The sequence below is a fragment of the Rhipicephalus sanguineus genome, chromosome 1 (genome assembly GCF_013339695.2).
Source record: "Rhipicephalus sanguineus isolate Rsan-2018 chromosome 1, BIME_Rsan_1.4, whole genome shotgun sequence".
Classification (NCBI taxonomy): Eukaryota; Metazoa; Arthropoda; class Arachnida; order Ixodida; family Ixodidae; genus Rhipicephalus; species Rhipicephalus sanguineus.
In genome coordinates, this window is record NC_051176.1 from 214,060,195 (window position 1) to 214,132,283 (window position 72,089).

The window sequence follows — 72,089 nt, forward strand, 5'->3', positions numbered from 1 at the left end:
TAGTCCACGATTTTCATTTTCACTATGCTCCCCTTGACGATGTGGGAAGTCTCCGTCGCGTTCAGGAATTTCTTCTTTCATGCCGCAGAACTTACCACTCGCGTACAACTTCGAGCAAAGCGACAAACAACTCGTTCAAGCACCTGTCCACATCTTCAATCCTACGAAAACCGCAGAACAACGCACGATGGTTGCTTCTCGTAGTCATGCTCACGCGAGAGCCATCGACGCTCTCTTTTAGCAGACGACACCCAGCAAGGGACTCATGGGCGCTTCGTACGGCCAGAAACGGTGTGTGTGGTTCGATCGGCTCCCAGTGCGGTTTCAAAGGGATGTATAGTAGCACTAATTGTTTCTCGTGACCGCTGCACGCAGCTGCGTTTCTTTTTCCTCTCTGTGGAGGAGTGTGCTAGTTTGGTTTTCAGCAGTAAGCGGGATTAAGAGGTTTCTTGCCTTTCTCGGGTGACTAGAGGCCAAATTTCGGCGAGTTGGTGCATAACTTAAAGGCCAACTCCGGCGATTTTTTGGCCATGTCAAAGTAATGGTGCTTTTATGTTCCTGAGACGCTCCTGTCACGGGCCCGATAGCAGAAATACTCGGCAAATTGGAGAATAATTTTAAATGAGCAAAAAAAGCGCAACACCGAAACACCCAACCGAGCATACTGTCTTCGCGTGACGTATAAGTCGGGAAAAGCCGGAAATCATGCAAGGCATGCCGGTCTCGCCAGCGCCTAGTATGAAAGCTGCGAAAGCGGCGAAGAGCAGACGCTCAGGGGAAAGGTGACTCCGTCGGAAATATATCTTGTGTGTGACTAACCGTGCCACGTGCACAAGCTCCTCGGAGCAGTCGGAATATGACAGCTGCGATTCCGGCGCATTTGGAGGCCAACTAAAATCGCCATTCCATTCCTCTTCGATGAAGTGGAACATACCTGTTTATTTCTTTGCTTGCCTGGTTGCGCATTCCACCTCCAGATGGTGCCACCTGTCCAGGCGGCTCAAGCTTGTGGGGCCACGATCGGGTAAAATGCTGTCGCTTAGAAGTTTGCGGACTAATTAAAGCTTATTATTGCTGTGAGAAGAGTGCATAAGTTTGGCAATAGCGGCGTTGAACATCGCGTTGGTAGGGCTGAAGTAATTTAATATAAGCCAAGTACGAGCCACCTTTCGCGTCACCGTTACTAGATTAATTAGGCTACGTTCAGGGCTGGGCAAAGATACTTTGAAATTGTATCGCGATACGATACAAGATACTCAGGAAGAAGTATTTGAAATACAGATACAAGATACTGCAACACTGATTGTATCCGATACGATACATTCCAATTGTATCTTAAGATACTTCGATACATTCTCAAATGCGTTATTATATATCTATATAATGCATCATTAAACGCCTATGCACATCAACGTTCGCTTGCATAGTTATTAACTGCGACCAATTGTATTTCACTTGAATGAAAACTCGCTTAGTATTTCAAAAGTAGTAGTAACTGTTAGTATTTCAAGGTATATCTGCTTCATTCAGAAACAACTTGTTGGCGTTGTGTTAGCTGCTTAACGTGACTGCTCTTTATACATTTCGCTGACAGCGCTTCTTGCTTGTAGATTTTGTAATTCACGGGAGTCGCTGCTCCGCTTGTTCACCAGTAAACGGGTTGTCAACTAACCATATGAACTTCAATAAGAAGCCCTCGAACGATGGCGCAAATACCGCTGTGGAGTTCTACCTTGCCGGTAAACATATTACGGTTTTCGCAGTAACGGATCACCAGACAGGTGTACGTCGCCAAGAACATGTGCAGCCCAGAAACGTTTCAGACGTATTGTACAGTTGCGCAAAGCGCTGCAGGACACCGCCGCTATTCACACTATTGCCACTTATACTAGATCCGATTACCTGGTGATTGGCAACAGTAAAATAATTCAGGGAAGCCTAAACAACGAAAACAAATATATCTAAGTAAAATAGAAAAGCGGTTCCGTATCAAACACAGCGAATAAGTACAGAAACACGATACACGAAGTACCCCCAAGAGCTAATAATAATTGTTGCGTTTTACGTCGAAAAACCACGATATGATTATGAAAGACGCTGTATGGAGGGCTCCGGAAATTTTGGCCACCTGGGATCCTAAAACCTACATATAAGCACACGGGTCTTTACCGTTTTCCCTCCATCGAAATCCGGCTACCGCGACCTTCGGGCCAGCAGTCAAGCACCCTAACCACTAGACAACCGTGGCGGGTAACCCCTCATAGCTACGACAATTAAATTCAGTGCCTATGAATAATGGCGTAAAACGATTCTTTGGGACGCTCATGAGAAAAACGGAGCATTTGGTATAGCAGTGTTTCTCGAATACCTTTGCGAACGTATTTAAGATGGCGCCTAGTAATTTACGTTATTGTAATGCCAACTCAATTTCGCTCTTTTACTTAGCAGTAAGCAGAATTATCGTTACTCTATACTCAAGGCGCGCCCAGATTGTTATACATTTGTTCTCAACATCACCATTACATAGCAGTAAATTCAAGTGGAATATAAATATGTAAACAGTAGCAGAAATGACGCAGACAGTTAAAACTGGGAATAAAGCAGAGAGCTTACCTTGGCAGCACGTTAAAGGCATATTGCAGTAAACAGACCGGCAGAAAAAAAAATAGAGTCATAGGTAATGTATGGAATGAACAGCTAAGAAAGAACGTCTGCTAACAATCAAATTATGACTATAAAAACTCTTTGAATAAAAGAAAAAAAAACGTACGCCAAGATAATGTCTGTTAGGTAAATGCGTGTTCTGTAAATACAGCATCGGTACCGTTGGTACTACAGCTGTTGGAATCTTATTTGCATATTAGTCAATTTCATCGCATGTAATGCAAACTTACATCCACGAGACCTTTCAAATCGCCGATGTGTGAAAGCCATGAGACGCAAAGCAACCCGCCATTCTTGCATTCTTCACACTTCGTAACGAAGCACCACACAAGAGGAACTTCGATAATTACTATACAGCGTCATCAGCATGTGTGCGAAAGGCGCTGCACGCATTGTAGTACGCGGTACAAAAGAGTGGCTAAGTGTCAAGTAGTCATGGTACTGACAAAACTAAAAAAACGATTGAACAAAAAAGTCACAGTTTCGCCGCAAGGGCGAAGCAATGAATGCGATAGCAAGAAACTAATGCTATACGAAGTGAGGCTCGCCAATGGATACTCTCAGTTTGAACAGCGCTCCTGTTGCAAAGGCGGCCGAAGCAGCGAACGAAACTTGCGTGCTTCAAGTGTCGAGCTGTGACACTTGATAGTTCGCGCTCATCGTCTGTTTGTTCGTTTAGCGGCGTCCCTTGCTCGAGGGACTTTCGTACGCTTCGTAACATAAGCGCGGACACCACGGTGAAACCTTGAAACAACCCTCTTCCCCTCACCACCAGAAAACCGCGCGAGCAGACAGCGGAAGGGCAAGGTTCTCCTTGCGCAAGTATAAGAAGAAGCGAGCGAGCTCGCCGACGACTTTTAAATGCGACCGTCGTGCTCCTAGCGCCATCTCGCTGGTAATGAAGAAACGCTTATAAGCGCCGGCCGTCTCTGAGTCCGTCCAGCGGTAAAGGGTGTGTATATAACGCTCGCCGTTAGCTACGCGGAGGATCTGCGTTTCGTGGCGTAGCGGTTAGCGCCACTCGCTGCGGAGCAAGAGGTCCCTGGTTCGATTCCGCGCTTCGGAAGCATTTTTCTGAATTATTTTTCTTTGGGGCTTTTATATATATATATATATATATATATATATATATATATACCGTGCATGACGGCGACGGCCCATATAATTGCTATCGCAATAAAATTCGGCTGGGCGCAAGTGTTCGTGCGCTCGTCTATCGAGACGTCAGGAGTGCCACCTCGAAACTCAACCAATATACAGGGACGCTCAGAGCTTATCGCCTATCCTCGCTGGAAAAAACTTGCGGAAATATCAAATAATGTCACTGCCTATAGTTTTATTCTGGTGACTTAGTGGCAGCAGTATCAGCTTGAGAAGCGAAGCTCAGCCAACGTTTATTGCTTCGCACGGTGGTGGGGCGATCGCAGTATCTTCTATCTTAAGATACACGATACATTCTTCAAAGTATCGGAAATACAGATACAGATATTTGTTTTACGAGACGTATCGCGATACATATACAAGATACCCAAAGAGTATCTAAGATAGTATCGAAGATACATGTATCTTCGATACTGCCCAGCAATGGCTATGTTGTTTCGCACGACGCGCCGCTCACCGTATACCGATAGCCCCGGTCACGGTGCACCCTGTATATGTTACGGAAAGCGTTTCCGTACGGTAATGTTCACGCATGTGCATTCTTTAGCCGGTACGGTATTACCGCACTTTCCGTGCGGTAAACCGGCATTGCTATAGGTAAAACACTCTAATATAAAGACACAGGGTGATCGTTAGGTGCGAGTGTTTCGCGACTGCCAACGGGGAATCGTGTGCAGCCCACAACGCAGCACCACTTGCCACCCATCGCACGCACTACCATAAGGAACTGAAATGCACACACCCAGCCAACGAAGCGCTGGCCAAACACACGATTCTTGCCTTACAGATAGCAGACGCTCTAGTGGCCCCTCGGTTCCGTCACTTCCGCTATGCCAAAAATGACGTCACGCACACAATGTTGCCAATAATTCTGGGAAGCGAGGTGGGGAGAGTCGGGGCAATCAACAAAATTCATTTGTAATGAATCGGCATATCTCTCCAGCTTGTAATTTGGCGTAAATAACGGGAACGTGAAAAGGAACGTACCCAGCGAATTTTATTGAGATCCATTGACCTCGAAAAATCGCCGGAGACGTGTTTACTCTGCCATACAAATCTCCTGTATGCAGACACGGCTCTGAGCAAGTGTGAAACTCAGCAAATGCTTATAAGATATCTTAATTTGATATTAAAGTCAATTTTTCCATGGCGCACCTACTGCGATCGACACTAGCTTGACGTCAGGCTACAGCAACGTTTATAGAACTTCAAAAATTCTGGCGACTTCACGCAGCAGCCTGGCTAGTTGTGATGACGTTAGGTACCAAAACTTCCAAGATGGCTGCTTGTGCGTCATCAAAACTTACAAAATGGCCGCTTGTGCGTCACGAACGGAGCCGCGGTGCGGAGCGGGCGTGGAAACGTCACTATATATTGTGCGAGCAAGTCACGAGAAGCTCATACCGTGTTATGACGTCAGGGTACAGTAGGAACCGAAACTAGCTTTTAAAAATATATTGTGATTACTTTTTCAGGGCGCACTCGCACTTAGCACAACCTTTTCTATGCTCTTGAGGGCTTGACCTTTCATTTGACGCAAAAAAACGACAACTGAAAATATTCCTGTCAGTACCCCATTAAAATGAAATATTTGTGGCGCAACTCAGAACGAGGGAGATAAACGTGAGATCCTATCCTGTATTCTCTCGTTTTTCTTCCTTGTTCTCAATAGCGCCACAAATATTCGTTTAAAAAAAAGGGGGGGGGGGGGCTTAGTTGAATGCCGTCGAGAGCCCCGGACAGGCCGGCTTTGACAAAGTTGTTTTTTGGGCTAGATGGTTGAAGCGCTAGCAGACACGGACGTCCCGTTGTGTCTTTCTCGTCCGTGCCTGCTAGTGCTATGATATCTTTTGACAGGCTGCCTTTCCACCGATACGTAAAGCACAAGTAAACGTGAGTCCGCACGGTGTATTTATGCATAAAAAGGCGAACAAAGATTGCTGTTCTAAAATAAACGCTGCCGCCGCAACCGCCACTGCCGCGCTGAAACATGCAGGCGCGCACGTATTCTCCCAACCTAAGAGTGCGCCGCTCGCCCAACAGAGGGCGGGAGCAGTGGTGCCACCATACCAGCCCAACGTGCTCCACTCTCTTGATAGGGATGGTGCCGCCGTCTGGGAGCTATGCGGCGAAGTACTGCAATCACGACCTTGACAGTCAGCGCGGCGGGGTTTCTAACTCAGCGCGGAGCTCCTGCTCCGCTAACAACGCATAAGTTTCGCGATAGATTGTCTTCCACGTCTGATTAGGCTATCTCGTTGCCTTCTGCGCTCAGCTTCAAAATGCAGCATTGTTTACACGACGCTTACTGTTCACATGCAGTGGCGCCAAATAAGTAAAGGGGTACTGACACCTTTTTTCGAAGGCAATTTTACTCTGCCATACAAATCTCCTATCTGCAGAGACGGCTCTGAGCAAGTGTGAAGCTCCGCAAATGCTGATAAGATATTTTATTTTGATATTAAAATCAATTTTTCCATGGTGCACCTACTGACATCGACACTAGCTTGACGTCAGGCTACAGTACAGTACTAATTTTGGTGACTTCACGCAGCAGTCTGGCTAGTTATGATGACGTCAGCTACAAAACTTCCAAGATGGCCGCTTGTGTGTCACCAAAACATTCAAAATGGCCGCTTGTGCGTCACCAACGGAGCCACGGTGTAGAGGAAAAGCTCCCCATAGGGCCCATGCATTGAAACCTATAACTATACTATAACCGCATGGGTTCTGCCATGATGGAACAAAACGATCGTTGCCAGCGTTGCCAGACCCTGACACGCTCGCTATATTTGACGGTAGTAATCACTTTTAATCTACCAACCTAAGCCAGCTACGCGCTGTTCAGAAAACATCAGCTGTGTTTTGATGCGTGAAGCCGTGTGTTAGTGTACGGTTGTCTGTGCAGCTGGTCCGGTTGATAACAGTTAAAATTTCCACCTGTTTGTGCATGGTTTTTACTAGGCACTCCCTACCAAAGTTTCTCCGTTCGCTGGCACAAAGGTCACTCGACAGATTCACAGCTCGAAGCAAAGTCCGTAGGCCGTGGTCGTCGCGCGCTGATTCGACTTGCAATGGCGAGACACCTGTATCCACGTTCTTTTTCAGCTCATTGCTACCGTACTTCAGCGCAGAGAGCCGTAAAGCAGAAAAATGTCGATTGCAGCATGCAGCGGCGAATGTGAGTGAGACATCTCCCGAAAGCTTCAATCGAAACTAAAGTTACACGGCCCACGAAGCTTTATCGCCGTTAAAAAGTCTTTAAAAAATCGGTTGCGACTAGTTCGTACACAACTTTCAGGGCTTGTCTCACCTCTTCTTTGCCGTCCGTCCTGGTTTGCACTGAAATTTTCAGCTTGAAAGGAAAAAGGGCTGTCACATGAAGTCGAGTGGTATGCGGTGACAGAAAACGCACACAACGGGACACTATGACAACTACGAGATACACGACGCGAACGAAGTTTCAGGGGCTTTAACACGACGCGCAAACCGGCGCAATCGGCCGCAAGCACACGCTCACGTACTCGCGAGTGTTGATATATGGTGGTGCCATCTAGTTAACCAGCCTGCAAACGCTCCTTTCCGCGCGCAGTAAATTGCATAAATAGCCATCGTATTCTTTCGTAGAAGTAGAGAGGCTTCTAGCCTCTCTAGTAGAAGTATTCAAAATAAACACAAAACAATATCCCCAAGTTTTTAATTGTGCAGATGCTTCTTTAGGATTGATATGTGATGGCAAGAATGACAACGTTCCAAGATGTCAGCGTTCTTGTGGTTATAGGGCCCGTATTCACAAACGCTCCTCGACTCGAAACTCGACTTCAAGGGATCCTTGAGGACTGTCTCGCGTTGCAGAAATCACTCTCGACTCGAAACGCTCCTCGAATGGAGAGAATCCTCAGTGTGCTCCTCGAGAATCTCGAGGTAGGTCAGAAGCTCCCTTGAGCGCTCCTCAGAACAGTTTGCAGGCAAACATGGCAGACGTACCGTTACTTGACTGCTTTTTGGAACTTGCTTTTCACGTTCATGATGTTTCCGACGAACTTGCAAGAGAGTCAGATGCCACGAATTGTGTGCCTAGGCACTGGCTAAGGGATCGCTTGAACCCTTTAGAAGAGTACAGGGACACGGAGTTTCTCTCAAGGTTTCGCTTTACGAAGAGCACCGTAGCAAGTCTGACATCTCTCCCGCTCAAGTCGAGCACGGACAACCGCGTGTGCAGTGCGCGGACAACACGGACAACCGCGCGTGCAGTGCGCACCAACGAGCCGACTGTTGTGTCGTCTGCTATACACAAGGGCCCTTGCACAGCATCGAGCACCCAAGGAAGTTGCTAGTTAAAATAAACTTTTGTATTATAATAACTACGTTGAGTAAATTAAGACTTTTCTCTTTTGTTGCTGTTAAAACTAACCAAAATGAACTACAGGTGCGAACGACTCATTTACAAACAGACAGCGTTCGCAGAGAAATGCGGTCGTCTGCAACATTTGGTCGTCTGCTACATTTCGTTCGTCTGCGAAGCAATCGTTGCATCACATTTTCAGTGCGATGGAATCTATGCCGTGATATATAAGTTGAGCAGGTCAAGGTAAGATTCAGTTGTTGTGGTCTTCTGTTTTACACCATTTTATACTTGTTTGCCACCTGACAGCGGAATATATCTGTGCGAGAACTAAAATAAGAGCACACTGCGTGTGTCCCTTTCCAAATGGTCGTCTCGGGCGAGCAATTACTGATCCCATTGCCTACAGAATAATATGCAGGTGGCACGTACACGTGTTGGGATCTTCGATGCGTGTAAAGAAGTAATATCGTAACCTGCTTCCGCTCGATCGCATACTAGGCTGTTATGTTGCCAGACACAACAACGTCAGTAGCTCAGTCGCCACAACACACGATAACATCTCCTCCGCTGTATCACCGACTCAAAAAAACGTACAATTGTTTAGAATGGAAAATAAAAAGAAACATTCTTGTTTTGAGGCTCAAGGCATGCTTTAGACAGCATAATTTGCATATTCACTTCTCCGTGCGTCCCTCAAGTGCGATGAGGTGGAGGACGCCTTCGTGAAGGGCTCCTTGTCAGAGAAAACGTTGAGGGACATCCTTGAATGTCCCTCGCCCCTCGAGTTGAGGAGAATCATTTTTCTCAACTCCACGGAGTCGAGGTGGAGGGTCGAGTCGAGAAGCGTTTGTGAATACGGGCCTAAGTCTCGCGGCCCAGCTTTTCCTCTAGAGTCAGTATATTAACTCTATGCACGGTGCCGAGCGGCCGTGAAAACATCACCATATATTGTGCGAGCACGTGACGAGAAGCTCATACCGTCTTGTGAAGTCGGGGTACAGTGGGAACCGAAACTAGCGTTTAAAAACATGCGGTAATTAGTTTTTCAGGGTGCACTCGCGCTAAGCACTACCTTTTCTAGGCTCTTGAGGGCTTGGCCTTTCATTTGACGCAAATAAACGACAACTGAAAATTTTCGAGTCAGTACCCCTTTAAAAGGACTGACAACTGGTCAGAACATGTGATTGAAACCTAGTGTAAATGGAAAGACCGCGAATTATAGTGACAGGATCGAGCATTCTTTTCGCGGTTCGGATAGGATTTGTATTTTTAAATTGTATTTGAAAGCCGCGAAAACCGGTAAGCCGCTCTGCCAGGACAGGCCTTGGTATTGCGCAGAGGAGTCGTTCGGATTGCTGCCGTAGTCTGCTGTTGTTTAAACACACCATAATTCATGCTTAAAATTACAGTCTGCATATTATTAGATATCCGCGCTTTATTCTATGCTTATTACCAGGTAAAAGGAGTTGACGCTGAGAAGCGGCGCTGCCTTCGCGGGAACCAGTGGAAACCCGTGCCGAGCCGCGGCGCGTGCGCGTCGCACCGTACCTCATCGCACGAACACGAACTGCAGAAACACAAGCTTCATCAACGTAATCCCTGGAGGAAGGAAAGCTAAGGAGAGGCCCTCGCTATCCAAGCTACAGTGGCTAGATCCGAGCTGCATAGCAAAAAGTGTGGTGGAAGTCACGTGCTTTCGCAAGGGCTTCTGGGATTCCTAGGGCACGCCGTCGTCTTCGCGTCGTCTGCATCACCGTTGTTGACAGAGCCGGCTGGAGTTGCGAATCCGCATTTTTATGCAGTCGTCGCATTTCACAGATGATGCAGTGTGTTGGAGGCCTACAGTGAGCGTTGATCTTCATGGTTGCGTGTTTAGTTCATTTTGTTTGCCATCGGAAGCGGTTGCTCGCGACAGCGTCTCCGAACGTGTTTGGCGCCGCTGCTTCACTGTTCTCCTTCGGCACTGTGCTATTGCGTCACTCAGCGCTGGATGGCTAGGATTCCAAGACGAGAACGACAGCGCCAACGGCTCTTAATGCGAGAGGTGGCGGTGACCCGTTCCCGTGTACAACGGTCACAATGGACCTCTCCCTGTTTGCAAACAGTCTTACGTGACTGGTAGTGCCCCACCCACAAGTCTCGCCATCGGAGCAGGCGCTGGTTAGCAAGAAAGTTCCTTCGGCGGGATCTCTCTGCGTAACAGCGCTGCGTATGTGTGCGATCCTTCGATAGTAGTTTCTGCAAATTGCTTTTTTGAGATCTCACAGCTGTTAAAGGGAACATGCAACACTTTTTTAGCATGGTCAGAAAACGCTGCCGATCGGTAGTCGAGGCTCCTGAGAACACGCGAGCCAATTAACATTATAAGACAGCACGCGGCCTGGGATTTACAATTGATTCTTAAATTCAGCTTGAAGTCGTTCCCTGGGCGTAGCCAGAGATTTTTTTCGAGGGGGGGGGGGGGGGGGTTGAACCATACTTTATGTATGTTCGTGCGTGCGTTTGTTTGTGTGCGTGTATATATACGCAAGCAAAATTGAGAATTTTTGGGGGGCTTGAACTCTGACGCGTTAAAATTTTCCTCAGCCGGACTCACTAGGACTCAGACTCACTAAAATTTTTCTCAACCGGACTCAGACTCAAACTCACCAAAATATTACTCACTCGGACTCACTCAGATTCGGACTCACGGTTCAGTCCGAGTCTGAGTGAGCCGACTCATGAGTCCGTTAGCGTGTAATTAGCTGTTTTTGAAGATGGTGTCAATGTGCTTCATCTCCAATATCTCGTGTAATTGATGCTCTACTTGGCAGTTCTTGAACTCCTACCTTCATATACGAGTTACCAGTGGTTCCAATCCAGCAAAGACTTTTGTGTTGAGTTGACTCACACGAGATATTTTATGAAGAACTTTCCGTGTAAGAGTTTGCGTGCAGAGGTCAGGGCACCCCTCTCCCTTCGTAACTCATGTCTCTGATCAATAAATATTGCGTTGGCGTATGGACGCTAGCACGTTGAAGTATGTGTGAGTAGACGCGAGTATAAACGTGAGCCGACATAAGGCTGATAGTAATGCTGAAGTTGAGTAGGTAGGACCATAGGTCGGCAAAAAATGTGGAGCTCACTCAGACTCACTATATTTTGCGCTTACTCGGACTCAGATCCACCAAAATAAGCCACAACCGGGCTCACTCGGACTCCAACTCACAATTTTTTCTCAACAAGACTCCCTCGGACTCAAACTCACCAAAATATTACTCACCCGGACTCACTCAGAGCCAGACTCACGACTCGATATGAGTCTCAGTGAGTCTGTGTGAGTTGGCTCATGAGTGAGTTTGCCGACATATGGTGGCAACAAATGTAATTCTCAAAAGCTTCACGAAGAAAACGGGTGATCACGTTCAGTGATCACCCGTTAAACAGTCTAGTGACATTTCGTGCTATTTAGCGCATGAACTCCAGGCTTAGAAAGATGGTAGCATAGAAAGCTGCTGGTAGCATAGAAAGCATACCATTAGATAGTAGCACGCACCGGGGAACTTTAAGCGCCCGAGCTTTTAGTATTAGCTACTGGCAAACACTGCTTTCAAAAACCGACTCTCAGTCAAGCGAACATAACGGTGACAGAACAACTTTCCGCGAATCACTGGCACGCGCCCTCATATCGCCCTAGCAGACGACGCGCAAGCGCCTCGATCAAATAGCTGCGAACGACACATGCCTTTAAAAAGGGCTTGCCCAGAGCGACAAGTGCTTCAGGATTCCGGTTACATAAATTTTTATTATACTTCAAACAGCGCGAACACAGCCGAAAACCGAACCATACAACAGCTGCTAGTGCAGCCACGGCCTGCGTTTCCGTAAGCGACGGCGTGACGACGGTTCTACTCCGGTGGCGGCGCGTGGCGGCTAAAAGCCGTACTAACGCCGATGGCCGGTTCCAACTGCTCTCCTCTCCTTCGCACAGGCACATAAAGCTAGAGGAGCCGCTGGCCAGAGTGAGTGGTTACAGATGCCACGCACGCCACATATATAAGCCGCTTGCTTGCGTATCAAAGAGCTAAGGCATTGTCACTTGTTTTGAAACAAAATTATAAATAAAAAAATGTTGCAGTGGCTTAGCTCAGCTATGCCAGGATATACGTAGCGTTAGCAAAGCTTCAGCTGATTATTCTTAACTTTTCGTGTCCCCGCAGCACGTTTAGCCTTCTTCTGTTCATTCTTCCTACGCTCAACCGCTAATTGCCAGGCAACTACTTCGGGATCCGATGAGTTAAGCTTCTCCGCTCTGCTGCGCCGTTGAGCACCATTTGCGCTCTCCTTCTCCATGGCTATGCCACACTGGCAAACGCCAGTCAGAGGTGCAATCAAACGGCTCCAGCGCAGTGTCAGACGGCGACTGCACAGCGAAGGCGAATAGCTGCGCGCGCGCTGGCTCCAGTGCGTCTGCCACGGCTACGACGTCACTGTCTCTGGAATGCGCAGACCGGCGGCGGCGGAGTGCGCGGGAGGTGCCGGCTCCGGTGCGCCAGCTGCGTGACATCACTGATCCTCGCGCATGCGCAGCACGGCTCTTGAGGAAGCGCGCGAAACTGGCTCGGGTAAACCAGTGTAGCTAACGCTACAAATGCACGTGGCTTTATAGTTCACATACGACTCAACTTTCACTTGTGACACAGCAGATGTCGCCTATTTGCTAGAATGATCCATCTGTCATGTAAAATACATGGATGGGTACAACCGAAACTGCTTTTAGATACCGCCTTAATCATCATAAAGCTCATGTGCATGCTCTTCCTAAATTACCGATTTCATGGTATGTCACCGACGCACGTCATTCCTTTAGTAAGATTTGAGCTACAGTACTGGAATCAGGTTTTAAATCACACCATGAACACGAAGTTAAGGAATCATACGTAATTTATAAATTCAAAACTCTCTCTCTCTCTCTCTCTCTCTCTCTCTCTCTCTATATATATATATATATATATATATATATATATATATATATATATATATATATATATATATATATATGAACTGATGACTGCAGGCCTGGTCGAGCACCCTATCTCTACAGGGATTAGCACACGACTGATACCTTTGTACAGTGGCGTACAAATTTGTTTCGAGGGGAAGGGGGGGGGCACATGCACTGTGCCGTGTGCCACCATTAACATAACATTCCGATTTGTTGCCATCGCATTCATTGATTCGCCTTTGCGGCGAAACTGTGAATTTGTTTTGAAGGGAGTGCGCTTGCCACCACCAACCAAGTTTCGCTGTAGCGTCTGCACACTTCGAGTGAACGTCGACATAACGCTTTCTGTTAGTGCCCAAGGCATGTTATTTTGTTTATGTGTCTCTAACTCTTTTTTATCCACCGATTCAATAAAATTGACCACAGAAGCCCAGCGCTGTTTCTCCTTAAGGTACGGCTTTTCAGCGTAGGAGGAGAATATCTTCAAAAATATGAGTACGCAATATTTTAAAAGAGGCTCTTACATACAAAAAGCTTCCTGGTAATTCGGGTTTTTGCTTGGTTTGATAAACTAAACCGCTTCAACGACGGTTAATTTAACTTTATTTTAATAGAGAATACTTTAAGATGGGTATGTCTGTGAAGTTTTGTCTATTTTGAATGCACCTTGAGAGCAGCGAAATGGGTTTCGGAGTAGTTATTGCTCCATACTATGATGTCCTGACGAACACATGTCTCCTCGTTGAAATGCAATTGACTTCGTCAACGCTCCTTGCTCCACAACTACTCCTTCCTTAATACGTCCAGCTTACTGTCAGGTTGTCTTGCGTGCGCTACACACCGAGTTACTTCTTGTTATGGAATTCGATTATTTTATGTTCTAATGTCTAAATATTTGCCTGGTACATCGTATGTTACTTTAGATAATTTTATTGAGTACTCTGAGCCCATCTGTTTCAAACAAAACTAAGAATCGCGTGAGTTTTTACACTAGGCTGTCATCACCAATGGCGGCAATAGCAGCCTAGTTTGCACCTTTAGTGCAAACAAGATTGGATGTATGCTATTACAATGAATATTTTATTTCGCGTCTTTAGAGGCAGAAGCATCAATTTCTCCACAAAGGAAGAAATTTCGCGGTACCATTTCAGGCGAGATAGTATGTTCGTGTGCAAACAATACGTGAAAAAGTAATAATTGATGTGTGTTTTAGGAACCGTTAGACTTCGTGGACATTTTCGGTGAGATAAAGCGTCAAGTGATGTTACACAGGAACTATGTTATTAACTAACATATCTGTTACTGAGATACATTTCTGCAGTGATCATTCTTGGAACAATGGTTATGTGTCCTCTGTTGCAAGCTCCTCATATCACGGTTGGACAAAGCCGCAGAGGTTGACTGCAATAGCGTTTAAATTATATAGTTGAAGGTCCGGATGGCTCCTTCTATCAGACTTGAGCTCTCGCAATGGTTGCTTCAGAACGCTTTCAAAGGCCGCGAGCTGCCTGGCGTTGCAGGTAGGCGTTTCGTAAGTCCTTGCGCAGGTTCTTGCCGGTGTCAGACTTTGGTATGGTCGACACAAATTCCACGCCGCCATGGAGGTGCTTCTGCGGCGCCGTATTCGCTGCAACAAAAAGAGGTGAGGTTACGTACGCTTAAGGGCAGAACATTTGCGCAGAGCGCTTAAATGCTACAGCACTCATTCAGTATGCTCGACAAGTCTTGCCAGCTTCGGTAATTTATAAGAGATAGCGTTAATATTTAAGGCGTGAGTGCTGAGAAGTGGTGACAAGAGGGATGAAAATAAGCTTAAGTCAGGAGATTGACTGCCGCGCTTTCTTCGCACTCTTCTTGTGACGAAAAGATCTATCCGACTACAGGTTACAAGAACTAAAAGCTGTAACTGACTGAAAAAAACAACAACAACAACAACAAAAAAAATGTCAGCTAACGTTGCCATTTGAAAGGCCTTTCCCATTTTTCTTGTATGGGTCTTTTCTTAAGTGTATTCGACGCCAGGTTTCGAGAATCATGTCGACACTTATCTCTAAAATAACTGACATCTGGACGCCGATTCTGAAATACAGAGTCCTTGTTCCACGGTTCCACATGGTGACAGAATGTGGTGCCTCACGAAAGAAATGCTTGAGACCAGTCACGTCCGTATAGCCGATGAACATACTTATTAAGGAACTAAAAATGTCGTTCTTGTGTAGCGATTGGAGTGGTTCTAAATTCTGCGCTCAATGCAGCCCCACTACGGGGAAACTTGGAAGTGCGTAGCACGGGCACCCAGTGATTCCAGTTCGTAGAGCTCCCACTGGTCCGTTTACCAAACCGTCGATGACGTCAATGTTTTAGTTAAACATGTACGGTTTCCTCGGCACGAGTAGAATGTCGTTAGGGATATTCGCAAAGTCGGTTCGGACTACTTTTTCACGCCCTTTATCGACTTCCTGCTTGTTGCGGCAGTTGAAATACGTGTCGTCTGAGGCAAGTTCCGTCATGTTGTTTCCCCTTCAGATGTAGAGACGAAGGCGCCAGAGAAGCACCGGTGAGAGGAGCAATCGCTCACTCGCGAGGCGTTGGCGCTCTCTCTTGCGCGGCTAGGGTGTCAGCCGCACGTTTCTGAAGCGTCTTTAGCGATTTTAAGTTAATATTGCGATTACTTCTTGGTTATTTCTGTTAATTATATTATTTTAGACCTCGTTCGTGTATGGTTCATATGACTCATATGGTTCAACCTCGCCAAGAAAATTTTGTTTTATTCATTTGTTTCTGTATGGTGACGCCCATCTCGCGTTAAAGATGGACAGCCGGGCAATTTTTTCGTTGAGTCGGCACAGAAATGCTTGCGCCTATAAAAGAAACTACGAGGAAAAACGTGGCCGGGAAGCGAAATCTGAAGATGACGTTGTTAAAGATTGTACGATAACTCTATCTTAATAGGGAGTTTCAGATGTTGTGTCCTTGACTTATGGAGACGCACACCATTGGGCCTACAAAGGAACACAAATAGGTTTACAAAAAAAAAAATTTCAAGTAAAGTTTGGGGCTTGCTTATGTCTTTTGCGTTAACCAAAGACACTGAATCTGAGACTCCTTAATAAAGTACTGGAATGGGCAAACTGGAATTCCGAATCTATACGTTAGCCGTCAATGCATATCGACACGCTGTTTTCAATAAATGCTTTCGCTGCTTAATAGCTGACGTTTCTTGTAACGCGTTTCCTGTTTAGTCCCAAACAGCATTGCTACAATATCCGTCGCGGCTGCTTCTGGTCACAACAACCTTGTAAATATTTGTAAATGCACGCTATATCGCCGAAACACTTCATTGCAGAAGCTGAGTATATTTTGAAATATATCAGATTCAAAGCTTCTACTTCTCACTACAGCAACAGACGCAGAAACGTGTACTTTTTCGACAAACCAAGTTATCTCATATTCATCTGAGCGTTTCATTCCCACCAGCTTCTCACCAGAAACGAGTGCTTGGATCTGAGCTGCAGTGGCCTCGTTCGGCGCGTATCCAGGGGCCAGCACGACGAATGCCCTGGGCGCTTCACCATACTCGGCGTGAGGAACGCCCACCACGGCTGCCTCCTTGACCGCTTCGTGCTTCGTCAGCAGTTCCTCGATCTCTGAAGGGGCCACCTGCCGGTCCATGCACTTGAACATATCCTTGATGCGGTCCACCACGTAGAACTCGCCGGACTCATTGTAGTAGCCGATGTCGCCTGCCCGCGCATGTACCAGAAAGGGAAGAGACATTTCCCCGTATAGTGCGCCCACTACAAGGAAGGAGAACTTGAGGGACAAGAGCGCTAGAACCGAGGCGACGACGAGAGCAAATGGACACTTGTTCGTATTGGTCTCCTGGTGATGATGATATCTGGGATTTAACGTCCCAAAACCACGATATGATTATGAGAGACGACTTAGTGGAGGGCTCCGGAAATTTCGACCACCTGGGGTTCTTCAACGTGCACCTAAATCTAAGTACACGGGCCTCAAACATTTTCGCCTCCATCGAAAATGCAGCCGCCGCGGCCGGAATTTGATCCCGCGACATTCGGGTCAGCAGTCGAGCGCCATAACCACTAGACCACCGTGGCGGGGCATGTGTCTGTCTCCACTCTTCATTGTCTAGCTGTTGGAGCTAAAGTCCCTGAAACTTCGTAAAGTAGCGACATACGTGCATAAAAGCGCGCCTCCTCTCTTTTCTCCCTCCTCTGCCCTCTCCGAGGCTGACGCCGCGTCGGCATTGGCCAACTGCCCTCACGTGGGACCGCTCGGAGCGCTCGTTTGTTTACAGTCGCTCGCGACTGCCATCTTCGCTCTCGAAGCGCGCGCTCGCTGGTTCTCAGTGCATGTGTTTTATGGATACGCGCTTTCCATTCCGCGTGCGTTGTGCTCTGAGATACCTTGCACACAAGACCGACGTCACGGTTGGTTGCCATGGGCTTCTGCTGCGCTTTCGGATGCCAAAAGAAATCAAGTGAAGGCAAAAAGCTTTTCATGATACCGTCCGCGAAGAGCAACACGTTGCGAAGGAAGGCTTGGTTACACCGAATCGGAAGATAAAACTTTCGGCGGACGTTTTCCACGCGACTACGTGAAGTAAGTTGCTATCCTCTCACTATAAGAACTCGTCGAGGTTCGCGCAAATCGCTGCGTGCTGTAACGCCGTAGACACGTCTCAGTTAATTGTGCAGTACGTCGCTATTCCTCACACGTTTTATTGCTGCTTCTGCGGGGTCCGTACTAAGTGTTTTTTTTTTTTCAAGAATATGGGGCTACGTTTTCTGCTTGACGTGATGCGCCTACTGGTTTGAGTTTGCGGTATTGGTCTGTGCGCCTAGCATGGCACGCCGATTGACGATCGAAAATGTGATTGCGAAACTTCAGAGATTCGGCGCAGTTCTTTTGAAGAAACAAGGCTGCAGTGCGAAAGCTCACATTAGGAGTGGTACTCTCTGTTTGTTTTTGTTGCGTGCTCGTTTTTCTTTCTTTTTTTCCTGGAGCAAATAACTTTCTCTGGCTCTTTTAAGTCGACAGATCCGCCGGTGGACTTGCGATAGAAGGTAGGTAGGCAAAGCGTGCGTGTCCAACCGAGTCGCAGGGTGCGTTCATCGTTTAGGAACCTCACGTATACGTGTTATATTTAGCGCGAAGGTTTACGTGCCATTTAGTGTGGAGGTTTATATCCGCGAGTGGCTTTCCGCCGCCGTGGAACAGAGGTTATGGTGCTCGGCTTCTGACCCGAAGGTCGCGACCGACCGTGGCGGTCACATTTCGATGGAGGCGAATGCTTGAGGCTAGTGTGCCGTGCGATGTCAATGCTCATTAAAGAACACCAGATGGCCAAAATTTCCAGAGCCCTCCACTACGGCGTCTCTCATAATCATATCATGGTATTGCGACGTAAAACCCCAGATGATATTATTGTCCGTGAGTGGAGCTCTCGCGAAGGAAACGTTTACGGTGGCAAGCTAGATTATTCGTTCGCTTGCTCGTTCATTGAGCAGCGAGTATAGTTCGTTCGTCAAGTACGTCTGCGCGGCACACTTGCGCACTATGATTGGTGCGTCTGATCTTTTAATGAATCAACCAAAGCTGTCTAAATGTATCGACTGGAAATGATGTACGCCTTCTGGCGCATTCTTCTTTCAATGAAGCTCCGAGCTGCTCCTTGCACTGACAGTCATTTTCTAAATAAATAGTAGTCGCCACTCTTTAACTAACATAATACCGCCAACACCCATTGCCCATGTGTTTCTTGCACTCTAAGAAATGTCCGCACCCTTTGTGGAGTCTTCTTGCCCCTCACCAATAACCGTCCTCTGGCTAGTTTGCGCTTCCTTTCTTGCAAACTCAGCGCTCGCCACTTTCCTATCAAGGATGGTTTTTAATAACACGCACGCCATTCGTGACCTGAAGTACCGCGCGCCCGGTGATAATGCAAAGAAAGACACGCGAGATTGATGGTTATTGTTTCGGGACAGGAATACGCCCCATAGCACGCTCTTTTTGTGAGGTTGATTAACAGTTAACAGGAAATAGCGAGCGCAGAGCCAGATGCTGGATATTGTTTTGTGGGAAAAAGATGCCTCAAATACGCCCTTTTGTATTGCAGTGTACACTGCTACATAATACGGGCGCCTATAGCGGCGTTAACTATATTTACCCAACCGATACTTCGGAACGGCTACCTCTAGTGCGTACTGGCAGCCTCAGTGCGTCATTGGTATGCGCGGCGAACTCGTCTCGCTAGGACGACGTGTACACTATATATGTTTCAGAAGGCCTCATGTAGAGCGGGACAATAACGTTCAACATCACACATGTCCTTTACAAACGTGTCCTAACATCTCCTAAACAACATATAATTAAAAAACGAATACCAAGAGCCAGAGATGGCTAGTGCGAATGCTTAAAGCGCGCCGCCTGGCAAGCAAGCGCTCTCTTGGCGAAGCGTCGTCTGCTACGCAAGAGCAAGGTAGGTGGCGCCATGTTCGAAAAGAGAGTGCGAAGGAGAGGAGAACGAGGAGGAACGCGAGCGGAGGAGGAGAGTGTCGCTACTTTACGAAGTTTCAGGGGCTTTAGTTGGAGCTGCTCATTTTTGCAAGTTGAGTAATGTGCTAACCAGCTTAATACGCTGCTATAAGGACGCAGGAAAGGCACAAAGTACACACACACACACACACACACACACACACACACACACACACACACACACACACACACACACACACACACACACACACACACACACACACACACACACACACACGGCGCTAGCTTCCAACACGACTTACATTTATTCGATTGGGAGGGGTGGGGGGGAGCAATGACAGCAGAATCTGCAGCGTGCGAGTGAACGTGCATACATTATGAGAACAAAAGAGTCAGTTGACTCTTATTTGTCAATCCTGACTTGCCACGTATAGGACTCCCTTTAAAGAGATACGTGAACTCTCTTTGGAGATCATTGTACTCTCTTCGGAGAGTCGTGTGACCCACAAGGGAGTTAATTAAAGAAAGTCATATACGTGGCAACGAAAAGAGTAAGATATACTATTTCTTTAAAAGGCGAAGCATTTCTTAGCGAGCCTTTGGCACTTTGAGCGTTTCTATCTACGCATCTATCTATCTAGCCGCCTACGTCTCGATGCTCTCGTGATCGCCTCCTTAACTTGGTGTAGACCAAAATTGGCATGATAGGGTAAGAGGATTTGACGAATATGACTGTCGCGTCATCACATGAATAACGCGAAAATCCTGTCGTGTACGTCGTCAAACCCTTTCATCCAGACACGTGTGACACATACCCGTTTACCAAGGGCCGCGGTGTACGGGTATGCGCCACAGGTGATTGACAGTTTATATCTACCCAGGAACGGCGAGAACAGACATTGGTAATTTAAATGCGAAAGCGTTAAGAAAAACCTACATGGGCAGCGTTTACGCGACGAATGGAACGAATAAAAATTGGGATCCCAGCAGGAATCGAACCCAAGCATACTGTGTAGCAGGGGCGTAGCCAAGGGGGGGGGGTGGGGGGGGGGTGGGGGGGTTCAAACCCCCCTCCTCCCACGAAATTTTTCAATTTTGCTTGCGTATATATATACACACACATACAAACGCACGCACGAACGTACATAGAGTATGGTTGAACCCCCCCCCCCCCCGAAAAAAATTTCTGGCTACGCCCCTGCTGTGTGGCAATCAGGTATTCTACCACAAAGCCACGCCAGGTGTATAAACTGGTATGGTAAAGCAGCCTATGCAGGCGTAATGTCGGTGCAACGTCAATTGTGGTTGTGGTGCTGGCTATCTAATTTTACAAGAGAGCACTAAACACTGCATATGTACTCCTACGACACAGGTGTCATATCAGATTAACGTCTGTGGTTCCAGTGTTGGCTCCGCTTTGTAGCAGTCTAATAAACATTACATTGATGTTCCTATTATTCAGCAAGCTATATTGAAGCATTGCTCGACCCCGGAGGAATAAATTAACGAAAGTTACGTATGATATTCACATGATTACACCATAAAGTGCACTTAATTTCGATAATACTGACGTATGTACTCTAACGTGAGGGCTGATGTTACATCGCACCATAAGTTGCCCTTTAAACGCCAGTGTTGTCGACGTGCCTGGTAAGCCCACGATGTGCACACAGCTACTACACTTACAAAAACACGTCGATCCACGTCGAAACGCTTGACGCAAAGCCATAAAATACAGCAGAGAAGTACTCGCTGACTGCTTCTCATGAAACCGATTCCCACAACGCGTGGGATCTGCCGAATTTTTTTTTTTTTCGTAGAGTGTAGGAATGCGCACGGGATTATCTGCGCGGAAGCATACAAGAACAATATTTCCGCGCATTCAACATGACTTCCAGTGCGGTAGCATGGCAGTCCGCACCTTTGGCGTTTCCTGCCATTATCGAGTCGGCCGAACGAATCAATGAGAATAGATATTCAAGAGTACCAGTCGGTCATTATGCTTAAGAGAAAAAAAAAGAGTGAAAGAAAATAGTAGGGAGTATGTCGGCGAAACGTTCGATGAGACGAAAACGAAGAAAAACATGTGTGTGGTATAATGTTCAGCGTATGTGAGGAAAGCTTGGCTCCTATCAGAAGTGCTAACACTCTCCATCGACGTAGTATAAGTAAACTCAGCTAACGAAGAAAGTCACAACATTGCACAAAGATCAGTTGAGGCAGAGTTTGTGCGAAGACCTCTCAAGCAATCGCGTTCACACAACAAGTCGTTAGACAGTTGCACCACCATAGCACCCATTTTCAGTTTAGCAACAGTGGAAAAAAGCAACTAAGCAGCGTCAAAAACTGCAAAGATGCATTTGCACGTATGTATATTTACTGCGTACGTGGCGATCGGATGGATAAACATGTGCGATCGGATGGATAAACGGTGCGATGGATAAACATGTGGCCACAGATCCGTGCTGTATATATATATATATATATATATATATATATATATATATATATAGGGTTTTTTTTTTTTTACACAGTACGGATTTTTTCAATAAAAGCTTTATGACAGTCAGGCTCCTTTCGCTTTTTCAGACGAACTCCACTTCACAATTTATGGCATACTCATTTTTATAAATGACAGAAGTTGCACGTAATTTTCCCGTAAATCACATAAGTTGCAAGATATCAGCCTGAGAATCGTATTTCAAGGCCGATACCGAAACTGACCTCGCCCGGTGCGCAGGAAACGCGGCTGCTACTTTACATCAGATCGGAACTACCGGTGACGAGGAAGTGACAAAATTTGAATTAAGGTGCGTCGAAGTAGAGTCTCATCAGGAAAAACGGCAAGACATAAACAAGCACGCACCGCTTATTCTCTTCGTGCGATGTGTAGTGCTTATCTTTTTTTTTTTCTTAAGCTATAAACAGGCGCAAAAAACTCTTTCGCCTGTCTGCAAGAAGTAGCACCACAGTGGCTGCCCCCGAGTTTTTTACTGTACCGAGAAAAAAAGGTGGATATTACGGTTTTCATGCGCACAGCGCGAAAGAAGCAAATAAGCAACAAGCATCACAAGCAAATCTACGCCGATCCGCCGGTACAAGTGAGATGACTGGCCGCTTTTCACCCCAAGACACTGCTGCGACGCGGTTTTATTCAAATTTCGTGACTTCCTTGTCATGGGAAGTGCTGGTCTGACGTATTAGAGAGGCCGCGTTTCCTGCGCGCCGGGTGCAGTCAGTTTCGGTATCGACGGCGAATATCTCGAATTACGTGCAAATTTTCTCATTTCTAAAAAATGTATATGTCATAAATTTTGAGGGCCCACAGCTTTTCCCTTTCACCAAGGGCCCTCAGGTCAATAATTAAAAAGGTAATTAACGAGTTTTTGCTAATTTGTCATGTTGATGTCATTTTATCTGCGGCAAAGTATTTCCGGCTAGACGTAGCGTTTATGTGCGCAGACGACAGGAGCCCGACTATAATAGCCTTAGTAGCCTTTGTATAAAAATATATTGGCTAAAAAAAAAAACGTTATACAGGGTTGCAAGGAAAAAATGGTTGCAGGGTGTTTCAGAAATATGGACTGTTATACAGAGTCTTTATTATACAGCGTGTTGTTGTTATACAGCGTGTTTTTTTTTATACAGGGTGTTTTTGTTATACAGGGCAGGGTGTTTTAAGAAATATGCCTAAAAATCCTCAAATGTAAGGGAAGCTTCCGTGCTGCCTTCATAATTACTTTTTCTGTAGCGGCAGACATCTTAATATGGCATAAAGATATTGATTATGGTAGTAATTAAAAAGTGAAATAATTTTAATTAGTGGAGACAGGCGGTCAGGTCAAGTGGAATAACTGAGTCCTTCCTGCGATGAGCTCATCGCCGCTTTGAGATTTCGAAAAAGCGGCCTTCTTATGGAATGTAGTTCTACATTCCATAACGTATGTACGTGCGCCATGCGTGCTATAATCGCAAGTGCAGCCCGCACGGTCACGAAGCGAAGTCCATCGACAGCTTAATAATGACAGTTGCACTCTTCCGCGTTTCGGCGGCGACATGGGTCAGATTACATAACTCGGCAATAATTACCAGCGGATGCGGAAGGAATAAAAGAACAGAGGAAACACTAGCCTACGCTGGGGGAATGGGAAGATGAGAGAGAGAGGAGGCAAGGAAAGAAAGAAGGAAAAGAGATTCCCCGGCAACCCACAACATCCTCACCATCAGCAATAAATACGCTGACGCGTATGTGTGTCGGTTACACTATACGACAGTCAAAGGTGTTTACACACGCCCGTAGTCCTCAAAAAGTGCAAAAGTGCTTTAACTGCCTTGTGGGCCGACGAGCGATGGTGACAGTGACAAAGATCGACCGATCGTCCAATCATCGCAACGCGTCAGAAAGTGCTCGTGTTTCAGAGGCAGATCGAGGGCAGTGGCATATAGCAAATGGTCGTCTTCGGAGCCGCAGACCTCACGTGCCGCACAGTCGGTTACTTGCAGTTAATGTTGCGAATGAATTCGTGAAGGTAACCCCCAAACAAAGCCGGAAGTGAAGCGAAGCTTCACGACAAGCATAAGAAGCACGAGACTCCACCAAATACACCCTACGCGGGAACTCCGGCCTCCATCCGGACTTCGTCGATGGTTTTTGCAAGACTCAAAGCAGCAATGGGTTATTTGCAGGGTGGGCTCCAATACTCCCATTTAACCCGACCGCCTGTCTCCACTAATTAAAAAATAACCTATTTAATTTCTTCAAATACTGCCATAACGGATATCTCTAGCCATCTTAACATCTCTGCCGCTGCAGAAAATTAATTATGAAGACAACGAGCGAATGCCCCATTTCCCTAATTTTTTAGGATTTTCGGACACGTGTCTTGAAACGCCCTGCGTATATATTACAGGCTTAAGAAAGTGTAGAAAATGGTGAAATCTGCTGACCGCCACTTACCCGTCCGTAAAAAGCCCTCGTCGTCATAAAGGTTGGCCGTGGCCTCGCTGTTGTTCATGTAGCCATTGATACAGGCAGGACTTTTTATGCATATTTCCCCCGTCTGCCTGGGACCCAGTTTCTCGCCCGTGTTAACGTCAACGACCTGCGCGAAGGATCAACAAAGTGCTACAGCCTGACACTTCTGAGAAATTAAAAGCAAAATACAAAACAAATAACAAACACGTAAGTAAAAAGTAATGCTAATCGTATTACTTCTGCTGTCTAATTTGGTCACTGAAGACGTGTTCGACATCTCAGGACGCTTTTTTTTCGACCAGAACGTGCTGAAAGCGCTTTTCTTAAAAAGAAAATAATACTGAAAACCATCAGGTAGCGAAGCCAAGGAAGGTATAGGGGGCGTTAATTGAACTGTTTTAACTGTATTGTAGTGATTATGATATAGATGCGAAGAAAATAAAGTAGACGAGAAGACAGCTTGCCGCCGGCAGGGACCGAACCTGCAACCTTCGGATAACGCGCCCGATGCTCCACCAATTGAGCTACGGCGGCGGTCGTCCCCTCGCCCACTTCATCGGGTATTTATGTGCATGCAAGCCTGGGAGTGTTAAAGGCCAACTCCGGCGATTTTTTCACCATGTTAGGGTAATGGTGCTTTTATGTTCCTGAGACACTCTAGTCACGCGCCCGATAGCAGAAACGTTCAGCAAATTCGAAAATAATTTTTAATAAGCAAAAAGGCGCAATACCGAAACCGAAACCCAACCGAGTGTACTGTCTCTGTATGACGTAGTAGTTGTTACGAACCGGAAGTCGTGCAAGGTATGCCGGTCACGCCGGCGCGGAGTATGAAAACTGTGACAGCTGGGACGAGCAGGCGCACAGTGGAGAGGTGAGGACGCCGCGCATCAGCTGTAATGTCTGCGACTGACAGTGCCGCGTCTGATACTGACAGTTAGCGGTGCCCTCGGCTGCGTCACTTCCGTCGCCTTAACAATATTGACGTCACAGACGCAGTGTTGCCAATAATTGTGGGAAACCGGGAAGGCGTTTGCAGGCAATCTTTAAAATTCATTTGCAAACAATCTGCGCGTGTCTCAAGCCTGTAATTTGGCATAAATGACGGAAACTTTCAAAGGAACGTACCCAGCGAATTTCATTGAGATCCATCGACCTCGAAAAATCGCCGGAGTTGGCCTTTAAGCCTGTTTCACATGCAGCGATTTTGCTCCAAGAGCGGAGCGGCTGCCGTCGCGGAAGCCCAAAAACAGGTTTTTTCGAGCGACCAGTGGACGCGCGATCGAGATCGCCAGAGTTGGAAAAATTCGCGAGCGGCAGAGCGGCTGCCCAAGGTCAACCAATGGGGGAGCAGTGACGCGGGGAGCACGTGACCGTAGGGATGGAGACGAGAGCAGCCGCGCGCGCCGGGAGGAACTCGCTCCGACTCGGTTTCCTAGCAGACGACATTCGCTGCAACGAGCTGGCAGTGTAGAAAACGCCGTTCTTTCCCTTTTGTTGTTCTTTACTGCGCTTCCATCAAAGCAGACAAATCGTTTGCACGTGTCATTTTGTTCTTTTGTATTTTTATCGAATCGTGACACCAACATAGGTCCGGACAGGGGGAACCTACGACACTCCGCACTTGTTCGCAGTAGACGTTTCAGTTTTTTTTTTACTACTCTGGTGCAGCACGTTCGAACAGTTTACTGTTTTCTTTTCCCTTTTTTTTTTTAGTGGTCACGTACCCCGAAGACGACAAATGCCGCCGCCTCTTTACTGCAGAATGCCCATAGGCAAAAAAAAAAAAAAAGAGACGAGCTCCTTCACAAACCCACAATGTCGTCGACTGGGCCGCTTGCATCCGGTTGCCGGCCCATACGGCGCACCAGCGCCTTGCGGCATTCGAGAGCAAAAGCCACCGAAAGCCCTGTGAAAGCTTAAAACCCCCAAAACAAATTCTTTCTTTCGCTTTTCCATGGCCAAGTGTATGGGCGTGCAACATGACTTGCGTGGTAAAAAAAGAAAGCTGGAACAGAAATAAACGTGACTACTGAAGTTGTTTAATTGCACTCTGATACACTGCACATTTTCATAATTCAAGGTTTAGGCGCGTGAAATTCGATCACCGAAGTAGAAGGCTCGTGAAACTTGCAACCCAAGCGCACAAAACAAGCGAGCCCGGAGAAAGGAAACCCGCGGATAACGGGCGCTTCCCACAACCATCACTGCGCATCGCAGAGGCGCGCGCCGCGCAAGAGCGGTGCATGTGAAACGAAGCCGCGTCCGAGCGTCCTGCTGCCGCTCGATCGCTGCGGGCCCCGCCGCTCGGTCGCTCGCATGTGAAACAGGCTTTAGTCAGCGCCGCTCGTAGCCACGACGGCGTGTGTGGAACACATTTTTTTTCTTTTTTTTTTGCCAGTTGGCGTCACGTAGCACGTAATCTTTTAACGAGCGGACAGCTGACCAATAAGCCCTCGCATGCTACACGAAGGCATCAAGTCTGCCGGAACGAGACCATCGCTATGAATGAACGAAAGCAGGGAATTTCTCTTCTTTCGTTTCTCTTAAATAGGCATTCGCAACGTAAAGAAGAAAAGATAAAGGATAAAGAGTTCCTGATAACGATCAAGTCGCTGTCGACGCTATACAGCAGTCCTTATTATAATAGGCGATAAGCCCGTTTAAGTTGTTACCCGCTAATGTAATGAGTAACGTCAAGGCCACATCTTCAATGTGCGGAGCACAACAATAATGCTTGCATGGTCGCTCTGATTAATCTTTCTTACCTTTCTCGATGAAACCTGGTTTGTCGTTCTTCACTAAGCTTTTTCTTGTTATTATTATTTTGTTATTTATCGTATTGTTCCGCACTTCTTCCGAGCATACGGGTACTTTGATCTTATACGACAGCACTACACAGTCGTGCACCACTCCCCCAATTTGTGTGACATGCCCGGCATGAACGAGACCACTCACCTTCACCTTCGTCATGAGCGTCGGCCTGCCAACAGTATCGTAATCCTTGTGATTGTGGTGCGATATCATTCCAGATCCAAAGCTCTCGGACATGCTGTACACTGAAGACGAGGAGATGAGGCAGTTAAAAATCACGACACTTTTTTTGTGTGTGGACTCGGCGAAGTGATGCATCTGTAGCGTATCTATATGCCAATCGTTTGCACACATGCCTTCATGTGAGCGAAAGATAAAGTAACATTTTGATGAATGGGGAAGATCAACAGGATGTTCGCATTTCACATTTTGGTTTGCACTAAGAAAGAGTCGAATACAGTTATTCACTTCAATTGAAAAACTTGAGTTGCTTAGAAACGTACCGAAAATGAATGATTACCCCTCCGTTACAGTTACATGAAAATTAAGCCGCTAATGTTGATTATAATTAAAGGGGCCCTGCAACACCTTTCTTAGTTATACTGGAACAGTCTCATTATTGACGTATGACTCTTCACGAGTCATATGCCGCAAAAATTTTTCGAATCCGTCAAGTCTAAGTGGTGTTACCAAATTATAGAGATCACGTTCCGCAGCTTTCTCCCTCAACTCAACGCCGCGGGCGCGCGGAAAGCTAGGCAGCGAGTCGACGGAGGGAGCGCAGAGAAGCGAGGCTCCGCCCAAGAGCGCCGGCGGAGTTTTTTTCTTCATTTTTTTCTCTCTGACGTCTGGGCGCAACCACGTGGTCTGTGCCGCCACTTCCGGTCGGCTTGCGTCGTTCTCGTCGAGCGGAGTCGATCGCTCTGTGTATCGCGCGTGCTTGAAAACTGCGCGTCGGTTTGGTAATGTTGGGTGTGCACCTCGAACGCCGTAGTGTTTTCATCTCTCTGCCAACCACGGAAGCAAACCTGCGCGCTCGTTTGGAACGAATGACAGCTGCGATCGGTTTCGGTCCATACTCCGATACACCGCCTCGTAAGACGGCACTGGCAGACGACCCCGAAGCGCCGCCATTACCGGACGCCAGCATTGTTATCGGAGACACGCTGCGCCCGTGCCTCGGTCGGTCGTGAGAACGTGCCGACGATGCAGTTCTCAGCTGACGAGGCAACACTCGAACGGCTGCCACTCTCAACGGCAACCGGCGATGGTCAAAAGCACAGAAATATTCACGTTTTCGGCACTGCGCATGGCGAAGAAAACGGAACCACGCAACTACGAGCAGACGAGCTGTCGGTGAGACCGGAAGTGCTAATATTAATGTTTGTTCGGTGTTTTTAACGCGATAATATAATATAAACATACATATTATCTACTTATTGAACTCAAAATTAACAACGAAAGTAATAATGAGGGTGTTATCGTGATTATAACATCAGCCAATGGTGGAACTGCCGACAATCGCGTCATATTTTGCGGACTAATACATCATTTGTCGAGAGAAGAGGGAGCGATTTTCAGCTGACTGAGAATTTATTGTAAATTCCAGGCCGTGCGCATCGCTATAATATTTGGCTCGCGTGTTCTCGGGAGCCTCGACTACCGATCGGCAGCGCTTTTTGAGCATGCTCGAAAAGTGTTGCAGGGCCCCTTTAAAGACTCTTTTCATGTTTTCGTGCCTTAACGCGAGCCACCACTTTTATGACGTTGTGTACCAGCGCGCTAAGACATTTCGTGCTTTTGCACAATGCTTACGGAGCGCCATCGAGTCGTCGCCGTTATGCTATTAGCATTGACAGAGATAACTGACACCAGTCAACATATGCTGTAATGTTTATTATAGGGATTTCTCCGCTTGTGTAATATACACGTTGCGGACAGAACCGGTTTCGTGCGCAGGGTCGTCGCCAGCAGCCTCGATTCCGTGCAGCATCTTGTAAACAGTGGCCGAGCGCTTCCACCGAAACGCATGAGTACGCTAATGCCTCGGCCACTAGCGGGTGCCGCTATTTACTTACGAAGCTACCTTAGCGCATACTCGGGGATAGGCTTCTATCGGATTAATTGTGCTTGCCTATACGGCGAATTAGTGCTCACCGGAGTTTCTTTATACGCAGTAAACAGCAAATCACGTTCTAAGAAGCGTTGTCCCACAAGGTTGCTTTTTTCCCTGTGGGTTCAGTAACAGCTGAGATAGCGAGTAATGAATTGCTTAGAGAAGGCAAACAGTACTCTCAGCAGCTGAGGCTTTCTCTCACTGCCTCGACCAAACACCGCGAGCGGCATACCTCCTTCATCTACCACCATCTGATAAGCCACGTCACGTTAACGTCACGCATCCTTTTTTCATTCGAACCCTCTTCTTCGCCTCTTGCGGCGCATATGTGGTTGCGGTTTTGGTGGGCTCTGCGTTTCACTGCCGAATTCCCGTGTTCGCGTTGCGGGTGGCACTTTGTGCAGAGCAACATGTCTTGGTTTCTGGGGTCTCAGTAGGTTCGACCTGCGACGCGCTGTGTGCGATACTTCGGCTTTATTGGTGAGGACACTGGCTGATCCGATTATGCGGGTGCGCAGACTTCATTCTTTTGATTTCTTTATCCATTCTTCCTGCGTTCAAAGTGTTCATTCCGCAAATGGTATCGTCGCCATGTGATCAAGGCGTCGGAACTTTTTGCTTACATCGTCCGAACCTCGTCAAGGGTTCTTGAAACAAAGTGGTTATGTACAGGCGTTCTACACGGTGCGTATCTCCGTCAAATATGCTCAAGCCTTTTGCACAACAGTTACGGTATAGGGTTCCCAAAGAGAGCCAGGCCTTCACGAGGGGCTGCCATGTTGCAATTTGATGTTGTGCGGTAAAGCCACTTCTCGTTCGAGCAGGGTCTATGTAGAAGCAGTGGCATGACGTGTGATGACATGGCATGAACGACATGCGTACTTGACGTGACAGATGACATAGCAGACAATGCACTAGATATACATTCCTCACATGAATGACATCACGCGTGATATGACATGCATGATATTCATGCATGACACTGCAAGAGTGACATGCATGCATGATATGGGTTGGAATGTTATTTGACATGCTGCACTAACACACATGACATGGCATGCAGTTTTACACGGAGGTCTTACATGCATGGGTACCTGACCTGCAACACATACACGGGGCATATTCATTACGGTAAATTGGAGCTCTGTTTGACTGTCCTATACCTTGTCCGAAGTGATCCAGGTTGAACCTGTCAAGGGTCTCTTTGATGGTCACTGACGGCGTAGCACTTCCACCGACGTAGACTTTCTTGATGCTGCTCACATCGTATCGCTCAATCAGTGGACTTCTGGCGATCTTCTGGAGAATTGTTGGAAACTGGAACATGACAGTGCCCTGGAAAGTGGTACAGAGTGTTGGCGTTTAGTAAAAAAAAATAAAACTGATTTTAGGGGGGTGACTATGAGGACGGTGTGCACAATAAACAAATCTTAAATCTCTTTACTACAGCGTACATATCGCTTTTTAACTCTGTTCGTCAGACTGCAGTGAAAATCTTGGCCCAAAGATATGTGAAAGGTCAGTGAAAATCGACGACTGGATGTTTCACGAACTGCACGCCTAATTAGACTGAGCATATCTCTGCAGAAGGATGATGATGATGATGATGATGAAATAAACTTAATTTGCCGAAACAGGGGAGACAACGAATTTTCACACATCACTATTCCTTGTAGGAGCTCAGCGTTAAATCTAATTTATTAATAAATGTGTCATCCGACAGCGCTCCTAGCAAGTACTTCATTATGAACCGACGATCGAGCAGACCGTCGTGCGCTGGCGCGGTCAGTGGAGTCTTCCTATTTTCTTATCGGTCGTGCCGACTGATTGATCTCGGCCCTAAAGGAGACGTCTGAACGAATGAGCACGAACGGTAAAGAGTACAAAATTACTGCGCGGCTCCTACAGCTGTATTATGTGAATGAATATGTTTGCAAAACGCGTTGTATTTCATTACCTTGTATTTTTCTATCGCCGGTAAGATATCGCATGGCTCGGTGCTTTTGACGAACACCAGGCAGGCTCCACTTGCAAACACAGCGTGATTGAAAAGCAGCCCCGACACGTGCGTAAACGGCGCTGTTCCCATTAACACATCGTGGCTGGCAATCGTATGAGAGTTGTCGATACTGCACCAGAAAGAAAAAGCGTAACTCGTGTATTCATGGACTCTACTATTACGGCTTACGTTGGTGGATACCGCGAAAGCGCGCCTACGCTTGTATCTATAAATATTTTCCCAATGGACAAATTTTCAGATACACCTGTTGTAGTGGCTTAGCAGCAATGGCATTGGGTTGCTAAGCACGAGGCAGCGGATTCGACCTCCCGCCACGGCGGTCGCACTTCTTCAATGGCAGAAACGTGTAGAAACGCCTGTGTACTTATATTTAGGTCAGTTTAAACGCAAGTGGTCCAAATTAATCCGAAGTTTACCATACGCAATTCCTCACATTCCTAGCGCGATTCCTGCTCGTAAAGTACCAAATATAATTAATTCATTTAAGTTTCAGAACTACAAAAACAAAGGGATATTACCTCTCCTCTTTATACTTTCTAAATTAGGCCCTTATATAAGGTCTCCAACCACTTCTCAGCCGTGATAATGTTCAGGTAAACACATAAAGGCCCGACCACACGTATGCGTTGCAGCGCGTCAACGCGTGACTTTTTGACGCGGCGTCGCGCCCTCTCTCTATGAGGAGAGAGGGCGCGCGGCTACGCGAAGCTGCGCGCCCTCCCTCTCCACAGGGAGAGGGCGCGACGCCGCATCAAAAAGTCACGCGTTGACGCGCTGCAACGCGTGCGTGTGTTTGGGCCTGGAGAGGGCGCGACGCCGCGTCAAAAAGTCACGCGTTGACGCGCTGCAACGCGTGCGTGTGTTCGGGCCTTAAGCCGCCTCGCTACTGTTAACACCTAGCTATATCATGTCTTTTGCGCTGTTATTACGACGTTGAGAAAAACCTGGCAGCCCAAAGCATCATCATGAGCTTTTCCGAGGTTGAGTGTGTGTTCCCCCTCTCCTTCTCTCTTTCTTATCTCTTCTTTTAATCTCCCTTTCCCCTGTGCAGGGTAGCATACCGGTTATGCTAAACTGGCTGACATCCCTGCCCTTCTTCTCTCTCTTGTTTTCCTTCCTTTCTTTGCCACTACACACTCCTGCCATGTGACGCAGCACCCATTCGCAGGTCGCTGTCGTCGCTGTATTGACAGGTGAGCGCCACCGCTGACCCGAAACTAAGCGCTTCCTACTTCATTAGAATGCGAGTTTAGCAAAGGCAAAACAATTTATTGCACGAACGGTGGACTCTTCCGTGTAAGTTGAGAAAAAAGAGTGAGCAAGGTGGCCGTAAGGTATGGTAGTGAGGCCGCGAAGAGAGTATGGCAGGAGGGAAAGGACGACGTTATTCCAACCTGGAGGCAAATAATTGGGCGATAGCGTTTCTGTGGGACAACATGGCGGCCTTCGGAAGCCCCGTGGTGCCGCTCGAGAAGAGGACAGCCAGCAGGCTCTCCGGTTTCACACTGGGGAGGGAAGCCGCCCGGGGACTTTGTCGTAGCGTCGCAAAGGGCATCATCCCTTCGCGCTGGCCAAATATCACGAATGTCTGCAAGGCAACCCGGCGAAATTCGATGCAAGAGCTTGAACCGCAACATATATAAGATCATTTTGTGATTATAGACTCAGTGATACCGACATTTCTATATGATGCGTCCTGTGATAAAGACAGCACACGCGCGTAAGCAGTTGTTTTTCACGCTACTTGATCCACCTTAGTTCCAGCCCTTTCTCGAGCAGAGAACGTATTCCACCGCATATGTCGGAGGGAGCGTTACATTGAAAATGAAGAGTCATGTATATCCGCGTAATGGTACGCAGTCTTCGCTCTCGAATTATATGTCGTAACGATGAAATGTCCTTATTTACAAGATGAAATATGCTAAGCGCGGTGCAAGAGACTGGATGGTTAGCCAAGCAGCGGTTAACTCCCAGCGCTGTCGTCTTCGTTCGGGTTCTCCATGCAGCGTGACTATGTTTTCGTATGCCTCTAACATACGCAGGTTTCAACGTAACCGTTTTTATATGCCCGTAGTTATTAATGTCCATTTCAATGCATCATAAATTGCAGAGGAATAAGAGCGAAATACTATATACGAAGTATCGAACAAATAAAGAAGCCCGTCTGCTAGTTGTATTAACACGTTATTCATCGATAAAGTGTAATATTTTGTAGATGCAGTGGTTATTGGATTACCTTGACACTGGGTATTGTGTTGCAGGCTTCCTCTGCCTTGGCTGCGTTCTGTTCATCGCAAAATACAATGCAAGGCTTCGTTTCTTTGAAATCGTAGTTTACTTCAGCTGCAAAACAAAGGTAAAGACAACATGAACACTAAAGAAAGAAAGAAAGAACGAAAGAAAGAAAGAAAGAAAGAAATAAAGAAAGAAAGAAAGAAAGAAAGAGAGAAAGAAAGAAAGAAAGAAAGAAAGAAAGAAAGAAAGAAAGAAAGAAAGAAAGACTATTCATCGTTCAGACCATCGGTCGCATACACCAACTATGCAATAATATGCCTCACGCATTAATCTTTTTCATCAGTGGAATTAAGGCACCAGTTAGCGCGGCGGAGTGACGACGATTCGCAAAGTGATAAAAAAATCCACTCATGGCTTAGACAAGTAGTTGAAGACTCGAATTTAGAAGGCTTGTCGTCCGTAAGTATTCTATGCCACTGGCTGGATGCGTTTGGTCACATTCCCAATATCCGAGCTAGCTGGTAACTGCTCTTACAAAAGCGTTAATAGCGCAGATACTTTTGCTGTCAATCAGTCAGTCAGTCACTTTATTCGTACTTCAAGATTTTTAGAATCCCATTTTTTAAAGTGCGGAGCACTTTAGGGGCACGGGCTCTCTTATGCTGTCATCTCATGTCATCGCTTGGTGTCACTCACACAAAACCATGTATAGTCCAGCCATGTATAGCATGGCCATTTATAATATAGTATAGCAAGGAGGCCGGAAATGAAAGTGAGGGTGAAGTGGGGTGATGTGAACGTAAGGAGAGAAAGGAGGAAGGGAGAGGGTAAAGCATAGCATAGCCATGTATAGCGCCACGCACGCAAAACCATGTTTAGCATAGCCATGTGTAGTAGCGTATAGCAAGGGAGCGGGAAAAGGAAGTGAGGGTGAGGAGAGAAAGAAGGAAGGGGAGGGTAAATATTAGCATAGAAGTGGGTAGTATAGCATGGGGCGGGAAAGGGAAGTGAGGGTGAGGAGGAGAGATGTGAGGACGAGGAGGGAGGAAATGAGGAGGGGATAAGGTAAAGCATAGCATATCTATAGTATAGTATAGCCATGTGTATTATAGTGTAGCAAGGGGTGGCGAAGGAAAGTGAGGGTGAGGAGGAGGGAAAGGACGAAGGGAAGGTAAAGCATAGCATAGCCGTGTGTAGTACAGTATAGCATGGCGTGGGAAGGGAAGTGAGGGTGAGAAGAGAAAGGAGGAGAGGGAGGGTAGATTATAGCGTAGCCGTGTAGGCGCTGCGCCGTGCTCCCGACCGGGCTGCAGAAATTAGGCACCTTTTCCTCTTCAAACCACTATCACCACTACTATAGCAATGGGGTGGAAAAGGGAAGTGAGGAGGAAGGAAATGAGGAGGGGGAGGTAAAACATAGCATAGCCACGTGTAGAACAGTACAGCAAGGGGGTAAGAAAGGGAGGTGAGGGGGAGGAAAGATGCGAGGGTGAGGAGGATGGAAAGGACGAGGGGGAGTGTAAAACATAGCATAGCCGTGTATAGTATAGTAAAGGGGTGGAAAAGGGAAGCGATGGTGAAGAGAGATGTGAGGGTGATGAGGAGGGAAATGAGGAGGGGAGAGGGCACCACTGAGTCGCAAATGAAGGTTTCTTTTCCCGCCATGGACGTCGAGCAGGCTCCACGTTTGGAATACCAGCGCGCGCTTGTCCGTGAGCGCGAGCGTCGCTGAAGGGCAGGCGAATCACTGCTCCGCACTTCCTACAGCTTTCACGTTGAGTGCAACTGCATACGTTTTTACTGTTGACTTCTTGAGCGCTGGTATTGCCATTCACATTTAATTCCAGAGTGATCCAATTTTTTTTATGTGTTCCTGATCACGACAATCGACCATTTGTCTCCTGATACTCTCCATTTGTGGTCCTGTAGATGAGAACAATTAGAGGCCGAATTTTCTCAATTTTCGGACACCCGCACCACAACACTGACGTCGTCAACTAACCTTGATGGTATACATATGAACCTGTTGGTACAAGACATGCAACATTTATCAGGTTTAATCTTTTAACACCTGAGACAGGGAAGTATAATTTATTAGCTGGTTCCTGTAATTAGTTTCGATCAGTCGTTAATCTAACGTCGTGAGGACCTTCTTCGAAGATTTCAAGATGACACCACTATACAGCACTTTGCAATTTTTTGCAGCTTTTTTTCTTTTTGCTTATCAAGCTACGTCGCAATCGACGCTATCGTCAGCAACACATGAAGCGCTCACAAACAATTCGTCTGCTTCTGTGTCCACGCCCACATTGAACTCCCGAGTACTCAGAAACATTTACAGGCATCGAAGTGTGCTCAAGCGTTTTGTGCCTTCGTCGAAGCCAGTACCTTGAACCACTGCGACCCACCCAAGCGCAACAAAGCAAAAAAATAATAATAACACCAACGCATCCGCATGCATAGCACACAAATAATAGATAGATAGATAGATAGATAGATAGATAGATAGATAGATAGATAGATAGATAGATAGATAGATAGATAGATAGATAGATAGATAGATAGATAGATAGATAGATAGATAGATAGATAGATAGATAGATAGATAGAATTTGTACGCTATGCATTCGGATGCGTTGATGTTGTTTTTATGCCTAAAATTATGCGACATAGGAGTGGAAGCTAGAGAGACACCCAGCAGTCAAAAGAAAGCGTTGTCACTAAAGCACTTGTGTTGTTCCGACTCGGAGTGTTCCTCCGAGTGGTCACTTTACATGGTCTCCATGCGATGAATTAAACGGTCTTCTCAAGCTACGCGTCGTTTATTCGCCCAAGAAACAAACGAGAGATAGAGAGAGTAAAATGGAAAGCAGAAAACTCACGTGCTGCAAGGCTCGCCTTGGCGAAAACCATGGAACCACCGGCGAACGCAGTGCCGTAGAAGGCAACCATGGCATCCAGGCTCGTCTCGCAGTGGATGCCAGCCATGTCTCCTGGCCCGAAGCCGAGGCTGGCCAGGCCAGCGGCGACGCGGGTGCAGGCATCCTCGAGCTCCCTATACGTGTAGCTCTCTCCCGTGTCGCCATTTATCTGGGGGCCAAAAGCAGGATGTCATATATCCGGGGCACTGTTCGGTAACGAGAGTGCGACCCAAGAGCAACAAAGCAAGAGAAGCGAGAAAGATGATGCCCTATTCGCTAGGAATGTCAACCTGTACTGTGCTTCAGGTCGTGCTCAGCGGTTGATACCGAACACCTACGTAGTCGTCAAAATACCAGCTCTTACTATGCATAAATTTATGCAATCAGTGTTCTTCCAAATGTCTATATCACAGCCACCCAGCCGAAAATATTAGAAATTTATAACTGGGAGCCTTACTACAACATGCTAGCAGGCCATATTGGCACGAACTGCACAGATCTTGCGCTAACACTTATCGATATAATAGCAAATATAATATTAATGGCTTCATAGTTTCTTCCTTAAGTTCCATTAGATATCTCGGTGTTAACATCTCACATAATCTAAACTGGTCTTTTCACGTAAGTAAAATAGTTAACAATGCTAACAGAGCTCTCGGTTACTTTCGTCGTAATTTACATATTGCCCCCCCCCCCCCATCAGTCAAATTATACTAGCCTACAAAGCACTAATTCGCCCAAAACTAGAGTATATATGCATCCGCCATTAGGGACCCACCCCAAATTAACCTAAGTAAGTCCATCGAACTAGTTCAATATCACGCAGTTAGATTCATCTACTCAGATTACTCATATCATACCAGTGTTAAAGCTGAACATTTTGACAGATATGCCTGTCTGTGATACCAGTGTTACTATCCTTAAAAGAAAAGCAGATCTACCTAACCTTGACCTACGCCGTAAGATTTTTAGACTATCCTTGTATCACAAAGTGTATCATACATTTCCTTATAACTCTCCCATTCAATCAGCCCATCGTACATCAGCCCGCACAAGTCACCACAAGGCCGTCTACCCACCTCCTGCTTGCACCACAGCAAACCATCACTCCTTTTTTCGCTCAGGCAGCCAGGGACTGGAACGATCTTTCCTCAAGTGTCATCCATCATTGCAACACGGATAAATTTAGAAGTGTCATAGAATCATTGTTTTATTAACCCTATATTGTTTGCCCACACCCTCATGTAAAGCCCTCTGGGGGGGGGGGGGGGGGGCTTTGAGGTATATTAAATAAAATACATACATAAATATCATCTGAGGTCACTTGCACGTTTCACTCTGCCGGAACCGACGCGCATGAACTTGTGCTGGCCAAAGCTTTCTTCGCCCCGTGTGTCAGTAATGTGAAGTTTTGTTTTCCCTTTATTTTGCCGTATACCTGTTTGCTAATGTGATAGGTTCTGGCGCTGATTTTTAGATCACTTTTAAAGCAACAGCCCCACTGCAAAGAGGAGCTGATGAACATCATTTGTGGTTGTTTTAGTGGCGAAGCGCCTTAGGGTCTCAGCGTGTCGGAGGGCATCGTCGTCTCCTGTCCATTTGCTTGAGAGGGCGCCACCGCCTCAGCGCTCGCCGTGTGGCGAGAGAGAGAGAGAGCGAACGGCGCCCGTTGACTATGGAAACGTTCTTTGTGCGATGAACTCTGGATTCGCTCGCTGGATTTCAAGCAAGACGGACGTGCCGGCCGCGATGTCCTGGATTACTCCTCGTACCTCTCGCTGACCGGCGCCCCGTGACGGACTCCTCGCCCGCTATGCCGTGCGCCGCTCATCGTCGGGACCTTCCAAGTTTCGTCGATGTTGTGCACTGTGCCTCTAGCTGTGTTTCGCGGACCCGTCCCTGAACTCCCGTGACCGTTTCTCAATCTTTCCTGTCCTCTTTTCTCTTCGTTGGATGGATGTGCTCCTCTCACTTTTCTCTCTATTTTCCTACTATTCTTTTATTCCCTCCTTACCCCCCACCCCTACAAGGCACTGCGCCGTGTCGCCTATAGGCAGACAGAAATTAGGTGCCTTTTTTCCTTTCCTGAATAACCACTGAAGAAGAAGAAGATGAACTCTGAACTACCAGCTCGCAAGGAACGAGAACGCGCCCTCGCCCGCGAGAGACACCGCTGACGCAGGCAGCGTCCGCTAGCGAGTTTCTTGATTGAAAAAACCGTCTGCTCGCGCTGCACAACCGTTCACCGGCCACGCCGTATATATAGGCACTGGATCTTCACCTGCAATATATAGTGCCGATGGGAGATTTCTCTTGTGCGTAGTTGAACAATAAAGATTCGCAGCGTGCACGTTAACTAAAAGGGGACTGCGGGTCTCTGTGTCTAATCTTCCTTCTGTCTCTCATTGCTCATTAGCTGAGATTTCTCTGTGGGAAACACCGGCGCACGCTGCATGCTGCGCCCCTCCACAGGTTTCATGTTAGTGGAGGTGTTTCATTACAGCGCCAACGGTCCGGAATGATTTTTTTTCTTCTTGTTTCACACTCATGAAATTGACACGAGCTACGCTACGTCAGGTTGAAGGCATCGAAAACCTTAGAGCAGAACTCTAGATCGACCACGCCAGAGAGTCACCATCGCTCAAAAATCGTACAATCGTCCAAAACGTATACAGTTCTTTAACCTGTACCGGGATCCAGAGAATGTCTGTTGCGTGGAGGCTCTGCGGCTCTTCGCGTGCTAATGTGAAATAGCTTTTCAGCTTGGTTTATTCGAAACACAAGGAAAGAGACTTGTCAGCACATATCATGTCCTCGCTGTCTCTCGAACGTTCATGTCATCTTAATTGTTACGTCTTTCTTTGCCATGATTCTTGGGCTAGTTCATTTATTTCGTACGACATATGTGCGCATACGCTTGTCGCTATAGTGTTCTAAAAAACTTCATGGTAAACAGAAATCTACCTTTGTCTCGTGGTAGAAAGCACGTGGGCTGGAAATACCAGCTTTAGAAGTAACAGTAGGCTGCAGCAGCGCTATCACAAGTTTAGCAACGGCAGAGAATCACCTGGCAATTCACTGTCGGGTTTGTATCTCCATGGAAAAGTTTGCTCCAAGTTCCGTTGTTCCGAGAAATCGCAATAAGTGGATGGTATTGATATGGGAGACAATAAAAGAAAAACTTGGAGGATGCTTGAGCTTCGTGTTCAAGAGTAGATCGCGATAGCGTAATCGGGCCCCGTTCGTATCGCCTTTTCAAGAGCTAGCCTCGCTTCGCTTCTCGGTGGACGCCTCAACAGTGCCTGAAGGAAAGGAACGTCTGTGCGCGTAACATTGGCCGTTTCAAACTATCCTAGAACACCTACTGCAAGTACAGTTGCGAAGTGCCCACACCATAATTCTTCCTTTTGCAAATTGACGAAGCGCCCGCTACGCGTCCGCAAGGCAACGCGCACCTGCACACTTTGTTGATGCTGATTATCTCCAAGGAACTGCAGTATATTTTCGAAAATGCAAGATGGTGTGCTGCAGCACCATCTTTTGTGTAAATGTCGTACCTTCCTCTTCCCTATCTCTCAATGAATTTGTTTGAAGTGGCCCTGAATGCGTAGGTTTGTCTGTGTGTTGTAGCTTTCACGCCTTTTTCATGAAGATTCAAAACCAATGTGCCCAACTTTTCATCCCGAGGACAGTGGTAACGGTGAGAATGGTAAGGTACGTTGGACAACGGAAAGGAGCGCACGCACGCATACGCTCCAGTTTTGTGGTTTCTATGCGACATGACACACGCCATTTTGAAGATCTAGTTGGCACAAGAAGAGTAAGCAATACGCATGCACCCTGCGCCCTCATTTGTACGCATAGCTTGCATGTGATTCAACATCCACTGGCTTCTTCGTGTGGCTGCCGTAACCATGACGGTAGCTGTCGTTGTTTGTTGGGTTTAACGGCACGTAAGCAACTAAGGCTATCATACGCCAAACGCGAGGTAAACATTCATTACCAAGTTGGGTCTCCTCAGTGAGCTCTCGCCTGAGCAAGGGCCCCGACGGTCCCAACTGATAAGAATAAAAACCTCATTCCTGTTCTCAAAAATCAGAAAGCGGATGAGGTAAACAAAACAGTGCTTAGCTAAGTACACGGTAAGTTTAAAGCTTTCCTAGAAATCCTGCTTTCCTTAAAAAGCTAAAACACACGATATATCAACAAACGCATCTTCGCCTGAAACCAGTGCTGGGTGAACAGGGATGTGTTTCTTTTTTCTAGTGTTTCAAGTTCTGTGCAAGAAAATAAGATGTGGCTTATTGTCAGGTAATCTATCCATGCTTCACATTTGGGCTTATGTTGCTTTGTTAGAATGAAGTTGTGTGTGAGGTGTGTGTGTCCTAAGCGCAGACGCCACAGTATCACTTCTTTAACACGTTCTTGGTGTGTGCAAGATTTCCATTCGCCTATCACAGGTTTAACTAGGTGTAGCTTGTTATTGCATTCATTGTTCCACGCTGACTGCGATTTTTTTGCTTAGTTTATAATGTACTAACATCGTGCATCTTTAGGAGGTACATTTATTTTCTTTATCTGCTTATGACGAGCTTCTGCCGCGCATACGTCTGCTCTTTCACTGCCACTAATACCGACGTGGCTCGGAACCCAGCATCATTTAATGCCTGGTCCTCGTGTGGTGGCCTTTATTACATTTTGTATAGCATGCCCCAGTAGTGGTGTCGCTGCGTTTCTTGAGTGAACAGCTGTGAGCACACTTAGGGAGTCTGGGTATATAATGCCATTTGGGAAGTTTTCTTGTAGTATTTCTTCTACGGCTATAGAAATGGCGTAACATTCGCAAGGAAGATGGATGCACACTGTGCAAGTCGTAGTGTTTCTTCCCGGTCTCCTTGTACCACTGCACTTCCAACATAGCCGGTCGTTTTCGAAATATCTGTATAAAAGCTTGTGAAGCTTCTGCATTACCCTCTAGTGCACGAAATTCCTGTGATAATGTGTTGTGGTGGCGTTTGTACTTTACGGAACTGTGTTAGGGTGAGGTCAAAGGCTGTGGAAAAGTTGAGCCATGCGAGCAGCGGGTCATGTCTGTGGGCTACGCCAGGCAATGTGTCCAGCACGCGAAGGTTGTCGCAAATCGCTTCAAACCGTAAAAGCAGTGGCCTAATGGTTTGTGGTTTGTTGTTGAACGGTATTCTCGAAGGAAAGTTTGTTACCAGTGGGTAGCAGATGTGTTTTGGTATGGGTCGTACCTTAAGAATATATGCACAGGTAAGAGCAGATCTGCTTTCTAGCGACGGTTAATTTGTTTCTACATAAAGGCTAGCTATAGGAGATGTTCTGTACGCCCCGCATGATAGACGTAGGCCTGAATTATGTATTAGATCTAGCTTTTTTAGGTACAGTTATGTTTTTTCTTGTTCGTTTTCTCCTTGATGTGGATTGAAGTCCCGTCAAGGAGATGATCGACGTCGATGAAACAGGGGGCAGGTTGGAGGCAATAAAAACTTGAAGGTATATTGTAGCGAAATATTTACAGTTCATATGTACATCTTGCCGAAGCACACTGATGATAACATAGACATCAACAGCATCTTACTCTTCTACTTATCTTTTCTTAAGTTAGAGCCTAAAACAATGTTTCTACATACGAAGAACCGAGTCTCACTGTTCGACCACCAAGTGGTTACGGCCCAGACAAAAGTTGCATCGTACGGAGTCTTACTGATCGATCAGTTAGGTGATTACAGCCTAGACTGAAAGGAAACGAATTCCGCCCAGTCTTAAGTACCTTGCGGTAAACAAAGAAAAGGGGAGGTGGCCGCTGGTGGTCCGCCTCGACATTCCCTTATCCAATCCGTTTATCCTCAGATTAAGCCACTCCCTACTGGGCTGGCCCTAATCTCGACAGCAGTGTCTTTACGGCGCATACAGGCGTTTTGGCACTCTTTCCCATCATGGCTCTCTCTCTCCTTATCCCACGTTTTCAGGGGTTCTCACGGTCGAAATACATCGGTATCTTAGCCCTGGTGCATTCACGCCATTTTCCCATACTCATCGAGTTGAACCCGCGGGGCCAGTCGCTAAACGGTTCCGGGAAAGAAAAGGCGTATGCGTGTCCCTGCCTCCCACGCATTCGGACCGTGCATTGTTGCGACTCAACCCAGCTTTACCGTCGGCGCGCCGAAAGCGCATGCCGGTCGTTGTTGGGGTCACGCATACTGTCGCCTTGAGCGACGGCATAGAGCAGGAGACGTTTGCCCTCCTCATTTTCCCACACATTCGGGCTGCCGACCTCTGAGAACGGTCGCTTGACCGCAACCCCTGCTGGCCATCGGGGTAGACAAGCTGCTCAAAGGAAGCCGTTTGCTTTCTATTGATAATTGCACAGCCAAAGACCAGGCAGAGAGAGAGCCGAGAAAGAAGCTTTGTACGACGTACAGTGCCGCGCCGTCTCGTCTGCACGATCGACTTATGAGCGGCGAAACCTAACAGGTACGATGGTCTTGCTGAACTATATATACTATACAGCCATAGTCCAAGGATGAGCGTACCGAAGAGCGATAGATGGGCATGTTCGGTCAGACCCCCAGAGTTTTCGTGACAGCACCTTAAGTGCGATTTGGAAGCTTTCTTCCTGAGGTTGAGGAATGTGAGTTCTTTTTTATCAAAAGTTACGCCTAAAAATTTTTGTTCTTCCTTTACTAAAGTACGGCTTCATTCTGGTACAGGGTGGAGTGAACCTGTAGGCCTCTTTTCAGTGAGAAAAAAACGGCGTGTTTCTTTTTTCTTTTTTTGGTGAGAACCAGAAATTTATGTCGGCCCAGATCGCGAGTTAGTTCAAGGTGAGCTGTATCTGCCTCTCACATGTTGGCAAGTTCGAGGATGTGCAGGCAATTTGAAGGTCATCAAATAGACAGAATACATAATGGCCTAATAATAATAATAATAATAATAATAATAATAATAATAATAATAATAATAATAATAATAATAATAATAATATAATAATAATAATAATAATAATAACTGTCGGAGTTAAACGTTCCAAAACCACGATATGATTATGAGAGACGCCGTAGTGGAGGACTCCGGTAATTTCGACCACCTGGGGTTCTTTAACGTGCACCTCGAGTACACGGGCCTTGATCATTTTCGCCTCCATCGAAAATGCGGCCGCCGCGGCCGCCGCGGCCGGGATTTACATAATGGACTGTGAGATAATGTTTGCTATGGAGTTCATTTTCACTATGAATGGTGTTGTACGTAACATGCAGCCCTGCAGTGCTCCGTTTTCCTGGACGAAGTTCTTTGACAGAGTTGTACCCCAGCGTGCATAAAAAGAACGGTGGCACAGAAAATCTTTTAGGCAGTTCAGCATCCTGCCGCGGACATCAAGGTCTGCTAGGTCGCGAAGAATCCCGAACCTCCATGTGGCCTTCTCCATATCAAAAAAGACTGCCAGACAGTGCTGTCTGTGTACGAAGGCTTCGCGGACTGTGTTTTCTAGACGAACAAGACAATCAGTTGTTGAGCACGTTTTTCTATATCCACACTGGCGATTGTCACGAAGTTGACTTGTTTTGAGAATAAACATGAGCCTCATGCTCAGGACTCATTAAAATGATTTTGCGAGGCAGTTTGTGAGAGCTATGGGCCTATAACTACTGAGGTTGGTTTGTGTCTTTGGAGGTTTCAAAAACGCTACGACTACGGCTTTTTTTCAAGCTTTGGGCATTTTTCCTTACACCCATATTCTGCTAAACAGCTGCAAGAGTGCTCCTACGGCAGCTTCTGAGAGGTTAGCGAGCGTTCTGTAGTGAATTTCGGCCGCTTCGCGCGCCTGTGAGACTGCGCATAGCTGTTCCTCTAATGCAAGACTGCTTAGAGCTGCGTCAAACCGCACTTCAGTGTTGTCCTTCTCGCTGCGTAACATGGAGTAACGCCAGAGCATATGACTGTGTTGTCGTTACACATTTATCGCACATTGTAGAGGTAGAGAACTCCGGATAGATCTTGTTGATTAATAGCGGGTTCGGATAGGTTCTTGTTTGCAAGAGCCTTAGCGTAATGGTCTGAGCTCTGTTTAGTTTACGGTGCGGAGGGGGAAGACCCTGCGTCCTAGGTAGAAGTGCTTGGTTAGCTCGTTGTACGACAGGAGGTGGTCCCTGCAATCTGGAAACTCAGCATCTTCTTGCCTTGTGGCTGCACGGTTGGCAAGTCTTCGTGCAACATTGTGGGCGGATTCATTGAGGTTCGTGGGAGGACCGTTGTCTCCCATATGAGCAGGAAACCAGATGATCATGTGGGATTTGACGACCTTTCCGTCGAGAATTACCAGGGCTTGTCTAGAGAATGTCATAAAAGAAATGCTCCGACGATATCACTAACTGCGTCGAATGCCTACGTATTTCGCGTGTCTCAAAACGATATAGCCCACCTGCCACTGTTTCTGCGTTTGACACATTACTTAGTTTTCAGGAATTTCTTACGGGTTTTGTTACAACGCCTGTCACAGATTTGCGCGCTGGTGCTGGTCGCGCCAAAATTTCCAGGCTTTATCCACGCGAGCCACTAAGCATGTCGATTTGCGCTTCGAGGCAAATATATGCTTGCATATGGTCTTTCACGTACTTGGAATTCCTATATTTTGGCTGCTTCTTCATCACTTTACTTTCACGGTGGTTGGAGGACTGCGTAGATAACCATCTTGAATCGAAAAGGAGAAATGTCACACAACGTTTGCTGTCACTTCCGGTATACCTCCAACGGGCGGCCGTTCTGCGTTAAGTGGTTCATAGCAATGGTAGATTTCTACCCCGGCTGTGATGCCAATGCCAGCAATATTTCTTTATTAAATTTCCGTGCAATAAACAATGAATATTCGCCTGTACCGTAGTCTGTAGTGCTCGAGGCTTTTGTGCCGGAGAACGCCAGATCGGCTCCGCCATTGTACGCGCATTTTACGCGCCGTGGTAGCTGACCATGAAAGGTGTCGCGCTGCTAAGCTCCAGGACGCGGGTTCGATTCCCGGCCACTGCTGCCGCCTTTCCATGGGGACGAAATGACCTCTTAATACATATACCCGCATCAAGTAAAGCGGTGGAGCTCGCTACAATGGTCCGAACACTAGAATATTGGACCTTTTACGTTATCGTTTGGTGTTTATTTTAGAAAAACAAATAATACATGGTGAGAGTACCCGGCTGTTTGGAGGAGTCTGAGACACCTCTAAGGTGCTATTGCGGGGTGCATGTAATCGCAATGTACTACAGCAGCGACTACGTGTATATTGACGAAACTGGCGACATTGAAAGGCACATTAAACAGCACAATTATGACGTTTGGAAAGGACATCAAAATCGAGCGCTTTCAATGAGACAAGCAGTCGACTCGGGGAAGGCCCGTGTTCTTTTCAGAGGAAAATGACTACCTCGACGCCTTTAGTCTTGAGTCTGAGACTGCATCGCACATATTGTGATTACAATCTGCCGTCCGTGTGCGCATGATGCATGTCACGTGTTCGAGACTTTCTAAGCGAACTGTTCGAGCACTTTTGCGTTTTTACCTGCGAAAAAACCTCCAGAGAGGGAGCCGGAATGTATTTTTCTATTTAGTGTTTACTTTGGTGAGTGCAGTGCTCCTTGTTTTTATTGCGATAGCAATTATATGGACATTCTCGACGGGTTTTTGCCGTCATGTCCCGTATAAGGTCCAAATTGATAACGTCCCCCGCGCATCGTATGTTCTACCACGGGTGTCGCTCAAGCGGCAACTTTGAACTTTGATTCTCAGGGCGCGGCCGAGATCGCTCGCGCTCTCAACGCGGAGAGACTGCGCGGAAAGGAACGGAGGCTCTCCTGGAACGGTCGCATTCTCTTGCACCAGCGTTTTGTAGAGTTGCGCGAGATCGGATCCAAAAGAGTTAACTGCCAGCAGGGCTGGGCAAAGATACTTTGAAATTGTATCGAGATACGATACAAGATACTCAGGCAAAGAGTATTTGAGATACAGATACAAGATACTGCCGCAATAATTGTATCCGATACGATACTTGCCAATTGTATCTTAAGATACTTCGATACATTCGCAAATTTGTTAATATAGATCTATGTAATGTAGCAGCAAACTCAATGCACAAAAATGTCTGCTTGAAATTTATTAACTACGACCAACCTTGTTTCATCTGAATGAAATGTCTCTTAGTATCTTACAAGTTTTGTCCTTCTTGCTCAAAGTACATTAGCTCAATTCCGAAATAACTTACTGGGGTTTGTTTAAGCTGCTTAACAGGACACCTCTTTATAAATTTCGCTGACAGAGATTCTTGCTTGTTTTTTTTTTGTAATTGATGGGAGTTGCTGCTCAGCTTGCCGACCAGCTAGCGGGTTGCCATCTAATCACAAGAACTTCAATAAGAAGCCTTGTCACGATGGTGCAAATACCGGCGTGGACATTTACCTTGTCCGTAAGCCACCGTTACGCAATACTGGATTCCCGGACAGGTGTACAGTAGCAACAAAGCAGGTAGCGGCATTTTTTATGACGCATAGTGTATACGTAGAGGACATAAAACAGAAATGACTGTTCATATTCTACGTATCTTCTAGTGTAAAGCGTTCGTTATCAATATACTCATTAACGTGCAATTTTTAAACAATTTTTCTTCAACGAAAGAATATGTGCAACCAGGAAACGCCTCAGACGTATTGTATATTCATATGGTATAGTGTCGAATATGAAGGCGGCAGTCAAATTGTAGAAACGAAACTCTTTACTGAGCTAACTTCAGCGAAGAAAACTAAGTCACTGAAAGTACAAGCAAAGCATGCTGCACGGAGATAGCGGCGATCACATTCGTCGGTCGTCGGTAATCTGGCCATCGGCAGAACGCGTCGTCTTTCATACATCAGGGATTAAAGCTTCCAGCGTTATCACAGGAGCTCGCGCAAGCTCCCGATTAAACTAGACTACTCGCGTCCTGCGCGTAATTTTAACAGAACAATTGGAAAAAATGGCGAAGCTTCCAAAACATTGCGGCGCGGCTTGCGCTGAGTGGTGCTAACAACTTTGTTTTTCGGTTTAAACGCAATCACACCAAAATAAATAAATAAATAAATAAATAAATAAATAAATAAATAAATTAATAAGAGCGCGTGGCTGCATAGTTGCACAAAGCGTCGCAGGACACCGCCGCTATTAGCGCTATTGCCACTTACAGCTCCGACGATCTGGCGACTAGTAATTGCAAAAAAATCAGGGAGGCCTAAAAAAGGAAAAAAAAAAAGAAATTATAAGTAAAATAGACAGGGGGTTCTCTATCAAACATTCATTGTGAATAAGTATAGAAACCCGATGCAGGCGGGACCACTATTAGCTATGCCAATTAAGGATGAAGTATCGTCAGCTTACCTGTTAAGGTAAGACAATAGAAAATTACGTGCCTATGCAAAATTGCCTGAAAATACTAGTTCGGACGCTCATGAGAAAAACGGCGCATTTGGTATGTTTCTCGAATCCCCCATCTAAAATCTATAAGATAGCTCCTAATAATTTCCATTATTATAATGCAAACTCAATTTCGCTATTTTATTAAGCGGTAAAGTAGAATGGTTTACACTCTACTCAAAGCCCGCCGCGGTGGCCTAGTGGTTATGGTGCTCGACTACTGACCCGAAGGTCACAGGAACGAGTTCTGGCCACGGCGGAAGAATTTTCGATGGAGGCAAAAATCTTTGAGGCCGGTGTATTCAGGTTTAGGCGCACGTTGAAAAACCCCAGGTGGTCGAAATTTCCGACGCCCTCCACCACGGCGTCTCTCATAATCATAGCGTGGTTTGGGGACGTTAAACCTCAAATATTATTATTACTGTATACTCAAGGCACGCCCACATAACTATATATTCGTTTTCAAAATCTCCTTGGCAGAACAGTAAATTCAAGTGAAGTATAAATGTGTAAACAGTAGCAAATATAACGCAGACATTTAAAAGTAGCAACAAAGCAGTGGGATTCTTTTGGCAGCCCTTTACAAAAGAGATATTTTTATCGACAAAACCGGAAAAAACCATAGAGACCTAGGGAATGTATCATATCCAAAAGAAGCGCAGATAAGAAAGCGTTTGTGCTAACAATAAAATTATGATTTAAAAAAAATTGAAAAAAGATAGCAAGAAGAAAAATATACGGTACACCGATATCTTTTGCTAGGTAAGGACTTGTTCTAATAGATCGAGCATCGGTATCGGTAGAGCTGTAGTCCTTAGAACATTATCTGCATATAAGCCAATGTCATCGTATGTAAGGCAAACTTACGTCCACGAAGTCCTTCAAGTCGCTGGTGTGTGAAAGCCATGAGACGCGAAGCAACTCCGTTCTTGCATTCTTCAGATTACGTAACGAAGCACCACGCAAGAGAATCTTCAATAACGACACGAAAGCGGCATAAGAATTTCTGTGACAGACGCTGCGCTCATTAGAGTGCGCGGCGCAGGACCGTGGCTAAAGAGAAAGTGTCATGGAACTGACACAAATAAAACGAAAAAAAAAATCGAGAAAACAAGAACTACGTGGGCTGGGTGTAGACGTTCGCGCGCGTGTTTGTGTCGAGACTGCGCGAGAGCTGCCACTTGACTCTGTTCCACCCGTAGGGCGCGCAAACCTCATCACCTGACCTCACTAGAGGACTCTGGCAGAAAGATAAATTTATGTCGCTGCCCTTAGTTTTATTCATATGGCTTAGTGGCGCCAGTAACAGTTTCAGAAGCGGAGTTCAGCCCGCGATAATTGTTTCACACGGTGGTGTTGCGATAGCAGTATCTTGTATCTTAAGATACACGATACATTATTGAATGTATCGGAAATACAGATACAGATACTCGTTTTGCGAGACGTATCGCGATACAGATACAAGATACCCAAAGAGTATCTAAGATAGTATCTAAGATACATGTATCTTCGATACTGCCCAGCACTGACTGCCAGCCTCACTTCGTATAACATTACAATTTGTTGCTATCGCATTCATTGCTTCGCCCTTGCGGTGAAACTTGACTTTTTTGTTTTGTTTTTTTTTTTTTTCACTACGAAATAAGAGGTCGTAATGGGCAAATGTTAGCGCCAGTGCCTACAATGGAGTGCTACACACTTCTTACTTAATTTCAGCAGCGTATAAATTTCAGCACTATTACCCTCTAGTGTAAACCTAACTGCTCCAACAACAAATGGAGCAAAATGTTCCGCGCGTAACTGTATCTTTCTGCTCATATGATTTGAATTGCGTTGTGGCTAAACACGGGAGCGTCCGTCTCTTCGGAATAAATTGTAGATATCTGCCACTTTGTGCGCTGTCTTTAGCCAACTGCCTTAGTATATTCCTGTAGGCTAATTATTCCTAAGTACTGGGTTGCGCAGAAAGCATTTTCTTGATACTTTCTTTAAATTTTATTTGCAGTGACACGTGCACACGAACACTTTACTGTGCTTAGATGCACATTAATGGAGACAGGCCATTCTTCTACAAATGCATGCACTCAGGTAAGCCGCGTGCATCATTCTTCACAGGAGTTTGAATGCAATCCACAATCATCCACCTGTATGCGTAAATGACAGCACAGGTAATCAGATGTGTAATTTACAGAGACACACAAAAAAAGAGGCACTATGGTGTGACGCACAGCGGAGGATCCTGCTGTCCAAAAGTCATATCTGGAAAAATAAGTCATAATAAAAACCCTAAACACGGCTTATTGTTGATAACAAAACAGCAAAAGGCTTATAGCACAAGTCCAAGAATTATCGAGAAAATGGAGGGGGGGGGGGGTAATCACAGTTATAAAAAAACTACAAGAGGCCGACACAAGCATCAACAGGTGATGGGAACACCGAAGTAAAAAAAGAAGCGTCATACAACGCTCGGCTTTGTCATGAGAAATTCTATTTTGTTTCTCTATCTTTGCTTACTCTGCAAAGTTGATCGCTTTATCAATAAGCGAGTGCTGCTTCGAGCTCTCTCATGATAACATTGTAGTTTTTGGTCTTGTTTGGCTGGCGTCTATGTATAATCAGATAACTTCCGCAAAATGCACGCTCAGCGTCGTTCTGGGTTTCTGGCAGCCTGGGAGCAGTGTTTCCTTCGGCCGCGGTGGCCACTGCTGATAACCGTATGGGGACTTATGTGTGCGTGCGCAAGCGCGCGCGTGTTCGTGTGTGTGCGCGTGCGCGTGTGCGTGTGCGTGTGCGTGTGTGTGCGTGTGTGTGTGTGTGTGTGTGTGTGTGTGTGTGTGTGTGTGTATGTGTGTGTGTTTCTGAAGACGCGGTTTCTAAACGTTTGCTCCTGAAACACATCTTTCGAGCACGTGCGCTTCAATGCAACTCTTTCTTTTATTATTTGTATACAAGAAATGACACCAATTTGACTTCTGCAGTGTTCGCGCTTGCCAATGTGCAAGAGACGCCTATCGTACGTTTTTCGGAAATAATGAAACGAGCAATCACGTTCAGTCTCACTACCGTGGTATTAAACGACGTCGTAGTAAAATTCAAGAAATTGCGCTGCGCATTGATAATATTTTTTAAAAGGACGTTAATGTTCTATAAAATCGTATTGTTTTGAGCTGTTCGTTTAATGAAGAATACAGATGTTGTATGCGCATTCTTCGAGCATGTTGCATGCCTTGACCTCTCTCCTTTCCCCCGCAAACTCTTACACGGGAAGTTCTTGATAATAATATCTCGTGTGAGTTGTGTCTTTGAATAAAAATGTCCTTACTGGATTGCAACCGCTGATAACCCGTATTTGAAAGTACGAGATCAAAAGACGCCACGTAGAGCAAATGTGAGACATTGGTGTTAAAGAGCATTGACACCATGGTCAAAAATGTTAATTACAGACTAACGGACTCATGAGTCGACTCACTCAGACTCAGATGGAGCCGTGAGTCTCAGTCCGGTTGAGAAAAAATTTGGTGAGTCCGAGTGCAGCCCTAAGCGCAAATAATATTTATTGAGGGAGCCTGAGTGAGCTCCAGTTCTTTTGCAGACCTATGGAGTCGAGCACCATAACCACTAGACCACCGTGGCAGGTAACAAAGCCAGTGCTCGCCAGGTGTATGCTCACAAGAGCTCGGCCAGACTTTTACGTAATTTCGCTTCTCGTGCTGCACATTACCGCGGCCGCCACTAGACGGAGGCGGGCTGTATATACACAGTAGCGCGCTCGTCATCATACATTCCCGATATGTGGGAATACATTCAAAGAAAAAGAAAAGATAATGCTCAAGGTGATTCTTCGGGAAGTCGAAAGATGGGACTATCTTCCGCAGCCCTTGCGGGAGGCACAGCGCCATAGGAAATGCTCAAGGTTATGCATGACGCGCGCTGACGTTGCTTCGTATCCCATTGTCATCATACCCCCCTTCGCTTGGCTACCAGCGCGCTCATCGCCGCGGGACGATAGAAGACAAAATAGCGCTTAACCCTGTCAGTCCTCGTACTTGTGACTGTAAGTCAATACAAAAAAAATGTCACCCTCAGACACGCGGAAACAAACGCAGGCGAAATCGTCGAGGCATTCCACACTAGCAAAAAATCGTGATTCTTGCATCTCACTTTCATTCATCAGCCTAATGTATTGTGAAATGAGCATTTTTTAACAATCTTGCGCTTAATGGTAGCGTCATATGCGCACGTATGTGGTCATTCTTGTGCATTCATTCCTTACGGTGTGCAATGAACGCTTCACTTGTTAGTTCAGCGTCTTTTCCTGTGGTCTTCTTTGTCTTGTGCTTCCGCCTTTTGCGCCACCTATAGAGGTAATCTGCGGCAAGCAAGCACAGATTTACAAAATGCTACGACAGTCAGGCACCTGTCGTCATCGCACACGAACTCAACTTTAGATGCGGCGAGCTATTTCCACCTCGACGTAAAGTTGAAATGAGTAATTATCAAACCTCGTTGTTAAACTTTTTAATTATTAAATTGAAGGCTGTTTTTATATGGAAAAATTTATAGGACGTGACACTTTATGGCGCACCCATTTATGACATACCATTCATTGCGTGTGATGTTTCGTGCTTATTTGATGCTTTCGCGCTCCCAGGAAAGTCAGAATGCCCACTTTTTTTTTTTTTTTCACTGTACAGCGTAAAACTACGGGGAAGCCACTGTGGCGCTTCTTCTCGCTGACAAGCGAAAGGGTGCTTTTCGCTTATTTAGAGTTTAAGAAAGAAACAGATTAAGCACTACACACCAAAAAGCAAAAAATAAGCGGTCCACTTGCGTATTTGAAGCAACTTGACATTTTTCTTGATCACATTCTACTGCTACGCGCCTTTCTTTCAAAATTTGTCACTTGAAGTTCCGGTCTGACGTAACACAGCGGCGGCATTTCCTGCGTGCCCGGCGAGCTCAGTTTCGATATCGCCTGCATCGGGGACTTGAATTCCGATTATTAAAGGGCCCATATGATACCCGCTTTCGGATCATAATCTGTGTTATGTGGGTTAATCCTTGTGCGTTCACAAACAAGCTGGTGAAATTTTAGCGCATTTAGTAGAGCAGTTAAATTAAAATTGAATATTTTTATAAACATGCGAGCGGCCTGAGAGTCGGGCAATACGGGCGCACTAGCGAGCCATGACGTAAAAAGATGCTTGCTGTGCGAGCCTCTGCATGCCGGGCAAACATTTTGTTCCGTGGTCAGCTGCACGTGCAATCGAGCTCTTTAAGCTTTCTTTAGCTTGGCATCGAAATTAAGCAGTTTGCAGCGGCTGAAACATTGGTAGCAGACAATGGCTCCGCTGCATGCAGCACATGACGACACACACGCCATGGAAAAATGGCGGTGGGCGGGGTTTATAGCCGGTGACTTCTAGGGCCTATTTCGCTCTGAAATATTCATATACAGTCCTTTTTTTTTCATATGTGTATAGGCACAATAGACCCTCTACTTCTATTTTTCGCTGAAAACCGCGACTTGTTGGGTGACCACGTCATGGCCCCTTTAATGTCTCAAATTACGTTTTTTTTTGTAGTTCTATAAATTGGGTATGCCATTAAAAATGGGTATGCCATTAATTGTCACGTCCTATAGCTTCTCCACATAAACAACTTCCCTCAAGTTAATAATTAAAAGGTTAATTAACGTGTGTTTGATAGTAATTTCAATGCAACTTTAGATGGGGCAATGTATTTCCGCCTCGACGTAGAGTTCGTGTGCGGAGACGACAGGTGCCTCACTGTCACAGAATTACTATTTAGAAAATCTCTACTGTCGAACAAAAAAAACAAAAGAAGCACCCTGTATAGGCGGTTTTCCTGTTTGTAATTAAAACACCGTGCGCCTCAAAGGCGCGCGCCCCAGGAAACTCACGGTGTGGGACTTCCGGCATTTTTTACTCAATCAATAGGCCTGGCGATGTCGGCGTAGTGCGTTTGTTTCTCCATTCAGTTATCTCTGGCACTCTCTCCGAGACACGTTTAGAGCGATGTATGACGACTACTTGAATGGACACAAAGGTGCACAGAATGACACGTTGCATGAACAGAACGTATACGCTCAAAGCAGCTGCTTAAAACGGGCAAGTAGCCGCGCTCAACAGCGCTGTTGCAGCACGCCACATAGGCATAAAGCACTTATTATTGTACCAGTGACATATACTGGGCACTTTCGATAGCGATCCAGAACAACCATGATTGATCACATTCTAAAGCGTCCAGCGTGACAGCGATAATGTATAGTATACTCATTACGTTAAACTGCCAGGCCGGCTGGGTCTGTCTGGTCCTTTGCTTTGAAGGTCAGATGCAGTTGAAGCATCTGACCTTCACTGTAATCCGTTTACATCTACAGTACATTTTAAAAACCAAAGATTCATCTACTTTGGTGCGACGATGACCGTCGACGCCAAGGTCATCCTCGCGCAGTCTGACAGCGCAGATTGTAGAGGTGACATGCATATAGTTGCTCGCAGCTACTCGGATACACTCGTCAGCGTTGCTGTCATCGATAAGAAATGTAACCGCGTTTCATTGATTGATGACAAACAATAACCGCAGGCACCGCCATAACCGCGACGTGCGCTGCGTGGCGGTTGAGAGCGGCTGCATGCATATGTATCCCGAGCGTCGCTTGAGACAGTGAGCATTGAGTACTGTGAATATAACCACAAGAGACATGTTTCCAGCGAATTTTCAGCCCCTGGCGGCTTTCACGCATTGGAGAAGACGCTGTGATCTGACATGGGCAGACGACAGCGGCTTCCGCGGTACATGGACAGGAAAATTTCTCGTTTGTAATTGGGTGCTTTAGACTAACGCCTTAGCTTCGAATAACTGCCGCTAGGGTATGCATCAAGCTTACTTGCTTTGAATAAAGTGGACAGAACATATATGCGAGTTTTTTGTGGAAGTAAAGTTGTCTCACCCAATCGGCCGTGCCACGGTGGTCTAGTGGTTATGGCGCTCGAATGCTGACCCGAAGGTCGCGGGATCGAATTCCGGGCCGCGGCGGCTGCATTTTCGATGGAGGCGAAAATGTCTGAGGCCCGTGTAGTTAGATTTAGGTGCACGTTAAAGAACCCCAGGTGGTCGAAATTTCCGGAGCCCTCCACTACGGCGTCTCTCATAATCATATCGTGGTTTTGGGGCGTTAAACCCCAGATATTATATTATTATTATTACCTAATCGGCCGCATTACAGGCCGCCCGTTCGGGAAACTGAATGTTTTCACTTGCGGGAGTGCATAGAGCATCTCAGCACTACGCAGCAATGCCAGAGTGTCAAGCGATTCGTTGGAATCCTAACCACGAAAACATCGCAAAAGAAGCAGCGGCGGCTATCAAAGCAAACAAGCGTAACCGGATGTTTTCTAGGGTTCGTTTGCGGTGAAGGCTTCGTGTTGCTTGAGAACGGTAAGCGCTGGCGAAACCGTCAATATCACTCACTCGCTGCTCTATGTTCCGCCCTATAGCAGCTTGGCATCTGCTTGTACATACTCAAATGGCCAAACGCAACTTGACGAAAATGCAACTGCAACAAATTACAGACGAAAAGCCTAGACAACATGCATGAAATAAACAACATTATTGGCACGTTCCACGGCAGCGTCTCCCTGCTCTTTGCTGAGCCTAGAACCTCGAATGATATTGAAATTCCACGTTGGGTGGTCAACGTGTCAAACAGCGCCAACCACAGACAAGAGACAAATTGCGTCAGAGTGTGCACGGTCTCTCCGATACTGTCATTCGCGTGGTTGGACACCTTGAGACGCGAACCTTTATTCTCGTCGAGTCACTTACCAACGCTGTGTGGTCCTTGAACTTGTCCCAGACAGACCTCAAGTAAGTCGCGTAATCGGCTTCCGGCAGAGGCTGCTCTGGCACCGACGACCTCACTACCCGGTCTTCGATAATCGCTGCTTCGCCCACGACGCTGTCCATGTCTTTGTGTCGCCTCCGAACAGTCCCGCCGCGCTGGCAAGCTCGCAGCGAAGGGAGCGACCGCGTCACACCACTTAGAGAGAAGTGGCTCTTGAAGGTGGCGCTATTTCTTCCAACCCTTGCCGGAGCCCGGCTCAGCTCGAGTCGAGGCGAAGCGTGTTTTTCCGCACCGAGATTGGGCGAGTGGGGCGGTCTGATTATCCGCAGAATGACGGCCTACAGTCGCTGAGCGCGCCCCTCAACGCAGAGACTCGTCCATCCTCTTCACGTCAAGGTCGAGGCTGGCACCACAAAGCCTATTGTTACTACAGGTCTCCCCGTATTTTCTTTACGCAACGCATTCCTCTCCGCTACGCTATGACGAATGTCAGCTAGGCAAGTGTAATTATCTAGGCACGTGCAAAGGAGGGGAAAAATAAAATCATATATATATATATATATATATATATATATATATATATATATATATATATATATATATATATATACATATATATATATATATATATATATATATATATATATATATATATATATATATATATATATATATATATAACTAAGATTATCACGCCTGCCTATTACGTGGTACCCTCGAAAAATAGATAACCCTATCGGTAGCGGATCCGTCAGACAACACACACTTGCCTTAACGAGGCCAATCTCCTGACTAGTGAACCTAAGCAATCGGGCAAATTGATAAAAAGATTTGGAGTTGACGCGATCTAAAAAGTCTAACAATTCTATCTGTTAACAGTCGTGCTTATAGCTCATAGAACAAGTGTTATTAACTTTGAAGTTCATGACAAATGTTCATTATTGCACGAAGGCCATCGCAATTGATTTTAAAAAGATAAACAAAAAAAGACATGAATGATAATTATATCTGCATGGCTAGGGGCAGTGTTCCGTTTTGTTAAAAGAAGGATCACCGTCTAATATTTCGTTACAGTGTCGCGATCGCAAAGGGACTTAAAAAAACTGGAACCACTCCACACGGTGAACCAATGAAATTAACAGAAAATTAAGCCAAAAAGGAAAGCATAGGGGACATTATTTGTTGTTTTTAATTGAAGCGTAATGATTACAGCGCAAATTGAAAGGAGTTCAAGTGGACGAAGGAGCCCCCTATCCGTTGGCGGGATCCGAACCCACAACTTTCGAATTGGTGTCCGATGCTCTACCAATGGTGCTATGACGGATTGCGCTCCCGGATCCCCTTTTTTGGGTATTTATGTGCGTTTAATCCATGGGAGTACTAGTTAGCGCCACTCGTAGCCAAGGCGGCGAGTGTAGAAGACTATTTTTAAAGCCAGAAAGCGTCACGCGGAACATGATCTCTGCACGAAGTGGCAGCTGACCAATAAACCATCGCATGCCACCTAAGGCATGAAGTCTGCCGGGACGACGCGTAATTCGAAGGTTTTGGGTTCGGATCCCACCGACGGACATATATATATATATACCGTATTTACTCGAATCTAAGCCGATGTTTTTTTCGAAAAAATGATGTGCGAAAGTGGGGGGTCGGCTTAGATTCGAGTACAATGAATAGGTTTTATATATATATATATATATATATATATATATATATATATATATATAGGGTGCTTGTTCGTCCACTTTAATTCCTTTCAATTTAGGTCATAATCATTGCACTGCAATTAAAAACAACAAATAAAAGAGAGAGAGAGAGAGAGCTCTTTATTGAAATGCAGAGAATTTAGCCGGCGTGTGTAAATTCAAAAAAAAAAATAGAAAACAACAACAACAACAAATAATGTCATATATGCTTTCCTAATTGGTCTACTTCTCTGTTGGTTTCATTGCTTGCGTCTAGCAAAGAAATGAGCCTCTCCAACAACTCCCCTTCTTTGGTACCTCCGCACTTTGAAGGTGGATGGCCAGCGAAGCTGTTTAGCACATCATTAGACAGAGGTGGCTCAGAAATTTCAGCAAAGGCACGAGCTCGGTTATTGTCTTGATCGTCACTGGGCGGCATCGGCATGGCGTGCTCTTCCTAGCATTCGCCAACTTGAGCGGCCCCATAAAGGAGCGTCGCGAGACCACTGACACGCATGTTTGGCATAAACCTTTCCCAAAGCCTGAATTTTCCTGACGTGTACAATTCTTGTCCTGCAGAGGGCTTTTATTCGACCACCACGAAAGTGAACAAGACCTTCATATATTCACACTTGCTTCGAACCGCGGGTATACAACGCATTCATATATGGCTCAGTTATATGTATTCACTTTCTGCAAGCATGTATGTGCAGCCCAGTAGTCAAGACACTCGACTTGGTAGCGTGAGGCCCGGTTTCCGATCCAAACCCACCAAAAAAATATTTCGATGTATTCATTTATTTCTGGGAGTTTTGTCGACGCACGTGAAAAATACAAGGAACATTAGCCATATACAGCTTATCTGTATAATTTTGGTGACAGTACATCTTCATTCAGAAGAACGAAGACACGCGTCTGATTATATGGTCGAGACTTGGCGGTTTAAACTGCGTAATTAGCGTATCTTCAACTATCTGCCATAAAGATGAGATGGGAAGCATGAAGAGTTATATTTCGCCTAGGCCCGCGTGTGTACCTAATTGACGAATGGCGATGCCATCGCCGAGGATGTGCAAATAAGTCTGTATCTGTGTCTACCAATTTTTCTATCACAGTGCGACCTTGAAAAAATTTCTGGGTTTTTACGTGCCAAAACCACGATATGATCATGAGGCACACCGCAGTGAGCATGGTGTTTTCGCCACCAAATAAGCTTACGCGGTTGTGTTCGCGAATTTCAGTCGTAAACGCACGGGCTGCTGCTTTAAAAAAAAGCATGAAAAGAGATATGTACAGGTGCCGTGTCGTTGGTGTATAAGACCCGTTAACGTGTGGGATACCTCCGTGGGGCAGACGGGGCGCTGCGTAAATGACCGTGCACGGGAACATCAGCTGACTATCAAAATTAATGAAATGACCCATTAGCCTGCACATCGCGCTGTCTGCAACTGTGAGGCACAATTTCATCTCACGAATACACTGAGGAGAAGCAAGAACGCATGCGCACGGGAGATTTCGGAAGCACACTTTATCAAAGGAGAGGTAGCGCCCGTGTAAGTGATACGTCCATATCGCTCTACAGTGCTTAAATGCCTTTTTTTTGTCGAATAAGATGCGTTATATTGGGTCACTCGTTTGGATTGATCGCGCCTGCGCATCTATGTTGTGTGATGCTATATATATTGTAGCGCCCTACGTTGCGCTCGATTTGTTGTGTGTGTCTGCTTTCGTGATGTTATTTTTCCTAATTTTGTGCAGTTAGAAATCGTTCTCCCTCATTATATGTTGAAATCATGCATGTAACTTAAGCGCTCTTCAAGCTATTTGCCGCCTACCGGCTACAACTACATCGACGTACCATATACGCTGCCGTGCAGACGGTACGTTCCCACTGCTTCAAGTGGCTCAAAAACAGGCAATCATCTTTCGCGGGCACGTCGTATACTTCTCGTATCGTTGTTGAGTTCCGCGTACCTAGTGCAGTCAAGGACGCCTGCTTAGATATGGAACTATGCCCCGCCGTGGTGGTCTAGTGGTTATGGCGCTCGACTGCTGACCCGAAGGTCGCGGGATCGAATCCCGGCCGCGGCGGCTGCATTTTCTATGGAGGAGAAAATGTTTGAGGCTCGTGTACTTAGCTTTAGGTGCACGTTAAAGAACCCCAGGTGGTCGAAATTTCCGGAGCCCTCCGCTACGGCGTCTCTCATAATGATATCGTGGTTTTGGGACGTTAAACCCCAGATATTATTATTAGATATGGAACTATGTCATCAGAAGGTGCGGTGCCATCGTAGGGTCAACGCTACCCAGATAACGCAGCTCTATACAAGTGGATTGGCAAACCACACGATCAAATGGGGTCGGCCGCTAACGCGAATTTGCGCCGATAACGCTTGTCGTGAGAGCAGTGGGCGCGTCAAGTACGCAGGCTCGACGATTCTTGAAGCGCACAGACCCGGTATTATCTGGAGGTGGTGTTGGCGCAGTCAACTCAAGCACTCGTCTCGGGCAGTTGATATCCTTTATCCTACTATCAAGTGTGCCGACCATTACAGAATCTTTTATCATAATCCTTCTCAGGCTGCTTTCTGCGTCAGAACTGCAGCGACGAGATAGCCTTTTAGCACCCTGCCTCTATCTTCATGTTCATGGACTTGTTCTTGTAAAGATTAAGCAGGAAGTGACAAGTACAAGAAATATATATAAACGGAGATCCGTGACAAAAGTTCATGCAGTGCTTTAAAAAAATCATTTCCCAAGCTCTCAGACAAACGTGGCCGCTTTCCAAACAGTATACGCATTAGCCACAATACATACTGGTTCCACCTCTTCCATTGCTGGGAGCATCTTTGGAAGTCTTCTTCTGCTTCAGTAGTGACATCATTTCATTTTGAATCGACGGCACATACGGTAAATGACGCCTTCGTATAGCTTCAATGTACTTGGGGAATAAGAAATGTCGCTTGGGCTAAATACAGCGAGCAATTGGTAAAATTAGCGCACTATCAATGCAGCGTTTGCAGGATTAGAACCCAGCACCATCTTTCAACAGAATTGTTCACACTGGGCGCTCACGATCTTTCAGACGCTTCAGGAATTCCGCGTAGACAGACGACAATTTCAAAGGTTTTACGTGCCAAAACCACGATATGATGAGACACACCGTAGTCGTGGGCTCCGGAACTTTCAACCACCAGGGGTTCTTTAACGTGCACAGAAATCGTGACGTAGAAAGCTGCATTGGCAGTTACAAATTCGTAATGCACCATTTTATGACATACAGGAAAAAACAAGTGATGAAAATTGCCTAGCAGCCATGTTATCAGCAATTCAGAATAGAGCCGCTCGCTTCCTTCTGTGAGGATTGGGACTGCCACGTGAGCGTAACACATATTAAACTCCCTTTCCCCACTACTTCTAAGTAATCGCCGTGACGTAATCCTTTTTCGTTACTTCATAAATACGTGTTTCAATTTAACCCCAATATTTTGAGCCTGGAAACGTTATCGCAGACGGTTCGTAGATTACACGATCACGTTAGCCGCATATGCGCATCTACAATTAATACTGATGCATCTAACACACCGGTGATTCTACGGAATTACCTTCCCGAAATCATAGTATCAGAAACTAACCTAGAAACTTTAGGCAGTCACCGAATGCGTATGTCGTCAGTTAACCAATGCTCTAGCAACTTTTTATTGACTCGATCTTCTTGTTTTTGCGGCAAGTTGTGTATTACCGTACTTTGTAGTTCGCCATCTCATCGTATGTAATGAATACTGTTTTACTGCGGAGCTGTTCTTGGCAAACCTCCTTGATTTATTTGTGTCGCTGTCCGCATGCGAAAACCCGTGGTACCCTCTAGGAAGCAGTGGAAGGATTAACTTTAACGCAGTAGTTAAGGGCGAGACAGACGGTACGATTTTGCCCGTATGCGAAAACCCGTGGTACCCTCCAGGAAGCAGTGGAAGGACTAACTTTAACGCAGTAGTTAAGGGCGAGACAGACGGTACGATTTTGCCCGTATGCGAAAAACCGTGGTACCCTCCAGGGACCAGTGGAAAAACTAACTTTAATGCAGTCCTACCATCTGTCTTCAAACATCAATGGTGAGACAGATGGTAGGACTTTGCCTCCGATCCAACGTGCGGCGTCGGATGTCCGGCATGCGGCGTACGACGATTCAGCACACATGGGGTGAACGAGCAATCAGCCGTAAACTCCGCCCGCAACGGCACCTCGTCGTGCACACTCTGAAGACTTCGTATCCTCATGAAGAAGCACAAAACAAACAACTTTGCACAGCGACGCTACATTCTATATGAATATGAATCAATAAAGCTGCGCCTTTGCGAGCGTCAAGCACATCGCAACAGCCCGGCGTCAGTCACGACCCCGAGAGGTATAGGCGGACGCCGGCCGTCGCCTACGCAGTTCGCGATCACACGCGAGCTCGTCATAGAGCGCTTGCTTACGCCAATACGATTAAGCTTTGCACTCGTATGCAATGCGTTAGCTATTAACTTTCTCGACGTCATCGATGAGAAGAACAAAGATGGAAGCTAAGCGAGCCGGCTCGCCGAGACGGCCGGTGTCGTTGTGTTTACCTGCGAAATGGCCTCCATTTCGCCGGTAAACACAACGCTGCTTGCGATCTCGCTAGTGGTTTGGAAACGGGCGCTGCCTTGCAGAAATGGCACACTTCAAACATCACTTTATTCAATCATGAATTATTTCACGTCACAAGCAAATTGTACTCGATTTTTACCACGCCGCCGCGAGCGGCTATGTCGGCAAATGCTGCGAGGCTCGGCTCCATCGACTCGCCTTGGCCACGGTGATCGGAGCGGCGACAGGGAAAGGTAAAGTCCCTGAATATTTTTGGGAAAATAGCGTCTTTCTTTTAACCGAGCCGCCACGCCGACCACCCTCCTCTCCCGCCTTCCACCCCCTCGCTTCACGGGCCGTCGCCCGGAAAACGCGCGCGTACCTCTTTCTTTTTTTTCTTATGTTTTCATTTTTCGCCGAACCCGACTTCGCGGTCACCAACGTTGCGCGCGTTATCAGCGTGACATAGCATTCTTGATAGGAAAGTGGCGCGAGCCGGGTTACAGGGCCGGCGCCCGCACGGTGGCCGTTTGGGAGAAGATATAGATAAGGTTTGGACACTTGGGAGAGGAGGGTTGGACACTTTGGAGAGGATATGGAAGAGAGTGTCGCTACTTTCTATATATTAAGGGACTTTAGGGAAAGGGAGCCAAGACAGCCACCAGCGGCGTGACGTCACACGTCCCCCGAGCTTTCATTGGCTGCGGCCGTCCGAAGGTCCGATGCGGCGACGAAAATATCTGCCCGACTTGATGCACGCCGGGCATGCCATGCGGCGGTCCGGTACGACAAAACGTCACCGTTCCGGCTTCCGCACCGCCGCGTCGGAGTCGCATAGGATGTAAATTCGTAGCGTCTGCCTTTATTCTGCTATACCTCAGATGGCACTGGGAATTTTACCAGTCTAATGCTTCAAATATGTATTCGAAGTTGGACGCATTAAACTGATAAAATCCCTAGTGCCTTCCAGGGAGTGGTGGAAGAACTAATGCATTATTAAAAGTATAAAAACCATTCATTACGTGTTTCGCCACGTCAATCGAGTCCAGGCGCTGCGTTGTCACTGTCGTTCGTAGCAAGTATGGGGAGGCCACGCGTTGTGAGGACACCCGAGGAGCAGTGGGCTTATGAAGAACGGCGACGAGGGCATGCCGAGGCGGGGTGCGGCCGTCATCTCCGCTGGACGTCCACATTTACAGAGTCTATGTAGCAGCCGTCTATAGCAGCCGACTTGAGGGATGCCTTCTAGCACTTTATCCGTCATTGCTTGAAATATAGCTGGTTTAATTCCAAACGGTATATATAGTCGTTGGAACTCAAACAATCCAAGATGTGTATTCACAGTCAGCAGTGGTTTTGCGTCCTCACTAAGCGACATTTGCTGATAAGCGGAGGATAGGCCTAACACACGGAAAACATTGCCACCCGCAAGCAATCTTCCGGAAGAGGGAGTGGGTAGGAATGTGTCTTCAGCACTTCATTTATGGTTACCTTATAGTCTCCGCAAAGCCTTATCCCGCTTCCCTGCTTAGGAACTACCACATAGGTGTGGCCCAATCGCTCTGCATTACTCGTTTTATGATTCCGTTCCCTTCCAACCTTTGCAGTTCTGCGGCGACTTTTTCCTTGATAGCAAACGGAATTGGTCGTGTCTTGCAGTACACTGGCCTAATGTTTGCTTTTATGGCAATTTTAGCTTCAAAGTTCCTCACTCCCGGTGCGCTACGGAATACCTCTGGAAACCTCTCTCGTAGCAAATTCACTCTTATCTCTTCTCCAACCGCATACACTTTTTTCCAGTCAAGCTCCAATTTTTCTATCCAGTCGCGGCCAAGAAGCGTTGGCAGACCCTTGTTCTGATCCTCTACCACGTAGAGCGGCAGCGTCCCGCTGCGTCCGTTACGTTCTACCCTGACATCAGCTTTTCCTTTCAATTTAAATGGTTCTTCTGTATGCGTCCTGAGTGAAGCGGTTGCATGGTTGCATTTCATCTGCGTGAAATTGTCCTTGAAAACGCTCTCAGACATAAGAGTCACTGCTGCGCCAGTGTCCAAGAGCATTGGTATGGGCGTTCCTTCAATATTTTTCATAACATCGTAGCCCCGTTTTCCTCCTGATGCGCATAATATGACGTGGTAAATCTGGGACCCCTATGACTCTTCGCGTCCGAATTTCCGATGCAGTTTACCAAGCCTTTTTATTCGCTTGACGCATCACTTGCAAGTGTCCAGTCCTTGGCATTTCGCGGCATTGACCATGCTCGGCCATGCTCGGCCATGCTTGACCATGCTCGGCATTTCGCGTTTCGGTACCAGCATTTGGCTGGATCATGGCCTTTTCCGCAACGATAATTGACGCTCTTTTTCTTTGCTGAGCAATCTTTCTCATCGCTAGACGCGTGGCTTTTTGTAGCGTTATTTACGCCGGCCGAGCCGGTGCGGGTTCGCGTTCGCGTGCAAGAGCTGTGCTGCGCATGCGCGAGGAGCAGTGATGTCACACAGCTGGCGTACCGCAGCCGCCACCTCCTCGCACTCCGCCGCCGCCGCGCGCGGCTCGCCGGTCTGCGCATAAAAGAGGAGTGACATAATAGCCGCGGCAGACGGCGCGCGCGCAGCTGTGCGCCTTCGCTGTGCAGTCAGTGCAGTCGCCGTCTGACTATTCCAGGGACCGTAGTCTGACACTGCGCTGGAGCAGCTTGATAGCGCCTCTGGCGGGCGTTTGCCAGTGTGGTATAGGGAACCCAAGCTCAAGTTTGCGGTGCGATTACAGCGCCGCGCTGCGACTCTGGAAAGAAGCTCTGGTGCAACTGGGTGCGTGCGCGGCCGGCTCAGCCTGTTTGTCGGCAGCGGGAACACGCGTGCACGTGCACTGAAGCAAGAAGGGAAAACGCGCGTTGCTGGCACCCGGTTTGTATTTTTAAGCCAGAAATGGCGCTGCCTGTCAAGAGCAGCAGCGCCACTAAGCGATGCTTGGGGAGCCTATAGTAGGGTGACCTAGACTAGGGGGAGTGTCCAAAGCGCCGGCTCCCGCATGGTCCTTTTGCGGTGAACTCCCGCGCCGCGCCGCTGCTGCGCCGGACCCGTGGGCTTTCCGCGCTCGGGAAGCGCGCGGAAAGCGAGGGGCGTCTGCTACGCGCTGTAGTTTTTTGCGCCGAGTTTCCACAGAGGGCACTTGAAGTCTACTTAACTTTTATAATGCGGTGCGGAATGGACCTTATCCATATTTAAGCGTTGTGTTAGTGCGGGGGCAACAACGGAATGCAAAAAAAAAAATCATGTGTCAAGCGGCATCAGCGTGGCCTATGTTCCGGTCACAGTTCGAGAACGTTGGTGCGTCCGTAAAAACGCACAAAACGGACAAAACGGAGTTAGCGCATTGTGGTGTCGTCTCTCCTTCGTCCTTGTATGCTAGCGCTGAAGATGGTTTCTAGGACACGCACAAGCAAAGAACGAAAAAAAAAAGTAATCGGGCAATAGCATCACACATGCAAGAATTCAGAGTAATAAAAAAAGTAAATTACACGCGCAGTCAGCTGAAATACACGCAGTGACCACTTCATACTACGAGCTTTTTACTCATGGTCGCCAGTGGTTTGCTAGCCATAGCACACCGCTTTATTCGACAATTCATTAGCCTCCACTAGCACTTTATTATGGACAGAGCACACGGACAAGACGCAAGGGAAACAAAATAAAAATAGAGTAGAGACGGCCATACGACCGCAATGCTGTTGTCTTATTTTTGCTTCTGAGGTAGCATACAACAAGGCTCATCGTGCGCAAACATTTGAAAGAAAAGCAATGCCAGGTAAACTAACCTTATTCCACAAGTTTTGCATAAAAGGCGTAATATAGAAAATGCTTTACAAATATCCAGATATCATGAAATAAAGTTACAAATACCCCCATTCTTGCTGTACAAGTTAAATAGCTGCCTGAACGAAAATACGGTAAGAAACTGACAAATAGAAGTGTGATATCTCAATCACTTCAGAAAATTGTTCAAATGCAGAGATCTGAAAAAATGCAACATGCGATAATATATATATATATATATATATATATATATATATATATATATATATATATATATATATATATATATATATATATATATATATATATATATATATATATATATATATATATATATATATATATATATAATTCTTTTTCTATCTACAGGGATCGCTGAATGTCAGTATTAAACGTTCGCGCGAGATGAGTGCATTGCTGCAAGCCTCCACCATGCGAAATGAAAACAGTTTCAAACAACTCATTCTCAACTTCAGATATGTTCACTGTTCTCGGCGGTTAGCGTTCGCCCGCTTCAAAGACTTTACAGAAAGATGTGGACGAGTAGTTACAGAAAATACATTTGTTTCCGTGGCAATTTAGTGCGCGTCAACAGGGCACCCGACCGCAATTTCCCGCTTTTTCCTGATGCCTCAATATAGCTTCCACCACAATTTCGTGCTGAAGCTCCGGAGTACTTAAACAGCGTGTCTGGTCATCTCTTTAATAAATATAAAGAGATGACCAGACGGGTAAAGTAAGCCTCTTTTGCCCTGCAGACGCGTGTAATGAGCTGCTCTGAGCTGATCGAGAATCACGTTTGTTTTCGAGCGATCGCTCGTAACATGAAGTGAGGCTACACGATGTTGCACTGTTATCGTTCATTTACTTTGGTTTGTCTTGTTTTTTTTAAGGCTAAAGCCTTAGATGCCTCATCAAACACAAAAATTGACCGTCGGCGTCCCGCGTCGCCAACACGAATGATGTACAAAATCATCACGCGATGGCGTCACAGATCATCAAAACTTGTGACGTCACTATGACGTCATTAAACGTGACGTCATATGAAGGCACCATCACATGACATGGTCGCTTTGCATTGCCTCCGTGATCGAGGCCGATCAATGAGGCAATGGAAAAGCAGGTGAGGTGCAGAAAGCTTGCAATGCCTTCGATCATGTGGGCAGTCCGAAACTACATTATGTGCAGAAAGCTTTCAGAGAGGGGCGAGGGAGGATCAATGCATCGAGTGACGAAAAAGATGGCTTTCTTTTTCGAGTCGTCTCAGGCGAATGCATAAGGGACCATGTTTTTTTTTTGTGTAATTTTTTCGCATACATTTTACCTATGCGGTCAGTTCTTCGAAATGTATGGGTAAGTCTAACATGTTGACATCGATATTGGTGAGCACCACGTTTTTTATCCCCTGACGGAAACAAATCGTCAGACCACACATTGTCAGAATTATTTCTGGCTAAAGAAAGCGGGCTTGCGCGCCACACACCATATTATTATTGTTAGTCGTTACGCAAATGCCAAGCATGTCAAGTTTGTGATGCCATGACCTATCGGTCGTGTTAGGCATACGTACATTCGTGCTCCTCCGTGCCAATTTTCGTGTATACCAAGTGAAGGAGACGCGAGTTACGCGAGTAATTTTTTACTTTTGGTACCGCGGCCACGCCGACTGACACATTCGGCTTTGCATGAAATGTCTTGAAACAGCAGAACGCGGGAGGCAGCCTTGTAAAACAAATCGAATGCACGAAATAAAAGATAGGATATGAAGGGTGCAAAGGCGTAAGCTAGCCATTTACTACGTGCATATCGCTGCTAGGTTCTCCTGGTTATCTCCAGTTTATTCTCTCCTGCAGCAAGTTTGCGTTCGTCATTCCACACGAAAGTAAGTTAAGCGCCTTCTCTCACGATGAAGTGCGCGCAGGATGCGTTCCTCAAACAGCCGCGGAAGTGTGGACCAATGCGGTGACAAACCAGCTGAAAGGATATATACAAAATCCCCGTTTCACAACACACAAGCACACAAACGCGTTATCTGTGTGATGAGTCACTGCAGTATTACGTTGCAGTGACGCAATATTAAATATTGCCCAAATTTCCGCAATTTCAGCTAATAGCGGCCAAAATATCAGGCGCGAAGCAGACGCTCGACGCGGAGAAAGCCCATGGGTTCGCCGCGGCGCGTAAGTTCACCGCAAAAGGCCCTCGCTCCTCCCATGTGTTCGCCCGGCGCTTTGGACACTCCCCCTATTCTAGCTCAAGTCACTGGCTCAAGTTCGCGGCGCGACGACAGCGCCGCGCTGCGGCTCTGTCGGAAAGCTCTGGAGCTACCGGGTGCATGCGCGGCCGACTCAGCCCCTTTCACGGTAGCGGTAGCGCACGTACGCACGCGCGCACGCGTTCTTCTATCGGTGCGGGTAACTGGGGGGCCGTCAGCTCGGCACGTTGAACCGAGAGGCTTGCTGTGCGAAGCTGCGCATTTCCGCGATGGCAGAAGCGACCCCACGGAAGTGGACGCGAGGTCGGAAGTATTGCTGTGTCGTGGGCTGTCACAACAGTACATACAACACCAAGGCACGCGATCCACCTCTAAAACTGTATCGGTTCCCGGGCAGGTGGTACGAGAAAGAAAGGCGACAAGCGTGGATCAGGGCCACTCAGAGCAGACGCCCTGGTGCCGGAGCCCCTGGTCACCTACCACGACATCACTCAGCACTATCGCCTCGAGCGATATTTCTATTCACATCCTCACAGCAGCCTTCCCAAGCGGTCCGAGATCGCCTGGCGTCGCCTACAGACCCGCACCTTCCCGTGCCCCCTCGTATTTTCATACATGCACCCAGGTGCCATCGATCCACGCTGCTGCCTGTGCGGCAACGTTGCCTCGTTGAACCACATCCTCTGGGGCTGCCCGGAGGATCCCCCGCCCGCCGACCTCCTTTGCTCACCCCCCACCGAGGAACAATGGGAGGCCCTTCTCTCCAGCAACGACAGAGACATCCAGACACGGGTCCTGAAACGAGCGGAAGAAGTCATCGAGAAGCACAGCCTGGCAGCCTTCGTGGCTTAGCCTCCCTTACCCCTCACCCCTTCGACTAATAAAGTTGTTACTCACTCACTCATTCACCGCAGTAAGGAGAATCAAGTAAGTGTTCTGTCTCGCCTTCTGTTTTGGCCGTCTCAATTATTCGCTTTCGTTCGTTTCTACTACTGAATCAGTACGTAACGCGGCACGTGAATGCAACGACTGCAGTAATGATTGCTAGCTGTCTTATCGCATTGTGAAAGTGCAGTTACGGTTATTGGTGAAACAACTTTGTGTTTTGATTCCCCGTGTTCGTGAGACCTGAACGTCGTTGTTGAACGTCCACGCTCGCGTTATAACGTTAGCGTTACGCGGTTGGTTGAATTTCAACTGAACTCGGACATTGTCAGAAGTTCGGCGCCTGCAATTTACGCGTCGGGAAGGCTGCCTTATCACGCCGGAACGGACGTCTGTGCATTTTCAGCAAACTTTGACATCGTTCTGCTGGTTTACTTTGTTTTTGTCACTTTATTAGGGTGATATATATTTAAGCCTCTAAATAAAACTGGCACTTAATACGTACAACTTTGTGTCTTGATTCCCGTGTTTGTGGGACCTAGACATCGTCGTTGAATTTTCCCACTCACATATGTCACACCGCGGTTAGCGTTCGTTGCGCTGTTGCTTGAGTTCAACTGCACTCCGCACATCCTCAAAGGTTCGCTGCCGGCAATTTACGCGTCGGGTTAGCAAACTTTGACATCGTGTTGCTGGTTTACTTTGTTTTTGTCGCTTTATTAGGGTGGCATATATTGTCACGTGGTCGTGACGTCGCCGAAGACAGCAGTCAGCACGTCAGAGATGAAACTCTTTATTTGGCCGAACTTGTGGCCGGGAAACTGAAAGTCAAACTACAGCAATACACTGATAGCGGCGAACTGAGCGTCGACCGTCGATAAACTGACAAGCGGTCAAGCGCGTCGGCTTTTATACAGGCGCTATCGAACTTTCCAGCAATATCGCTGGTGGCGGCGTTATCTCTCGACAAAGCTGGAACATCTTAACAAAACGATCTACTAAAATCGCGAAGCTTCTCGAACACTGTTTCGCGGCCAGCGTCGAGCGTTGATAACCGTCCTGCTGGTTAAACCCGAATACAAAAAGTTGGCGTGGCAACATTTAACCCGCTAAATCTAACTGGCACTTAATACATGCTTTGTAGTTGCCACCTTCGGAAATTGTGCGATTTTCTTTCACGCGCTCGTGTGTGTGTGTGTGTGTGTGTGTGTGTGTGTGTGTGTGTGTGTGTGTGTGTGTGTGTGTGTGTGTGTGTGTGTGTGTGTGTGTGTGTGCGTGAGAGAGAGAGAGAGCGCGCACTTGCGTGTCATGACGTTTGACAACAGGCAATGCTGTTCTTTCTTTCACAGTCCCGACGGAACTATGTGGTTGCCCAAAGAGTATACACGAATTTGCAACACTCATTTTGTAGGCAACTGCAAGAGTGACGTTAGTGGACATCCATCCTACATCCCAACCATCTTTCCCCCTGTGTACAGAAAAAAAGAACCTAACCGGCAAAGCGCACAAAGGTATGAAAGCAAAAAGGTGAATCTGCAAGCGAAAACTACATCCATTTGTTTTCTGATAGTTCTGTTGACTTCACTGATTCACGAAATAATAAATTGTCTGCATGATATAAATAAAAGCTGCATGGACTGGCATTTAGTGCTTTGATTTCATGGGAGGTTTGCTGCAGCGTAACACAAGACTGGCATTAATCTTGTCCTTTGTGAAATGCAGGTGGGAAACACGCCTCAACCGGTTAGTCTCATCTAAGAAACTTGTTACAGGAAATGACCATCCATCACAAACTGCAGCTGATGGAGCAACGATGCAAGAGTCGGAAACCTCCACTCTGGCCTATGTACCTCGTGAGTTGAATGTAGGGGATTTCAGCGATGCATCTCTGGAAACACTCACAGCCAGTCCCTCATACAACAGCACGAGCAATTTGCATCTTTTGGTGCAAGCGTGTGGTGTGGCAGAAGAAAGTAATTGTGCTCCAAAGGAAGACGCGGTGAGGATATGAGGCGTTTTTTTTTCGAAATGGGTCAAATCCATCCAAAGAGAATTTGAGAAAACGGCAAAAATTTGCTATGCAAACTAAATACAACGCTGTCAAAGCTATTCTACACTCTAAGGCAAAATTACCCCGAACGAGGAGTAACAGAGCCCAATAGGCGCGCAGATGAACGGTTAGACCGTCGTAGGAGCAAGCGGAGAGGGATGCGTGCCGTGTGCAAACCAGTTAGTCTCCAAAGGGATGAACGGCGCGGGAGATGCAGGCCGTGTGCATGGATACGTTTCGTGTGCAAACCGTTGTCAAGGGTAAACCGTCGTCCTCCTCGCTCGGGTCAGTCTTCCAACTTGTGTTCGAGCTGGCGTGTTGCCGGTTGTGTCGCGCTCGGAGTTCGCCGATCTAAGAACTACGGCTCGCTGCCTTTGATACACACGTATGCGTGGATGAGTGTGTCGTGCTGCTTTTACGTTTCGCCACACCCACGAAGTCTGGAGCTGCTCTCGACACGTCGCGATGCCGCGCTGTATATCTCCGGCGTAGTCACGGCACTGCGTCGCCACCGGCTAGGAATGGCGGCCGAGAAGACAGTAGGCCTATCGGATCCATGACTTCAATCTGAATCGGGGCCCAAATCGGCGCTGGATTCTTTCACAAGTAAGTGATCGCTCTTTATTCTGCCGTACCTATCGCGTGCGCGAAACTGATCGCGATTATCGGTAACGGACTCGATCGTGTTGTATATCGCGCGCACGAAATGTACCGCGAGGGCCGGCTTGGGCGTGATCTGGCCTGTGC

General features: G+C 46.7%; 1 protein-coding gene across 1 annotated transcript; it reads right to left on the bottom strand.

Moving 5' to 3' along the window:
* Window positions 1-14,071: 14,071 nt before the first annotated feature.
* LOC119407228 (uncharacterized) lies at window positions 14,072-56,371 on the bottom strand. The gene is made up of 10 exons (XM_037674112.2): window positions 56,063-56,371; window positions 36,722-36,929; window positions 33,841-33,947; window positions 32,999-33,192; window positions 31,542-31,713; window positions 30,748-30,919; window positions 27,613-27,713; window positions 24,637-24,781; window positions 16,643-16,900; window positions 14,072-14,784 (listed from the first exon to the last, which is right to left on the bottom strand). The coding sequence occupies exons 1-10, from the start codon at window positions 56,201-56,203 to the stop codon at window positions 14,648-14,650; spliced, it is 1,635 nt and encodes a 544-aa protein (XP_037530040.1). The 5' UTR covers window positions 56,204-56,371; the 3' UTR covers window positions 14,072-14,647.
* Between the last annotated feature and the right edge of the window lie 15,718 nt (window positions 56,372-72,089).

Excerpts from the sequence above, each read along its gene's own strand:
- LOC119407228 (XM_037674112.2), bottom strand. The coding sequence starts at position 56,203 with ATGGACAGCGTCGTGGGCGAAGCAGCGATTATCGAAGACCGGGTAGTG. Across the intron at positions 33,193-33,840 it reads ACACAATACCCAGTGTCAAG|ACATTCGTGATATTTGGCCA; the intron begins GTAATCCAATAA and ends GTTGCCTTGCAG. Across the intron at positions 27,714-30,747 it reads CCTGGATCACTTCGGACAAG|TGTACAGCATGTCCGAGAGC; the intron begins GTATAGGACAGT and ends CCTCGTCTTCAG.